Source organism: Bufo gargarizans, unplaced genomic scaffold (assembly GCF_014858855.1).
Source record: "Bufo gargarizans isolate SCDJY-AF-19 unplaced genomic scaffold, ASM1485885v1 original_scaffold_1339_pilon, whole genome shotgun sequence".
NCBI classification, from domain to species: domain Eukaryota; kingdom Metazoa; phylum Chordata; class Amphibia; order Anura; family Bufonidae; genus Bufo; species Bufo gargarizans.
In genome coordinates this window covers 1-72089 of record NW_025334315.1, presented here as the reverse complement: position 1 = coordinate 72089, position 72089 = coordinate 1, and the positions used below count along the sequence as shown (strand labels likewise).

General features: G+C 45.2%; 1 protein-coding gene across 1 annotated transcript; it reads right to left on the bottom strand.

The window, feature by feature from the left end:
- Positions 1 to 25359: 25359 nt before the first annotated feature.
- On the bottom strand, positions 25360 to 64169 carry LOC122923189 (dipeptidase 2-like). Its single transcript, XM_044273925.1, has 8 exons — positions 64044 to 64169; positions 61371 to 61512; positions 44099 to 44168; positions 42515 to 42691; positions 36204 to 36288; positions 32681 to 32756; positions 30460 to 30595; positions 25360 to 27690 (listed from the first exon to the last, which is right to left on the bottom strand). The coding sequence occupies exons 1-8, from the start codon at positions 64087 to 64089 to the stop codon at positions 27508 to 27510; spliced, it is 915 nt and encodes a 304-aa protein (XP_044129860.1). The 5' UTR covers positions 64090 to 64169; the 3' UTR covers positions 25360 to 27507.
- Between the last annotated feature and the right edge of the window lie 7920 nt (positions 64170 to 72089).

Below are 72089 nucleotides of genomic sequence, written 5' to 3'. Positions count from 1 at the left end.
CTCTAATGAACATGTGGAGTCAATGTGGGTAGAAACACATGGAGCTAAAAACAATAATAAATTACTAATAGGAGTTTATTATAAACCACCTAATATACCAGAGTCCACAGAAAATCTACTACTAAACGAGATAGACGAGGCGGCAAATCATAATGAGGTGGTTATTATGGGGGACTTCAACTACCCAGATATAGACTGGGAAACTGAAACTTGTATATCTCATAAAGTAAACAGGTTCTTGGCAATAACCAGAGACAATTACCTCTCCCAACTGGTTCAGGACCCGACTAGAGGGATGGCCATACTGGACTTAGTATTAACAAATAGGCCTGACAGAACAACAGACGTGCATGTTGAGGGACACCTGGGAAATAGTGACCATAAAGTAATAACCTTCCAATTATCATTCAAAAGAGCGTTTCTTCAGGAAGGAACAAAAATTCCAAACTTCAAAAAAGCAAAATTTAGCCAACTAAGAGAGGCCATAGGCCGAACTAACTGGAAACTATAGACCGGTAAGTTTAACATCTGTTGTGGGTAAACTGTTTGAAGGTTTTCTGAGAGATGCTATCTTAGAGCATCTCAACGGAAATAAGCAAATAACGCCATAGCAGCATGGCTTCGTGAGGGATCGGTCATGCCAAACTAATTTAATCAGTTTCTATGAGGAGGTAAGTTCTAGACTTGACAGCGGCGAATCAATGGATGTCGTGTATCTGGACTTCTCCAAAGCATTTGACACTGTACCACATAAAAGGTTAGTATATAAAATGAGAATGCTCGGACTGGGAGAAAACGTCTGTAAGTGGGTAAGTAACTGGCTCAGTGATAGAAAACAGAGGGTGGTTATTAACGGTACACACTCAGATTGGGTCACTGTCACTAGTGGGGTACAAACGTGAGATGAAAGGATTTTTAGTGATAAGCCTAGTTCTTGACAGATTGTTTTTCTTTTTATTATTAGTAGTCTTATTAAATTTAGTGAGCAAGTGTCATTAATTGATAACCAGGTTTTGGTGAATGCTGGGTCTTTTTCAAAGGTTGGTTTAAGAGGGGTTCTCAAGCCCCGTGGAATAATCTTTAGATGTTCATATATAAATAAAAAGAACCAGTCTATTTCGTTTCTCAAAAAGTCCTTGATGTTTTCCAGAATTGACATATTTGTGTTCTTGCGTTGATTTCCATGGTAATTTTCTCCAGTGGTATCTTTCTCGCCTTCGGATATAGTTTGCCAGGTGTTCATCGGAATGGTATCCGGTAGCGATATTTTATCCTGTATTGGTAATCTAATTTCTTTCACTATTCTTACGAAGAGACGGTATATCTTTTTCAAAGCAGATCCGTCCTAAGTCAACCACCGCACCCCTGGTCGGCCGTTGGTCACTCATCGGCCGAACAAACGTGAGATTTTCTTAATATGTATCGAATTATTTATTGATATATACAAATTATGTTCTCTTTTATATATGTTTTCTGTATATTTTATAGACACTATAAGTACATTTCCTGTTGCTGATGTATCTCTGTATATGTGCGCATGTATGTAGATATGGGCCAGATGTGCGTGTTTGCATATACATATATAGATGGTTTCTCTGTAACACCTAACCATTGTTTCTGGCCTATACTGCCCATGATAGATAACCCCCAGTTTATTCCTGTGCCTGGAAAATGAAAATAGAAATATGGAAACATAGACCCTAATATATAAATAATTATGTCTTCAAATGGCAGAATAATGAGACACAAAATCGGAAGTTGATTTTATTCTAAATCGCAAGCTATATGGAGAGAGGACACAGAGTAAAATACAATCTTCTTTTACCCCTCATCCTATAAAATCAGAGAAAATCCAAAAGCAGCTCCATCTGTCTGGGCGATAACGGGGAGAGCGTCACTTCCGGTGCGTTCCACGTTGGAACGCAAACCGGAAGTGACGCCCCAATGCCGGCCAAGAATCATTTCACAACCAAGAACTCGGCAATCACCTAATCGCTAAATATTGGCCGCTGAGATGGGAGCATTTCAGCCCCAAACCTACTCAAATAGAGAGGCGCCACCTCCGGTTCGTTCCTGGAGGGAACGCAAACCGGAAGGGACGACCAGGCACAAACTACAAGCCAGGCGAAACTCTAACAGTATATACCCTGACAATTGGGCCCTATTCTACAACAACCGAATTTTATTTCATTTTGTGACTTTTATCATCTGCATGCAGTGGGAGATGTCATTTCCGGTGCGTTCCACGCTGGAACGCAAACCGGAAGTGACGTTTTTCATCGTTTTTTGGCGCCTTTCTGCACACATTTTATGTATATATACTCCTCAAAGGATGGTTGATGTCATATGCTCCTAATGAAGGGGTCTCTTATACCCCGAAACGCGTAGAGCAAGATTCCTTCACCCCACCCTGTGGTTCAAAAAAAGACGTTTGACGAGAAGCTCGACTGGACTGCTGTCATTTTGTGAGATCCTACAGGCGACCCAAGCGCAGGAGGTGATCCGGTGGGTGTTTTGAGTTTATCCCATCCGGGACCTCCTGGGTGAAGTGAGTTAAAATTGTTTTTATTTTTTATTAACTAATTACAATATGACATCATAGCCGCTATTTGAGCCTTTGAATATATGAATTTTAACAACATACCGAACTTAAATCTTAATAACTTATTATTAAGCGGATATTTTAATACATATCTCTCATCTAAGGGACGGTGGCGCCGTCTAAAGGGGTGAAAAACATTTTTTTCCTCCTTGCGTGACTAGTGGGGTACCTCAGAGGTCAGTATTGGACCCTATTCTCTTCAATATATTAATGATCTTGTAGAAGGCTTACACAGTAAAATATCAATTTTCGCAGATGACACTAAACTGTGTAAAGTAATTAACACTGAAGAGGACAGTTAACTACTACAGAGGGATCTGGATAGATTGGAGGCTTGGGCAGAGAAGTGGCAGATAAGGTTTAACACTGACAAATGTAAAGTTATGCACATGGGAAGGAATAATGCAAGTCACCCGTACATACTAAATGGTAAAACACTCGGTAACACTGACATGGAAAAGGACCTAGGAATTTTAATAAACAGCAAACTAAGCTGCAAAACCAAGTGTCAGGCAGCTGCTGCCAAGGCCAATAAGATAATGGGTTGCATGAAAAGGGACATAGATGCCCGTGATAAGAACATAATCCTACCACTTTACAAATTGCTAGTCAGACCACACATGGAGTACTGTGTACAGTTCTGGGCTCCTGTGAACAAGGCAGACATAGCAGAGCTTGAGAAGGTACAGAGGAGGGCAACTAAAGTAATAACTGGAATGGGGCAACTACCGTACCCTGAAAGATTATCAACATTAGGGTTATTCACTTTAGAAAAAAGACGACTGAGGGGCGATCTAATTACTATGTATAAATATATCAGGGGTCAGTACAGAGATCTCTCCCATCTATTTCTATTAGGACTGCAGTAGCGCCATGGTTACCGATCGGAGCCCCAGCGATTAAACTGGGACTCCGATCGGAACTCGGCTGCCACCAATCATCGGGGGGGGGGGGGACTGAGAGGGGCCACCAATGTTATTAATGCAATAGAGGGAGGGAGGGGGGCCGCACACTGGCCACCAATGTTCTTATTACAATAGAGGGAGGGAGGGGGGGCCGGGGGAGGCCGCACACTGGCCACCAATGTTCTTATTACAATAGAGGGAGGGCCGGGGGGCCGGGGGGGGGGGCGCACACTGGCCACCAATGTTCTTATTACAATAGAGGGGGGGGGGGCCGGGGGAGGCCGCACACTGGCCACCAATGTTATTAATACAATAGAGGGAGGGAGGGGGGGCCGCACTGGCCACCAATGATATTCAAACTGGGGAGGAGGGGTCTGCCCCCTGCTGCCTGGCAGCCCCTGATCTCTTACAGGGGGCTATGATACGCACAATTAACCCCTTCAGGTGCTGCACCTGAGGGGTTAATTGTGCTGATCACGGTGGATCCGTTTGCAATTGCACCATATTGTGTCAACGTCAAACAGATCCATCCCCATTGACTTCCATTGTAATTCAGGATGGATCCGTTTGGCTCCGCGCGGCCAGGTGGACACCAAAACGACTTTTTTTTCATGTCCGTGGATCCTCCAAAAATCAAGGAAGATCCACGGACGAAAAAACGGTCACGGACCAACGGAACCCCGTTTTGCGGACAGTGAAAAAATACTGTCGTGTGCATGAGGCCTAATGCAAAGGATAGGTTCTATTTACCAGTTCTGCAGTAATTAACGTCAAGTTTTATCCATTTATGGAAAATGTTGATGCCACAATAATGTATGTATCGCTAATTTGTTAAATGCTTTTCTAGGGCCATCTGGGGCAGAGAACTTCCCTGAGACGTTTGAATCTACATATGTCTCTATTGATTCTTTCCGGTATACTAGATTTCTTCTTTAATTTGGAACTTAGAGTGAAGGCTATAATGAACTACTTTAACTGTGTAATATTTGGGACTTCCGGTTACGGCGCCGACATTTAAAGACGCACAGAGAGCGAGCTCCTCGGCTGCCAAGCACCTTGCGTGACACATTGCCCGTGCATACTCTCCTACTCTCCTCCGGATAAGTAAGGGGGAACAGCTGAATCGGGAGTGGTGTATGGACCGGTACCTCGTTAGCATGGGCAAAAAACTCAAGAGCAGAGTGATATCGTCACCGCTGCAGGAGGACACTATGCCTTCCAACATGGCGCCAAATTCAGGGACGATGGAGAGTGCACTGTCTCTAGACCTGTCAGAACAAGTAGCAGACACAATGGGGATACAAAACCCTAAACCAAACTCCCTGGTCAACTATATTGATTATAAAGCATTGGCGGTAGAAGTAGCCGTACACTTAGCCCCGGACCTCCGGGAGACTTTGGCATCCTCTGTCACAAACGTTATGCAGCAGCTGCAAGAAACAGTGCAGCATCATGACTCCCGATTGGAGATAGCAGAATCTCAGATACAGGTGGTGGAGGACACCACGGAATCTATCTTATACAAAATGCAGAGTGTCCTATCCGAAAACAAGCGACTATGGGACAGGCTGGAAGATTTAGAGAACCAGTCTAGGCGTAACAACCTGAGACTAGTCGGTCTACAAGAATCGATACAAACAGGAGATCTGCTGAGCATTTGCGAACAAGAGCTACCCTATGCATTAGGGATTTCGCGCCATTGCAAAGTTGAGCGCGTGCACAGAATGGGACCTAAACGCCGTGGTGATAACCGTCAGACAGATAGACCTAGACAGGTCATAATGAGGTTCCTGGACTATACTGACAAAGCAGCTATTTTCAGAGTCTTCAAAGCATGCAAAGGTCCTATCACACTAAGAGGGACAAAAATACTAATCTTTGGAGACTATTCTGCGGAGGTTACCAAGAGGCGAAAAGCCTTTTCACCAATCTGCACACAGCTACATCGCAGAAACATCAGATTTGCCTTGATCTATCCGGCCTCCCTCAGAGTTTTTCACTCAGATGGCTCATCGTCATTGTACCATTCTCCAGAGGAAGCGTCTGGAACACTTGAAGGCAACCTATCACCACAGAGGCCAGGAGGATCGCCACAAAACCGTAGCCCGAGAGACAGAGGAAATGCGGGAAAACCTGTATCATCAGGGACACAAGAAGAACCCTCCGGGGATCCAGATAGTTGAGGACTGCAGAACGGGGTCCGTTGAAATTCCAGGACTTAAAATTAAGAAAACCTCCTGCACGAGTCCGGATAACACCTTGGACTGCAAGCAGTGAATATTTGCATAATGTGGATGTTGCCGTCTGGACCTGGGAGGCTAGGGGAGATATTGCTCCTGCAGGGGATAACGGTTTAATACGCAGAATAACATACTTCTTTAACTCCCCGGGGCCCTGGCTTCCCAGACCTAGATGGTGAGTCTAATTCAATGTAATGATATGCTGTAATGGCGGTAATCTGTTCCGCTCTATCACTGCATCTGAGGCAGCTGGGGAGAGCAGCAAATTTTGTTCTACTATTACTCTCCTTTACATGTGGAAAAAAGTGAAGTCACATAGAGCTCAATTATGGTCACTAGGGCCATCTGAAGTGCTTAGAGCTCAATTGTTAACTTTATATTGTTTTTATTGTTTAATAATGTTGAGATTTCAGTCTCAGAGGAATTTGTTCTTGCAGTTATTATTTGGATGTCTGCCAATACTCGCCTTCACAATTAGGTATCAGTTCAGGGAAAACCACTATGAAGATAGTATCCTGGAATACTAAAGGTTTGCGCTCCCCTCAGAAGCGCAATAAGGTCCTCAGGCACTTAAAACACCTCCGTGCTGACATAGCCCTCTTACAGGAAACTCACTTGCAAAAGGAGGACTTTGTCAGAATGGAGAAATCGTGGGTGGGGAAAGCATTGGGTTCAACTGCGGTGCACCGCAAAGCAGGGTTATGATATTATTACATAAAAACCTAGCTTACAATATTTTAGATTGGGCAAATGATGAAAAAATGTAAGATGGTGCTCCTTGCACATAATGACAGGTGCGGGTGAAATCACACTGTATAGCGTCTATGGACCCAATGGTGACAATAGACACTTTTTCGCAGAACTAGCGGTCTTAATAGCAAGAGACACCTCAACGAACAAGATAGTGGGGGGAGACTTTAACACTGTGGTTGCCTTGAATGAAGATAGGAAGAGCTCACGCCTACAAGGCCTCATACAGGGGAAAGGGTTCTAGCCCCATTTTTAAATGACACGGCTCTGACAGATGTATGGCGACTCATGAATCCTAACATAACAAGCACAGCAGACTCCCAGGGAGGAATACACAGAAACCCAGAGAAAATAGTATCTGTATTGCGAGACTTTATTGCCACGCTATATAGCGACCCGGGCCCGGGAGACCCTATGTCAGAGTTCTTTCTAAAGTGTACCTCTCTTCCATCTCTTTCACAAGTTGAACAAGAGAGTTTAAATACCCCGATCACGGAGTCAGAAACGATCAGTGCCATAAAGAATTTGAACTTACATAAAGCCCCAGGCCCAGATGGGTATACAAGCGAATTCTACAAACTCCTGGTAGGGGAGATAGCGGAACCTCTCATGAAGGTCTTTAATGGCCTCCTAACAGGAACACCTCTGTCCTCAATGGACAATGTAGCCTATATCAAACTGATTCCTAAATCTGGGATAGACATACTGCAACCTTCCTCTTACCGTCCCATCTCACTGATCAATGTCGATCTAAAACTGGTAGCAAAAATAATGGCTGATAGGCTATCTTCCATTATGCCCAATTTAGTGTCTCCCTCCCAGTCGGGATTCATCAAGGGCAGATCTGCGGTATCGAATATCTGTAAAGTACTGACTGTACTTGATGCAGTTCACTGGAAAATTGGGAATTTTATAGCACCCTCGCTGGTGGCGTTTGATGCGGAGAAGGCATTTGATAATGTTAGATGGGATTGGTTGGAGAAAGTATTAGATCGGATGCAAATTTCTGGCCAATTCAGAGTTTTTATATCTGTACTGTATAGCGCCCCCAAAGCTAGAATTTTGATTCCTGGATTTTTATCAAAACCCCTCACATTGGCTAAAGGAACACGTCAGGGATGTCCCCTCTCACTACTTTTGTTCAACCTGGCTTTAGAACCACTTATACGACTGCTGAAGGAGGGGGATATCTTCCATGGCATCAAGATAGGCAACCAGGAGGTAAGAATATCACTCTTTGCTGATGATCTTCTCCTCTTTTTAGCGGATCCGGTGGAAGATCTAGAAAAGGTGCTACAGCTCTTGAATGCTTTTGGCCCAGTATCTGGCTTTAGAATAAACCTTGACAAGTGTACACTCACCTAAAGAATTATTAGGAACACCATACTAATACGGCGTTGGACCCCCTTTTGCCTTCAGAACTGCCTTAATTCTACGTGGCATTGATTCAACAAGGTGCTGATAGCATTCTTTAGAAATGTTGGCCCATATTGATAGGATAGCATCTTGCAGTTGATGGAGATTTGAGGGATGCACATCCAGGGCACAAAGCTCCCGTTTCACCACATCCCAAAGATGCTCTATTGGGTTGAGATCTGGTGACTGTGGGGGCCATTTTAGTACAGTGAACTCATTGTCATGTTCAAGAAACCAATTTGAAATGATTTGAGCTTTGTGACATGGTGCATTATCCTGCTGGAAGTAGCCTTCAGAGGATGGGTACATGGTGGTCATGAAGGGATGAACATGGTCAGAAACAATGCTCAGGTAGTCCGTGGTATTTAAACGATGGCCAATTGGCACTAAGAGGCCTAAAGTGTGCCCAGAAAACATCCCCCACACCATTACACCACCACCACCAGCTTGCACAGTGGTAACAAGGCATGATGGATACATGTTCTCATTCTGTTTACGCCAAATTCGGACTCTACCATTTGAATGTCTCAACAGAAATCGAGACTCATCAGACCAGGCAACATTTTTCCAGTCTTCAACAGTCCAATTTTGGTGAGCTTGTGCAAATTGTAGCCTCTTTTTCCTATTTGTAGTGGAGATGAGTGGTACCCGGTGGGGTCTTCTGCTGTTGTAGCCCACCTTTCTTTCCCATTCTGACATTCAGTTTGGAGTTCAGGAGATTGTCTTGACCAGGGCCACAACCCTACATGCATTGAAGCAACTGCCATGTGATTGGTTGACTAGATAATCGCATTAATGAGAAATAGAACAGGTATTCCTAATAATTCTTTAGGTGAGTGTATATTATTGCTGCTGAGCACTTCTGCATTCAAATCCAAACTACCAGAATCCTGTCACCAAATCACGATATCTGACACATATATTAAGTATTTAGGGATTACAATAGGGAAAACACCAGAAACGCTGTATAAGTTAAACTATATCCCATTGTTTAAAGCCATTAAAAAATGATCTGGAGAGATGGAAGACTTTACCACTATCTATAACGGGCAGGAGACATCTTTTAAAGATGATTTGTTTCCCAAAACTTCTTTATCCCCTTCAGACATTACCACTACTTTTAAAACATTCAGACATAAGAGATCTTCAATCCATTTTGACGTAATTTCTCTGGTCAGGTAGGAAACCAAGTATAGCCTTATCTAAACTAATGTTACCCAGACATCGTGGAGGTCTTAATATACCAAATCTGCGACTTAACAATCTTGCTGGTCTCTTCAGACACTGTATGGACTGGGTACACAGCACCCAATACTACTCAAATTTCCTCCTAGAACAACAACTGTCCAACAAGTGGCCATTAATAAACCTATTGCATTCCAGTAGACAGGCACTACCACTTCACCTAAAACAATCACTCGTTGTGAGAGACACGATGGCGACCTGGAAGGAAGTGCTCAAACTAGCAAAGAGGCCATTCTTAATCTCAAGAGATATTGAATTATGGCGACACCCAGAGTTCCCTCAGGGAATACAAAATAAGGCTACTTTCACACTAGCGTTCTGCTTTCCGCTCGTGAGCTCCGTTTGAAGGAGCTCACGAGCGGAGCAGAACGCTTCCGTCCAGCCCTGATGCAGTCTGAATGGATGCGGATCCGCTCAGACTGCATCAGTCTGGCGGCGTTCAGCCTCCGCTCCGCTCGCCTCCGCACGGCCAGGCAGACAGCTGAACGCTGCTTGCAGCGTTCGGGTGTCCGCCTGGCCGTGCGGAGGCGTGCGGATCCGTCCAGACTTACAATGTAAGTCAATGGGGACGGATCCGCTTGAAGATGACACCTAATGGCTCAATCTTCAAGCGGATCCGTACCCCATTGACTTTACATTGAAAGTCTGAACGGATCCGCTCAGGCTACTTGCGCACTTAGAAATTTTTCTAAGTTATTAATGCAGACGGATCCGTACTGAACGGAGCCTCCGTCTGCATTAATGTAAGAGGCAGCCCTGATCATCCAGCAACATTTCCAACACATATATATATAGCAGACTGTCATGTTTCCCTCCAGCCACCAGAGGCCACTGTGGCTGAGTAGGACAGTGAGAGGAGTTGTTTCCAGAGGACAAGGAGTTAAGTGTTTTTCCCGGGCTGAGCAGAGAGCCTGGGCTGAAGGTGTCTGAGTACACAGGAAGAAGGACGCTGTGCACTGAGAGGGAGATCCACAGGGAAGATTAGAGTGATTGCTCCCTGCCTGCTGACACAGTATCTGGGACATTAGAGTGTGTTTGCTCTCTGACTGAGCTGATGTTTCCTGGTGCAGAAGAGAGACTGCTGTAGTGTGAGGCACTTACCAGAGGAACTGTGAGTGAATTCCAGGCCCTGTCTGATTACACGTCCAGAGCTGCTGATTATCTCTAACCAGAGTTACAGAGACTACAAAGAGAGGCCAGAGCTGAGCCACGCTGAAGCAAGCAAGCAACCAGATCGGGACCCGGACTGTACCTGCCTGCATGTGCGGACACCGAACTGTGAGTGCACTGATGCTAATCTGAGCGAGGGCATAGTGGAATAGGATTTAGTTTAGTGCACCGTAGAGAGGTGCACCCCGGGTAGCGGGGACAGATAGGACTACCTAGAAGAGAGTAGCCTGCTATTGTCTGTACTTGTGTTTGTGATTCATTTGTGTTCTTTATGCAAATTTCCATTATCTTTATTGTGAATTCCCAAGCTGTTCATATTGTAAATCTGCTTCTCCGGCAGTTAGAGTTCTCTTTTAATAAAGCCGGTTTCTACTTCAGCCTCCTTGTCTGCTGCACTGTACTTGAGTCCTGCTCTACGGTCTCTTCCTCTGCTGACCGTTACAAGTGGCGCTGCGAGCAGGGTCACAGAGATGGAGGCGGCTGAAGGCAATGTGCATGATGTTAATGTGAGTACCTCAGGCAATGGTGGAACCCTTGCAAGGGCCCTTCCTATTGGCACGTTGTTCAACTTGCTACCCAAATTTGATGGCCAGAACATGACACTGTCAGACTGGGTGACAAGGTTACAGAGTGCTGTTAGGATTTACAATGTCAGCCCAGAACTACAAGTAGAAATTGCTTTGGCCGCTCTCGAGGGTGAGGCCCGAAGAAATGTTCTCCTACAACCAGAAGCCACGCGCAATACATTGCAAGAGATGGTGAGATTCCTGGAAAAAATATATGGGGAAACAGCCAGTGCAGGGCACCTCCGGGCGAAGTTTTTTTACCGGATTCAACGGGAAGACGAGGGTGTCTCTCAGTACGCTACAGCCCTACAGGAAGTGTTGGCCGAGGTACAAAAAAAAAGAGGCAGATGGGGTTACTGGCATGGGACCCATAGACCGGATACTGCGGGAACAATTTATTCTGGGGCTCTACAGCAATCCCCTGAAACAGGCTCTGCGGGAACGAGTCAGAGTAGACCCTACCCTAACCTTTCGACAAATTTTGGCAGAGGCCGTGACGCGAAACAAAGAAGACGGCTATGCTTCTGGAGTAATACGGACCCAGACCGTTACACCCCCCGGGGTTACGAGAAATGAGGAAGCCCTGGTCAGAGTGGTACAAGACTTGCAGAGCTCCCTGAGTGCCATGCACGAAAAGTTGACACACCTGGAGAAACGGATAGAGTCGCGCCATACTACTGAGGCTGCCTATCCAGCCCGACAACAAACCTATCAGGCGACTCCGTGGGTTCCTACACCCGAATGCCCTTATGCTAGTTTCCCATACCATCAAGCCTCTCATTACCCTTCAGTGGGGCCATCCAGCCAAGCTCTGAGGGCACCTCCCACTCGCAGGCAAAAAGTGGGCCGTCAAGGGGCACAGTGTTGGCGGTGTGGAGATCTAGGACATTTCGCCAGAGAGTGTCGGAATAATCCAGCTGGACGCCAAGAGCCGCCGTTAAACTACCGACCCCTGCAGTAGTGGGGCGTACTGCAGGGGAGGTGGAGAGCCAAGTTACCCAGCAAAGCTCCGAACACCTGGTCGCAGGGTGCCCCACTATACGAGCTGAGTTCGAAGGTGTTCCTGTCGACTGCTTAGTGGATACTGGGTCTCAGGTGACAACTATGCCCGAGTCATTCTTCTACCGTTACTTTCAAGCGCTGGCCAAGCCAGAACGAGAAACACTGGTCCGGGTTACAGCGGCTAACCAACAGCAGATTCCTGTCACAGGGGTCGTGTGGATGAATGTACGGCTATGTGGAAAGGAAGTGGGGCGGAAAGGTATCTTGTTGGTCCCCGAAACGTTCAAAGAAGATGTGCCGGTGATAATGGGCATGAATATCCTGCGAGAATTGGATCAGATCATGTTCACCAAACGGGGGCCGGGTTACTGGAAACAAGCCACCCCGCACAAACCTACCCAGAAAGCATTTCAACGGCTAATCCGTTTTTGTGGAACACAGAAAAGTGTACCAGCACACCAGGCGGTGGGAACGATCCGAGCGCCAGGAAAGGCTACCTTCACCCTTCCCCCTGGTCGGGAGACCATGCTGACGTTACCCGTGGGAACTTTCCGTAATCTTGAAGGCATGGAGGTGTTCGTTGAACCAACAGGCCTAGGAGAGCTGGGTCAGGACGTCCTGGTGGCCCGGACACTGGGAGTGGTCCAGAATGGACGAGTACCCATAAGAGCTGTGAATGTGGGATATCTAGAAGTTCCCTTGACGCCAGGGGTGGAACTGGCTCGTGTGTACCTACATCAGGGAGAAATCCTGAGTCAGAGAGAAGTGACTCTAGCTCCGGTAGGGGATGCTGGTTGGACCCTGGCAGTTACTGCCAGTGCAGAAGAGGCGCCGACCCCAGAATGGAATGGGGGAACCATCTTGGGTCAAATGGAGATAGATGTTAAGGCTCTCAGTTTAGACCAACAGCGAGCAGTTGAAACCATGCTGTGGGAGAATCAGGCTGCGTTTGCCCGCCACGCCGATGACTTTGGCTGCACGAATGCTATCACACATGATATACCGACGGGGGACACTCCACCAATTCGGGAGAGATATCGACAGATTCCGCCCAAGTTGTACCAGGAAGTGAAGACGCTATTGAAACAGATGATAGATTCCGGAGTGGTGCGGGGAAGCCAGAGCCCTTGGGCAGCCCCAGTGGTGCTTGTCAAGAAGAAGGACGGCACTATTCGATTTTGTGTGGATTACCGGCGGTTGAATGCTTGCACTGCGCGAGACTCATATCCTCTGCCACGCATCGAGGAGTCTCTGACGGCTCTAGGACGAGCCAAATACTTCTCCACCCTGGATCTAGCAAGTGGGTACTGGCAAGTACCAGTGGCTGAGCAGGACAAGGCAAAGACAGCATTCATACTCCCCATGGGGTTATTTGAATTCAACAGGATGCCATTCGGACTGACTAATGCCCCTGGAACCTTCCAGCGGCTGATGGAGAGATGCCTGGGAGACCTGAATTTTGAAGCCACTCTGATATACCTAGACGATATCATCGTATACTCTGCTACTTTTCAAGAACACTTGAATCGGCTAGGGCAGGTACTCGAGCGACTGCGATCCCATGGCCTGAAGGTAAAGCCAAAGAAGTGTCATCTCTTCAAGAGGGAGATCGAGTACCTGGGCCATAGGGTGTCCCAAGACGGAGTGCTACCGTCCCAAGACAAAGTGGCTGCAATACGACAATGGCTAGTGCCGAGAACACTGCGTGAGTTGAAGGCCTTCCTGGGACTGACTGGGTACTACCGGCGGTTCATCAAAGACTACGCAAAAATAGCGGGCCCTCTGAATGAGTTGTTGAGAGGAACGGCTGGGCAACCCAAGGGCCAAAGTATCCCCTGGGGACAGAAACAGGAAGAGGCCTTCCAGGCCCTGAAAGAAGCCCTGACATCGGCCCCCATCTTGGCTTATGCCGATTTTGATAAACCATTCATCTTAGCTACTGATGGCAGCCTCTACGGACTTGGGGCAGTCCTGTCGCAGGTACAAGATGGACATGAGAGAGTGATCGCTTATGCCAGTAGATCCTTGCGAGATACGGAGCGAAACCCCCATAACTACAGTTCCTTCCGGCTGGAACTCCTTGCCCTGGTGTGGGCTATGACGGAGAAATTTGCAGGATATCTGACAGGAGCTAAGATCTTCGTACGGACAGATAACAATCCCCTGGCCCATCTGGCTACTGCCAAGTTGGGAGCCCTGGAGCAACGCTGGGCGGCCTGCCTCGCAAAGTATGACTTCTCAATTCGCTACCGCTCCGCTACAGAGAACACGAATGCTGATGGTCTCTCGAGGGTTACTTTTGAAACTCCAGTAGGGGATATGGATGAACAAAAGGAAGAAGATGAAACTCCTGACTTCCGCAAGTTCGCTCCCCCAACAGTCGCGGCCCAGACAAGTGGGGAGGCCCGTAAGCTACCCAAAGCATTGGGGAGAACTAATGAAGAATGGGGCAGATTGCAAGATGAAGACATTGGACTGCAGCAAATGAAAAGCTGGGTAACCCAGTGCAGGAAACCCAACAAAGAAGAAAGGACTGATCTGGATGCCGAGATGAAGTCCGTTCTACATCAATGGGACAGACTGGAAGTGCATGGAGCTGTTTTGTTCCGCAAGTGGCAACAGCCTGCCGACCTAGAGGCGAGGTGGCAGGTAGTGATACCCAGAAGAATGGCACGGGAGATAGCCAAAGAGGCTCATGAGTTTGGAGCTCACTTCGGGCCAGTCAAGACATACCAGTGGCTGCAGCGTTATGTGTATTGTCCGCGACTGGAGGCCACAGTTGAAGAAGTTTGCCGACAGTGTCGAGTGTGTGAACTCACGAAGAGTACAGAACAGAGAGCACCCCTACAGTCCATCCAGACCACAGAACCGCTGGAAGTGTTGATGATAGACTATCTTCTTGTGGGACAATCGTCAAGAGGTCCACAGTATTGCCTGGTCATGATCGACCACTTCTCCAAGTTTGCAGTAGTCACCCCAACTCGGGACCAGACGGCCGAGTCCGCTGCACGAGCCATTTGTCAAGACTTCATTCGAGTCTATGGGTGTCCAAAGCGGATCCATTCAGATCAAGGGGCGTGCTTTCAAGGAAAAGTGATGGAAGAGCTACATCGACTGTACGGCATTAAAAAATCCAGGACAACTCCTTATCATCCCCAAGGAAACGGAGCCTGTGAGCGCTTTAACCGCACATTGCTGCAAATGCTGAGGACACTAGAGGAAGACAAGAGGGCACACTGGCCTGACTACCTGCCAGAATTAGTCTGGGCTTACAATAATCGTGTCCACACCACCACCGGTTACACCCCATACATGTTACTGTTCGGTAGGGCTGGTCGGGAGATCGTGGAATTAAACCTAAAACAGCCAGAAGACCTAATAGAGCGATCAACCACCTCATGGGTGAAAGAACACCGTCGGCGTCTCCAGACCATTCGCCGGTTGGCAGGTCAGCGGTTACAGGAGAGAGCTCATACAGACCGTCCTCCAGTTCAGGAGGTTCCATTGCAGCCTGGGGATCGGGTACTGGTACGAGAGAAACGTCCCAGAGGCAAGTTGAGTGAGCGTTGGGAAGTACAGCCGTATAAAGTGATCAAGAGAGTGTACCCTAATGGTCCGGTCTACGAAGTGCAGGTTGAGAATGAGGAATTTGCTTCACGGACTCTACATAGGAATATGTTACGGCCATGCCGGTCCAAAGATCCCTCACCTGTTCAGAGGACACCTCCTCCTGCCCCATACTCAGAACTTGTTATCTCTGATGGAGATTATGGTGAAGACTGGTGGACTGCTCCCAACACTGAAGAAGCCTCCCAGGTTACAGGTGATGAAGGCACTGTCACAGAACCATTGCCAGCCCGTAATGGAGAGGGGCCCTCGGACACACCCGAACCTCCTATTGTGGTGGATGAATCCAGACTGGCAGTTCCTAGTGGAGAGAGTCAGGTCGTAACAGATAGCCAGGACCTCCGGAGATCCAGTAGGCTTACTGCAGGGGTTCCACCAAACAGGTACGCTGCTGATGAGTTCATTTGGTCCACCTGTATGTATTGTGGACAATGTTGTACTGCTGTATAAAAAGTTACATTAACCATTATTTCTATGGACTATATAGCAAGGCCGAGGACGGCCACCTTTAAGTGGGGAGGCATGTAAGAGGCAGCCCTGATCATCCAGCAACATTTCCAACACATATATATATAGCAGACTGTCATGTTTCCCTCCAGCCACCAGAGGCCACTGTGGCTGAGTAGGACAGTGAGAGGAGTTGTTTCCAGAGGACAAGGAGTTAAGTGTTTTTCCCGGGCTGAGCAGAGAGCCTGGGCTGAAGGTGTCTGAGTACACAGGAAGAAGGACGCTGTGCACTGAGAGGGAGATCCACAGGGAAGATTAGAGTGATTGCTCCCTGCCTGCTGACACAGTATCTGGGACATTAGAGTGTGTTTGCTCTCTGACTGAGCTGATGTTTCCTGGTGCAGAAGAGAGACTGCTGTAGTGTGAGGCACTTACCAGAGGAACTGTGAGTGAATTCCAGGCCCTGTCTGATTACACGTCCAGAGCTGCTGATTATCTCTAACCAGAGTTACAGAGACTACAAAGAGAGGCCAGAGCTGAGCCACGCTGAAGCAAGCAAGCAACTAGATCGGGACCCGGACTGTACCTGCCTGCATGTGCGGACACCGAACTGTGAGTGCACTGATGCTAATCTGAGCGAGGGCATAGTGGAATAGGATTTAGTTTAGTGCACCGTAGAGGTGCACCCCGGGTAGCGGGGACAGATAGGACTACCTAGAAGAGAGTAGCCTGCTATTGTCTGTACTTGTGTTTGTGATTCATTTGTGTTCTTTATGCAAATTTCCATTATCTTTATTGTGAATTCCCAAGCTGTTCATATTGTAAATCTGCTTCTCCGGCAGTTAGAGTTCTCTTTTAATAAAGCCGGTTTCTACTTCAGCCTCCTTGTCTGCTGCACTGTACTTGAGTCCTGCTCTACGGTCTCTTCCTCTGCTGACCGTTACATTAATATGATCGGATCCGTTTAGAACGGATCCGATCAAGCGCAAGTGTGAATGTAGCCTAAGATGTTCACAGTGTGGAGACTTCAAGGGGTGAATACCTTCATTGATCTATTGCAGGTTTCTGAAAACAGATATCCCATGTTTCCGGAAATCTGCACTAAATATAATTTTAGGGGGGGCGTGGCCAACTGCCGGCATGAGAGCACGCGTTTGAGTGCAGCTCCGTACACCCTCTGCAATCCTTCGCCATCCTGACAAACTGCCGACCCCAGGCTCAGATTGGACGGTGTGTAAACGCAGGAGGAGACCCCGCACACCAGCAATGGGGCCCAGCAAAGCACAAACTGCAGCGGAGAGGCTGAAGGAGTTCGCTCGATCCGAGGCCCAAAATGGCGCCGCGCCTGCTTCACCATCGCGCGCCGCGATTACCCGAGGTCAGGCCGCGCAGCAGGCGGAGGCGGAGGAGCCCACCGAGCCCGAGTTCACCCTTAAAGCGGCTTATGATCAGCTACTGGTGGCGATCTCATCCTGTCAATCCTCGCTAACGGGCAAGCTGGAGGAGGTGAGAGTCGATGTCAGCCTGCTACGCCATGATATGCAGCAGCTGAGGGATCGAGTCAAGACCACTGAGGATAGGGTCTCGGCCCTGGAGGACTCGACCAGACCACTGGAGGGGAGAGTGCAGAATTTGGAGCGAGCGGTGGGTCAATGGCCAGCTCGCTCCAATAATGAGCGGTGGGTCAATGGCCAGCGACGCAATAATGTGCGGATCCTGGGCCTACCTGAAAAGGCGGAGGGACGAGACCCAGCGGCGTTCCTGGAGACCTGGTTTAGAGAGCAGTTCCCGGAGGCATCATTTACACCTGCATATGCCGTGGAGAGGGCCCATCGTGTTCCCGCTCGGCAACCGCCACCCGGAGCTCCCCCCAGACCGCTGCTGGCGCGCCTCCTGAACTGGAGAGATAGGGATCTTATCCTCAGCCAGGCCAGGAGCAAGCAGGATATCCGACATGATAATGCCAGAGTCTCCCTCTTTCCGGACTTCTCTGCGGATCTCCAGAAGAAGAGAGCTACCTTTGTCGCGGTCAAGCGGCGCCTCCGCGAGCTGAATTTGCAGTACTCTATGGCTTACCCAGCTCGCCTGCGGGTGATTGATGGAGAGAAAACCATTTTCTTTAACGATCCAAGGGAGGCCGAGGAGTGGGCATCGAGGATGGCTGCGCGGCCTCCGCCGCGCTGATCTGTATGCTGTTCGCATCGCAAGTATTATGTGTCCCCACTTGTCTTCATAGAACTGGACCCTGTTATTAGACAGACTTTGATGTTGTTCCTAGCCTTACTGTTTTGTTGCAGTGAGGTGAAGCTTTTATAATGTCTAGTTGATCTCAGAAAGGGACAATGGGGACATTTATGAGGCGATTAATGGATGATGCTTATCAATGTTCCTCTTGCTGGTGATGGGGGTGGCGGTTTTCAATATCAGGATGCAAGGGGGGTGGGAGTGTCACCTGTGTGGTATTAACACCTTTGTACACCATACAGGTCCCCGAAGCTAAGGCCTTTCAGTTAACAGGCCTACAGCCTGATACACTCAGGTGTTTCATGTTCTCGTTATATGTTATGTTACATTATGCTCCTGTTTACTCGTATCAAGTATGGCTATCACTAACCGTTTCAATTGCAAAATGGTGGCTGACATGGAGGGTTCCGGTGCTTAATCAGGGGGCGAACGCAGCCTATGGGAGGGTATATGTCAGAGATTCATACGTAGTGTCGATATGGCCCCCTTGAGAGTTATGTCCTGGAACGTCAGAGGGCTGGGGGATCCTGGAAAGAGGATTGCTGTGTTCTTCCAGATCCGGTCATTTAACCCCCAGATATTGGGACTTCAGGAGACCCATCTCACCCCAGAAACAGGCCACAGGTTGAAGAAGCCTTGGGTTCAGCATTTATTTAACGCCTATGGCAGTTCGCACTCTAGAGGGGTCGCCCTAATGTTTCACAGGAGCCTCCGGTGCGAGATTCAGCGCTCGGTTGTAGATCAGGGGGGTCAATATGTTTTTGTATTCGCTTACATTGATAGTCTTCCATATGTGATTGTTAATTTGTACAACTCGCCCCCTGCCTCTCTTTCCTTGCTGCAAGCAGTGGTAGGTTTTGTGACTCAATACCCTGCCGCTCGCTTCTTGTGTATGGGGGACTTCAATCAGGTAATGAGCGAGGCTGCGGATAGGTTTAGTGGTAGGGCTGACAGAGGTGGGGTGGGAGGAGACTCTTCAACTCTTGCTAGGATTTCCCAGGAGATGGGGTGGATAGAGGTTTGGAGGGCTAGGAATCCCACTGCCAGGGAATACTCCTGCTTCACCCCCTCCAGGGGTGCTCTATCACGGATCGACTACTTGTTCTGTAACTCCTTAGCGTATACTGATGTGGTGGACGTTAGATATGGTCCCCAGGGCCCCTCTGATCACGCCCCGATTTTGGCTGAGCTGACACTGTCTGGTCCCCTGTGCCCGGGTAGCAAAATGCGGATTCATCCCTTCTGGCTTACTCTGTTTGGCCTAACGGACAGAATTCCAGATCAACTGACGGTGTTCTTTGAGGCCCAGGGAGACTCCACTGACCCCCTGCTATTATGGGAAACTTTAAAAGCATACCTTAGGGGCTGCATTAAGTCCTCTATATCCTATGTTAAGAAAGAATCGCAGCGTAAGGAGGAGGAACTGTTTGCTAGTTGCAAGGAGGCAGAGAGGGCATTTACTGACTCTCCTACGGAGGAACGCAGAGGGGAATGGTTGCTTGCGGGTAGGCAGTACATGTTGCATATTGAGGAAAAGAGCAATAGGAAGCTGTTTTTTCTTAAGCAGCAGGCCTTTGAGACGGGCAATCAGGCAGGGAAGCTGCTAGCTCATATAGCGCGTGCTAACACCATGGCCCCGCCAGTCCTTCGTCTCAGGGAGCCTGATGGTCGCATAGTGGAGTCGGTTCAGGGCATTTTGCAGTGCTTACACAACTTTTATGTGGATTTATATAAATCAGTGGCCACGTACTCAGAGGGGGATTTAGAGGCATATTTAAGTGAGGTGTCCCACCCTCAATTGAGCAGCCTGGATAGAGGCATTATGGAGGAGGATATTACCCTAGAGGAAGTTGAGAGAGCTATCATGGATTTGCCATCGGGTAAGGCTTCTGGCCCGGACGGCATTCCAGTGGAGCTGTACTCTAGATATAGGGAGATCCTGGGCCCACAGCTGTTGGAATTATTTAGGGCTGTGCACTCCCGCGGATCCTTGCCGGAATCCATGCATGACGCCTCCATTGTCGTGATTTTGAAGCCTGGCAAGGATCCGCTGGACTGCGGATCTTATCGTCCGATTTCGCTTTTGAATCTGGACTATAAAATCCTCACTAGGATATTGGCTAATAGACTGAATAAGGTGATAACGTCTGTGATACATGCTGATCAATCTGGCTTCATGCCTGGAAGATCCACTTTGGACAATATCAGGAGGGCGCAGGTGATTGCCCAGGTTGGAGCGGCTCGGAAGGATAAGTGGGCTATGGCCTCTCTTGACACGGCTAAGGCTTTTGATTCCTTAGAATGGCCCTTTTTATCAGCCGTGTTGAGGGAATTCGGCTTTGGTCCCAATTTCGTTAGATGGGTTGGAGTTTTGTATAAGAGCCCCTCTGCCCGTATTCAACTCAATGGAGCGTTCTCAGACAAAATCTCTTTACTCAGAGGCACGAGGCAGGGGTGCCCACTTTCACCTCTTCTGTTCGCCATAGCGATAGAACATTTAGCCTTACGGATCAGGCAGGACCCTGTCTTTCTGGGGGTGGAGGTGGATGGCAGGGAAGATAGAATTGGGCTGTACGCTGATGATTTGATTTTGTTTATGTCCAGCCCAGACGCATCTCTCCCTAGAGCGGTTGAGATCATTGTGTCCTTTGGGCGATTTTCTGGGCTGCATATAAATTGGGGCAAATCGGCGATCATGCCGTTATGGGATCACGACTGGCCGGATAATCACTGTAATCTGCCAGTAGTGGATAGATTCAAATATTTGGGGGTCATGATCACCAGATCGCCACAGCTCTCGCGTATGCTGAACATTGATCCCCTAGAGTCACTGTTCCAAGAGAAGTTCAGAACGTGGGAGACCCTCCCGTTATCCGTCATGGGGAGACTGAACCTGGTGAAAATGATACTATTGCCCAAGGGGTTATACTTGCTGTCCCATGCCTGCACTCCGATCCCCAGGGGATTTTTTAGGCGCATTCACGCCTTGACTACGGCATTTGTCTGGGGTAAAGCCAGGAGAAAGCTCTCGCTCCCAGTTCTTCAGAGACCAAAGCTGCAAGGAGGCGCTGCCCTCCCTGATTTTTTCTTGTACTTCATAGCAAGTCAGCTGCGGTTCCTGAGGTGCTGGGTTACTGAGACCCCTCGGCCTAACGCTGAGGCTCATCTACATGGGTATCTTGGACTTCGCACTCTGTGGCCAGTTTTGGAAGGCTCCAGTTCACTGTCACAGAGTGTCCTACCGATTCATAAACTGGCCCATCAGGTTTGGCAGGCGTCGAAATTAAATCTATACAAGGATTTGCCCAGCGAGATCCCCATATGGGACAATTGCATGTTCCCCCATCTGTATCGGTTGGAGGGAGTGTCAGAATGGAGGAGGCATGGAATAAGCGCATTGGGGGATGTGTTTGAGGGAAGGCAGCTGATTTCATTTTCCCAGGTGCAGGAGAGGTTTAGAGTACCGCGTACCCTCTTTTATAGATACCTCCAGCTACGGCACGCAGTACAGGCCCAATTTCGAGGAGATGACAGAAGTATATCTAAGTACCCCATCATTGGTGTTCTCAGATCCCAGGGACCCAGAGGGATGATTTTGGCGCTTTACACTCATCTGCTGGATTGTCATATGCGGGTAACCCCACTGGCGGTGGAGACTAAATGGAAGGGGCACATACCCTCCCTGTCCTCTGAGGAATGGGAGGAGACTTTGCTGGCACCAACAAGGGTATCCCCCTCAATCAATAACAGGATGACACAGCTCTTTATCCTACATTATAGCTACCTGTCCCCCACCAGACTCTACAAGATGGGTAGGTTGGATCACTCTCGGTGTCATAGGTGCGGTTCGGAGGGCGCCAACTTCTGGCATATGATATGGGAGTGCCCGGACATACATCGGTTCTGGATGTCGATCTTGGAGGTTCTCCAGACCTTGGTCCCTCCGACGCTGCGGTTGTGCCCCAAGATGTGTATCCTGGGTATAGTAGACGAGGAAGCTTGGTCGCATTACCACAAGATTTTCCTGGAAAGGACTCTGTTCTTGGCTAGGAAAGCGATTGCGCTTCGCTGGATGGGGGAGTTCCTTCCCTCAAAGGGTCAATGGCTATCGATGGTAAACAGTGCGATATCTATGGAGAAGGTGGTCTATAAACACAGGGGGTGCCCCCAGAAGTTTGATAGGGTGTGGTCGGGGTGGTGCTCTTCACCGCTCACTATGCACGCACCACGTGCGTAGAGGTTGGTTAGGGTTTACTTGATCTGTGAGGATCTTTCCCTTGGTGTCTGTCGTGATTTTTGTCATATGCTGTTGGTGGGGAAGTCCAATGGGGCTCTCTCACTTCTAATGCTTATCTGTTGATGTTGTGCATATCTCTTATCTGTAATCCCTGCTTGTGTATTCGCACCATTTGTGATACTTTGCATATGTATCTCTGATGGACCCTTGCGTGGGCCTTTTGTGATGTCATGTGTATGCCATACTTGTTTTACTATCCTTGAATAAAACGAGTTAAAAAAAAAATAATATATATAATTTTAGGGAGACCCAGTTTCCGGCATATCAACAAATCACTCACTTTTGCAAGCAAAGCTTACTAGATGTATCTAGTGAGTGCAAAACTCAATCATTGGCATTTTCACTAATTCATAGGGATTTTAAATACTTTATCTCCCACATATATCATGTGTTTAGGGATACAGGAGACAAAAAAAAACGGAAGCAAATCTGTTCAAAAAATGGGGGGGGGGGGGGGGAAGCTACAAGTTACATTACCAGTTGATGACGTATTGCAGGGCTGGATGAGAGTATGTAAAGCAGTGCCGTGTGAAAAGTGGAGGGAATCACATTTTCACCTCATACACTCAGCAATTTATGCGTTCAATTTCTCGAGAAAGTCGAGAGCGACAGAATACCTTAAAACATGTCCAAAAGAGGACACAGTTTTAAATTAGAGGGGCAAAGGTTTAAAAGTAATATAAGGAAGTATTACTTTACTGAGAGAGTAGTGGATGCATGGAATAGCCTTCCTGCAGAAGTGGTAGCGGCAAATACAGTGGAGGAGTTTAAGCATGCATGGGATAGGCATAAGGCTATCCTTCATATAAGATAGGGCCAGGGACTATTCATAGGATTCAGATATATTGGGCAGACTAGATGGGCCAAATGGTTCTTATCTGCCGACACATTCTATGTTTCTATGTAAATGTGGGTCGAATAAGGCAGATTCTACATATTGCGTATGGTCTTGTGTCCATATCCAGACATTCTGGAAGATAGTCATCAAATGGATCAAAGATACATGGGGAGACACATTAAATCACAATCCGGAAACAATATTGTTCCATATATTTGATGAGTCATCTAAACCAAAACTGATAATAGATGTGGCTTTATTCGCGTCTCTCCGTGGCCTTCTAAATAACTGGCCAAAACCAAATATCCCACAACTACAGGATTTAATATCCCAGATGTCTCACTTTATGTACAAACCGGATTCCAAAAAAGTTGGGACACTAAACAAATTGTGAATAAAAACTGAATGCAATGATGTGGAGATGGCAAATGTCAATATTTTATTTGTAATAGAATGTAGATGACAGATCAAACGTTTAATCCGAGTAAATGTATCATTTTAAAGGAAAAATAAGTTGATTCAAATTTTCACGGTGTCAACAAATCCCAAAAAAGTTGGGACAAGTAGCAATAAGAGGCTGGAAAAGGTAAATTTTAGCATAACGAAGAGCTGGAAGACCAATTAACACTAATTAGGTCAATTGGCAACATGATTGGGTATAAAAAGAGCTTCTCAGAGTGGCAGTGTCTCTCAGAAGCCAAGATGGGTAGAGGATCACCAATTCCCACAATGTTGCGCAGAAAGATAGTGGAGCAATATCAGAAAGGTGTTTCCCAGCGAAAAATTGCAAAGACTTTGCATCTATCATCATCAACTGTGCATAACATCATCCGAAGATTCAGAGAATCTGGAACAATCTCTGTGCGTAAGGGTCAAGGCCGTAAAACCATACTGGATGCCCGTGATCTCCGGGCCCTTAAACGACACTGCACCACAAACAGGAATGCTACTGTAAAGGAAATCACAGAATGGGCTCAGGAATACTACCAGAAACCATTGTCAGTGAACACAATCCACCGTGCCATCCGCCGTTGCCAGTTGAAACTCTACAGTGCAAAGAAGAAGCCATTTCTAAGCAAGATCCACAAGCTCAGGCATTTTCACTGGGCCAGGGATAATTTAGAATGGAGTGTGGCAAAATGGAAAACTGTTCTGTGGTCAGACGCGTCACGATTCGAAGTTTTTTGGAAATCTGGGACGCCATGTCATCTGGACCAAAGAGGACAAGGACAACCCAAGTTGTTATCAACGCTCAGTTCAGAAGCCTGCATCTCTGATGGTATGTGGTTGCATGAGTGCGTGTGGCATGGGCAGCTTGCATGTCTGGAAAGGCATCATCAATACAGAAAAATATATTCAGGTTCTAGAACAACATATGCTCCCATCCAGACGTCATCTCGTTCAGGGAAGACCCTGCATTTTTTAACAAGATAATGCCAGACCACATTCTGCATCAATCACAACATCATGGCTGCTTAGGAGAAGGATCCGGGTACTGAAATGGCCAGTCTGCAGTCCAGATCTTTCACCTATAGAGAACATTTGGCGCATCATAAAGAGGAAGGTGCAACAAAGAAGGCCCAAGACGATTGAACAGTTAGAGGCCTGTATTAGACAAGAATGGGAGAGCATTCCTATTTCTAAACTTGAGAAACTGGTCTCCTCGGTCCCCAGACGTCTGTTGAGTGTTGTAAGAAGAAGGGGAGATGCCACACAGTGGTGAAAATGGCCATGTCCCAACTTTTTGGGGATTTGTTGACACCATGAAATTCTGATTCAACATATTTTTCCCTTAAAATGGTACATTTTCTCAGTTTAAACTTTTGTTCCGTGATTTATGTTCTATTCTGAATAAAATAGTAGAAGTAGAAGTTGGCACCTCCACATCATTGCATTCAGTTTTTATTCACGATTTGTATAGTGTCCCAACTTTTTTGGAATCCGGTTTTTACATTGATAAACTAGATACGGAACTCAACAGAAGGAAAAAAAAACAAAAGGATTCTTTCGTAAATGGAAGACGTTTATTGAAAAACATCTTACACAGACAGACATCAATAGGCTCATGTCAGCTTTTCAATATACAGAATGGTACTCCAAAGCTGTGTTGAAGGGGAACTTGGGAAAATTAGAAATGAGGACTTTGAGTTCTTGTCCAATGGTATCTTCATCGTAATGTTATTTATATACGATTCTAAAATTGGGGAGGGAGAACTTGAGCAGATATCCTTTTGGGAAGTTTTGAAGGGATAGGGAGGGTGGGAATATTGTTCTTTATTTTGAATATGTCATGTATTCAATTATTGTTATACTAAAAAACAAAATGCATCCTGTATCTTGATATATGATTCTGAAAACGTATGTAATCTTTTTTACCTGATGATACATCAATTAAAAAATATATATATATAAAAAAAAAAAAACTGTGTAATATTTTAGATCACAGATTGGTTGAAAATCACAACAAAATAGGACAAAACCGCCATGTAGAATGATCCCCAGAGACGTCTGCATGCCAACTTCAAACAGGTATCTCGGTGAACGTCATAAAAAAATAAAAATAAATCAGGAATTGCAAATTTATTCTTAGTCTCCAGCAAAAAAAACTTCATAACAAGCGATTAAAAATTGTTATTTACCCCAAAATAATACCAATGAAAACTATAAGTCGTCTTACAAAATTAAGCCTTCACACAACAAAATAAAAATAAAAAAGTTATGGGTCTTCGGATGTGGCTTTTATTGAACAAAAGTAGTAAAACGTAAAAAAAAAAAAAAAAAAACTATATGTATTTGGTATCGCTGTAATCGTACTGACCCAGAGAATAAAAATATTATGTTATTTATGCCTAAAAATGAACGCCGCAAAATTTAAAAACTCAGTTGCAGTATTGCTGTTTTTTTCCCATCTCCCTCCCAGAAAGAGTTAATAAAAGTTAATCAGAAGGTTACATGTACCCCAAAATGGCACCATTAAAAACTACAAATTGTCCCGCAAAAAATAAGCTCCCTTACAGCTACAAGGATGGAAAAAAGTTATAGTCCTTGGAAGGCGACAATGAAAAAAGGAAGAAAAATCTTAAGTCATTGTTACCTTGTCTGACAAGTGAATAATTGTACATATAATAAAGTCACACTGTTCATGGTGTTTTTCTCTTTTGGGTTCAATGACAAATACTTGTTAGGGCTCATACACATGACTGGATTTTGGGTCTGCGTCCCATCCCCATTTTTTGCAGATTGCACTTGTACCCATTCATTTCTAAGGGTCTACAAAAAATGTGGAGACCACACATAGTGCTCGGCTATTTTCAGCAGTGCAATAGAAATGAATGGAAGGCGGCTCTGACATTAGTGGCACATCCAAGTGATATGCCAATGTCTAAGATGAGACAACCCTTTACTTACAATCCAAAGCAAAGGAAATAATTAGGATGCAAAGGCTAGAGGCGCTATTCCAACCACTGCTGCAGCGCCTATCAAGCAAAATGAAGCACATTTCCAAGTAGTTATAATTAAAAAATCTATATATCCTAGTTCTGTGTAAACAGGGCTTTGTCCATAACATTATAGCCTACAACTGTGTAGTCTGACCTTGCAGTCTATCTGCAACTTATGCGCCTATGAGACTGTACAATTTTTATGCCAATTATTGGGAATGAGCATTCACAGGAACACTCATTCCCAATAATTGTCCTATATAATCATGCCGCCCATAAAAAAGTTTGTCGGACGATTTACATCTTTCATAAGAATAGAAGATACAGGAATATCGGCAGCACATCTCCTTGTAATCACGGGTATGCTGCTGATAATAGAACTGACTGAGGGAGGAATGAACGTGGTAGCAATCTTGCCTCCCCCATTCATTTTGCATCGGCCTGTGTAGTAGACCGATGCAAACAAGCGCCAATCAACGCGTTTTTCGCCGATCAGCACTAGTCCTTTCGGAACACTGTGCAATGTAATAGAGCCCTACTCTTACCTTAGTACCTTAGCTAGAAATAGATATAGTCTACTATATACGCAGACCTGAAGAATATTTTTGCTTAAGACTCGTGCAGATACCCCCTGCTCTGAGGTACTGCACAGAGGGGGTCTCTGCACTTGCACCTGCTTTCTTTTCTAAAGAACAAACATCATCAATGAATAACACAGTTACCAAAATACATATATACAGGACAATATACATGTTGCTAGAGTGAAAGCGGCGCTGATTTCTTGAATGCCGGATGCATTTATACTTTGAATTTTCCGCAGATCTAAACGGCAAGAGTAGCTCAGCTTATCCTCTGAAATCTCTGCTTCTGAAGGTCTCACGTTCAGCATCTCATCTCTAACCTGCACATTTGGAAGACACAAAAGAAGACACAAATATATAAAAGGCCTGATTCACATAACTATAGCCTGCATTCCCATTTATACATCAGATAGTATTTTTGCCAAACCAACAACAAATATGTAATGGGAACTAATACAGTCATAAATGTTCTTCATCTTTTCCTCTCTGCATTTCAGCGGCGATGTCTATTTAATTCTTTCATTGGTGTGGCTGGCTGAGGCCTTGTTTTATGCAGGAGCAATGTTATTTTCTGGCATTGTTTAGGGGTAAATTTAAATTACTGTGTAATTTATAGGGTTTTAGCTGTGGCTTTTTTTGGTTTATTTATTACATGGTTCATGATTCAACCTAAATAACCTGATAAATGAATTCTTCAGGTTATTATGGTCGTTTAGATATCTAAAATGTACAGCATATTCTTTATTTTTATTTAATGTTCACAATAAAATGAATTTTACACAAAGTAATGGCGATATTTTTTAGTATATTTTATTTTTTAACATTTTGTTATTATTTATAAAAAATGTAAGTCCCATTTGGACATTACTATTTTATGACTTTATTTCAGGCTTATACTACAACATGCTCTGTGCAACTATGACACGGGCTGCTGTTAGGGCAACACTAGTGTGCCCCAAACTGCAGGCTTACACAACTGACAGCCCTGGGGTCCTTCATGGGTCCTCAGAGCTGACTACAGATGGCTCCCCCAATCTTCAATCGGGTCACTGGGAACCTCAGTGACCCAATTGCATGGAGGAGTTCCCTTTGATCATGCTGCGGTATGGACCACCGCAATCAAAGGGTTAACAGCCAGGATGGGACCCCGGTTATGAAGCAGGAGCCTGCGCTAAGAAACAACACTGATAGTATCAGCCAATTCTTATGGCAGGAGTGCTGCTGAAGCTGTTAAGCCCCCTCAATTGCAACAAAGTCAAAAGACGTCACTGCAGACTGAGGCCCTGTACCACCCTACATCAAAAGACCATCAGGCCTGACGAAGCGCTACTAGTGCATCGGTGACTGGTTTTATAGAGAAACAAAATAAAGAGTTGCAAAAGGAGCCTGGTGAGAGCCACAGATTATTCTCACAACACGTAGTTTTTATGTTTCCTACTTAAAAAAAAATAAAACCTTTTTTAAAGAAAAACAAAACATTGATTTGTACAGCCATATTCTGACATCCATAACTTTATATTTTTTGGTCATTGTAACTATTTGAGGATAGCTCTTTTCTGGGGGTAAGCTGTAGTTTTCATTTATACCATTTTAGGGTATGTATGAATTTTGATAACCTTCTACAGAATTTATTTGGGAAGCAAGTTGACCAAAATATTTATAATTCTGGCGTTGGGAATTTTTTTTACGGCATTTACTGAGCAACATGAATAAGGTGATAATTTAATCTTTTGGAAATTTTTGGACCAACTGTTTATTTTCAATTATCCTTTTTTAGTCCCCCTAGTGGAGTTGATGGCCTCCAGGCCTAGGTCATGTTCCAATCTCTGTTACATTCTGCTGTGTCTAGTACAGTGTATAGTACAAAGGATTAAAAGATTGAATGTTCAACTTCCCTATGGGGACTAAAAAAAATGTAAAAAAATAAAAATAAAAAGCCAGTTAAGTTTTTAAAAATATTAAAGGGGTTGCGCAGTGGCTTAATATTGATGACCTGTCCTTCCGAATGAGACCGGAACGAGCAGTTATAATTACTCTGCATTGCCTGGGAGACAACACACAGGAAACTTTCAAGGGGAAGCAGTGATCAGTAGGGGTGTCGGGAGCTGGAAAAATAAAATTGTTATGATTTTTGAAATGCAGAGATGAAATTTTTTTTAAAAAAAATGCTGTAGCCTTGCTATACTACTATTAAAGGGACAAAAAACGTATTTAAAATTTAAAACCTAGCCTAAGTACAGGCAAGAACAGAGGTGAAGTAGGACAGTGGTGAGAGTATCTACCTTATCACTATACAACAGACCATAATTAAACCTGCTCACTTATGTAATACCCCAGAGTGGTATTACCATTCCTACACCCTACTACTCACTTTAATTGCTAACCACAATGTCATCTGTGTATCTATTTCAGGTCCTTTGTCGCTGTGCATTGATAATGTTCTCAATTTCCAAAAGATCTGTAAAAGGTGGAATCTGATTGGTTGCTATGGGCAACCAAGCCAGTTTTACATTACACCAGTTTGATAAATCTCCCCATAGTGTGTTTCTAATGCTGATGCTTTGGAATCTATGAGAGAAGCAATCTTATGATTGTTTGTTCAAGATCCCTAGGGGAAGCATTTATGTGTAAAACCAAAAAAAAGTTTTAAAAAATATAAAGAAAAAGAAAATTTCAAAATTGTCCCCTTTCCCCAAAATAAAAATTCATAAACCATTTAAAAAATAAACACCATAAGCCTCCCTAGCTCGCCCCCATCGCTGCCTGCCATTGGCTGCCCGAATCCCCCCCCCCCCCCCATCTCAGGATGTTTTCATCTACGCACGGGGAGTAGCAGCGGCGGCCATGCTTGGACCAGGAGCGGCGCGGGGAGCCAGGTAAGTAGAATCAGTGTGAGGGGCCCGGGGGTATGGGGGGCATTTCCAGCCTCGGATAACACCTTGAAATTTATTAAAATTGGACTAGAAATACATTTCTGGAAATTCGCTCATCTCTAATCGCAATGCATAAAAATAGTACAAAAAAAAAACACTTTTCCTTTCTTGCACATATTTTTCAATCAGGAGTAATGGAACTACTTTGTCACTTACTTGCTCGACCTCGCCAAAAACTCTCAAGAAATTTTCCCTTAAAATAGCTTTAATTTCTGAATCTTGCCACCCACGTCTCAGCAATTCCTCAACCAGCAGTGGATATTTTGATACATCCTCCAGGCCTTCAGGAAAACTATGAATGTTAAATATATGTTAAAGGGAATCTGTCAGCAATTGTTCACCTGTAAAAAAAAGTTGCTGGTTCTGTTACTCAAACATGGTTTACAACCTTTGGTATTCTTCTGTGCATTTGTGATTGCAAGAAGGATACCAAAAGTGCAAGTTCTATATGCAAATGAGCCACAAAGTGAATTTCCAACCTTCCAAAGAGCTCAATCCCACTTATTCAATGAGCCCAATCCCGCCTCTTCAGAGAGCCCGGTACCTTCCCCTTGTGCCCCTAACTCCTGCAGCGTCACCGATGCCCTCTGCCGGTGATCTTGTCTCTCCACGGTCTACCTGGGCCTGTATGCCACATATATACTGAATGCGCACAGTTGGCTCCGTCACTACAGGACTGTGGCACTCCCACAGTGATGATGCCAGCGGTATAGTACAGACTTTGACAGATTGGCCTGCACAGTTGCCATATTTATCATCAATTGAGGATCTTTGGGGCCAGCTGGGACACCAGCTTCGGCAACCTATGAGTGCTACAACAACTGTGGGCAAATGTGCTGCAGGATGCCATACAGAACCTGTATGCCTCCATGTTCAACCGTATCTCATCTTGTATCCAGGCTAGAGGCCATATCACATTTTGTATCCAGGCTAGAGGCCGTATCTCATCTTGTATCCAGGCTAGAGGTCGTATCTCATCCTGTATCCAGGCTAGAGGCCGTATCTCATCTTGCATCCAGGCTAGAGGCCGTATCACCTCTTGTATCCAGGCTAGAGGCCGTATCTCATCTTGTATCCAGGCTAGAGGCCGTATCTCATCTTGTATCCAGGCTAGAGGCCGTATCTCATCTTTTATCCAGGCTTGAGAATGTATTACATCTTGTATCCAGGCTAGAGGCTGTACCTCATCTTGTATCCAGGCTAGAGGCCATATCACATCTTGTATCCAGGCTAGAGGCCGTACCTCATCTTGTATCCAGGCTAGAGGCCGTACCTCATCTTGTATCCAGGCTAGAGGCCGTAACTCATCTTGTATCCAGGCTACAGGCCGTACCTCATCTTGTATCCAGGCTAGAGGCCGTACCTCATCTTGTATCCAGGCTAGAGGCCATATCTCATCACGTATCCAGGCTAGAGGCCGTATCTCATCTTGTATCCAGGCTAGAGGCCATACCTCATCTTGTATCCAGGCTAGAGGCCGTACCTCATCTTTTATCCAGGCTAGAGGCCGTATCTCATCATGTATCCAGGCTAGAGGCCATATCTCATCTTTTATCCAGGCTTGAGAACGTATCACATCTTGTATCCAGGCTAGAGGCTGTACCTCATCTTGTATCCAGGCTAGAGGCCGTATCTCATCTTTTATCCAGGCTTGAGAACGTATCACATCTAGTATCCAGGCTAGAGGCTGTACCTCATCTTGTATCCAGGCTAAAGGCCATATCACATCTTGTATCCAGGCTAGAGGCCGTACCTCATCTTGTATCCAGGCTAGAGGCCGTACCTCATCTTGTATCCAGGCTAGAGGCCGTACCTCATCTTGTATCCAGGCTAGAGGCCGTACCTCATCTTGTATCCAGGCTAGAGGCCGTATCTCATCTTGTATCCAGGCTAGAGGCCGTATCTCATCTTGTATCCAGGCTAGAGGCCGTATCTCATCTTGTATCCAGGCTAGAGGCCGTATCTCATCTTGTATCCAGGCTAGAGGCCATATCAGAGCTTGTATCCAGGCTGGAGGCTGTATCTCATCTTGTATCTAGGCTAGAGGCCGTATCATATGTTATATCCAGGCTAGAGGCCGTACCTCATCTTTTATCCAGGCTAGAGACGGCCAAACAGGATACCAGAGCCTCCTTTTAATTGTATATTTTTTCCCAATAAACTTCTTTCCCTCTAATATTGTAATCACTTACATATATCATCATTACAGTTACGCAGATGATGTTTCATTCCTACAATTCCTTCTTGGTGCATTATTTCTTTTTGTCAATGATAGATCTCTCCCAATTTTCTCAGTCTCTTGCACTTGTTCCTATGAACACCACATGGTACAGACAGTCACACTTTTCAATAATCAGTTCTAAAACGAATGACCTACCCTGTTACTCCATCATAATCTCCTCCAAATCCAATATATTCGGGTCCAATTATCGTCTTTATGTAGTGAAAATGGTCTAAAGGGGAAAAAAGTTATGAACATAGTTGTTAGAAAGGTTTATTTATTTTCATTAACCTTTCACTACAATTTATTTCAATAAAGAAACATGTAACACAACATTAAAGTTTATGGGGGATATTGATTAAGGACCTCTGTTTTACGCCGGTCTTTCATATCCCCTGCACCACCAGTGCCTAACTGAAATCTACACCAGCTCATATCTAGCCTAGATTTTAGTCATCATTTACAGCAGAAAAAAGCAGAAATGATGATGAATCTGTCAGGGTTGACGGCCCCACCTAGACCCCAACATGCTCCCTTTTTGGAACGTGGCAAGGACGGCATAGATAAGCCACTTGGGTCTAGATTTAGGCATAATGGTGGTTAAAAAGTTGGTGGTTTGTGACTTTTTTTACACCAGAAAACTGGCGTAGGAGGAATGATAAATTCTCCCTAATGTTTACAAACACAAGTAAAATTCTGATCTAGAGTTGTTGTAATTTGAGGAACAAAATTACATCATATGCATGGCTGAATGAGGGGGTGGTGTCCATTTATATGTATGTAATCTGAAAGTGAGCATAAAGGATGATATGAAGGATAAAGTGAGTACTGCATGGGCGGTGTTTGCATTAAGCAAGTACTGCATGGGCGGTGTTTGCATTAAGCAAGTACTGCATGGGCGGTGTTTGCATTAAGCAAGTACTGCATGGGCGGTGTTTGCATTAAGCAAGTACTGCATGGGTAAAGTTTGCATTAAGTAAGTAATGCATGGTGCTTGGCTAGACACTTTCGTCTAACTTTGCTCCAACATTCTATACTAGAAACACACCTAATTTTGGCACACTTTATAATAAGGTCTAAACGCAATCATATTTGTACATTTTCCCCAAATTTCTTAAATAAGGGCACTGAGGATATATAGGCATTGGCTGAAGGGATTGCAAAAACAACAGATATAGAGTACCATGCAGTTTATTTCCAGGAGTGGAGAATACACACCAAATCAGAGTCTTAGCCTATGATTCTTACAACAAATGTGAAAAAATGAAATAAATGCAAAAAACATTTAAAAACTATAATCTGATCATATGTCATGATCGCCACTGAATACATGACTTGGATGTTACTCCAGAGAAAAAAGGCCCTGAAGTGTTGCACGACCATATGTCAAGTCAGCAGGCAGTTATCTGTAAGGACTCATGCACACGACCATAGTTTTGGCCTGCATACAATTAGCATTTTTTGCAGATTGCACGAGCACCGATTCATTTCTGCGGGTCCACAAATGATGTGGACAGCACACAGAATTCATCCATGTGCTGTCCACATCTGTATGGTCAATACACAAATGATAGAAAATGTCCTATCCCTGTCCATTTTGTGGACAAGAATAGGCAATACTATTGAACCACAAAGAGAATATGCAATCGGCACTACCTCATCGGTCGTCCGGACACCAATGGGTCATTGAGCTATAGATCCTTGGTGGTGCTCAGCGGTACCAAAGTAAAAACAATATCCATATATTAAAGTAGAATAACCCACGGCACTCACTGATGTTTTAATCCATTTATTGTAGTACAAGAAGTGCATGCTGCATCAAGAAAATTTGCATTGGGGAAGGTGGCCTTAGGCCGGGTCGCTTCTGCTGACACTTTCTCAAGGCAGTAGGCCGGTTGCCACCTTCCCCAATGCTCATTTTCCCGATGCACTTTTTGTACTACAATAAATGGATTAAAAGAACATCAGGATTTTTCTACTTTAGTATAAAGGCGAATCTACTGATGAAGGGATATAGAAAATAGTGGACTGAATGCGGCCAGTATCCGTATTTTAAGGATCCTGCAGTTTACAGAAAGTGGCACAACCTTTCAAGGCGGTACTTACACATGCAGATCTCAATCTCTGCTGGAGTTTCTACTAAGATGGAATGCACCTTTGCACACAGAGTTTGGTCACATGTCACATGAGAGTGCATTGTAAGGGTATTTTTTAAGTAATGATTGGTTCTGTCTCTTTAATTCTGTTCCTTTAATTATTACCATTCTGTGTGATGATGTGCCTTGTAATGTAGTGCCCATCCCCCATTGTGCTGATAAGACCACATACTTGAGTGATCTCAGAGACATGAGACATACGTGCTCCACACTGGAGGAGGGGCTGACGGGAGCAACTGTGGTCTGCGCTAACAATTAATTGGGATTCCACCAGGCACTTCATCCTAGGTAGGATGTAAGTATTAAATTGCCCTATCTATTGTACACCCTAGGGCGTTGGTCATGTCTTATAACGTGATAGACAGCCATGGGTTATAGCATGATCGACTGGAACACTACCCCAAATTTAGGCTAGTGATATTTATTTACTTTTTATTAGTCTGTATGTGATTTGTTTCTGTTATCGTATATATATTTATTCACTTAGCCTGGGTAAGTTTTTCATTCTCAAATCTTTTGAATTCACATTAAGTTACAGAGGGTATGACTGATTCAGCAGTGGAAAACAGGCATTTTCCACTTCTGAGTCCACATTCAGTACTCCATAAACAGTTTCCCATTGACTTCAGTGTAAAAGCCATGTGCACACCTTGTAGAACTAAGTTTTTTTCAGTAGCTGATTTAAAAAATGTTTGAGAAATGACATGTTACTTCTTTAAAGGGAACCTGTCACCTCAAAATCGCATATAAAGCCGCCAGCAAGACCTTATAGTAGCCCCCAGTCTGCTATTAATTATGTGTTTGATCCAGTAATTTATTTGATGCTCCATACATGACAAAAACAATGTTTTAATCACCATCAGCGCTATCTCGCCGGTCAGTTTGAAGTCAAGGGGGCAGCTTGTATCATTGAAGAGTTATCTTTTTACGGTACTTTGTGGCAAACACATTTTAAAAGGAGTCTGTCAAAAGCGACCTTCCTATCAAACCAAGAGCACAGATACCGTAGATAGCATAAGGTCACCCCGAGTAAAACATTCTTATCTGCTTCCCGATCCAAGGCTCTGTTCTCAAGTTATAGTAGCATTCTTCATAATCTGCAAATGAGCCATTTGGTGCAACAAAGGCACCATGGTTCCTCTAATTGCACCAAAGCTCCTTTTTATTCTGTGCCCAGCTCCTTCCTGCCTGGTTTAATCACCAGGACCAGGCAATGATAATGTAATCACTCCTGACCCTGTGTTTTCACACATGCACGGTAGCTTCACATATCAGTGCATGCACAGTACACATGATTTAGGCTCGGTGAAAAATAGCGCTGTACTGCACATGTGCAGGAATGCAAAGCTATGGAGCCTGCACCACAGTTGGGACCTAACTAACTGAAAAGATTTACCATCACTGCTCTTAACTTTCTTTTCTGGGCTCAACACAAAGGAATTTTCTTGGAAAACCGTCTCATTCAAGAGAAGCCATAGAAGCCAGAGGAAAGCATCGAAAAAACATGACATGGACATTCAAACCTGCCAATGTAGATATGTTTGCTGTTTTCCCGCATGCTATAAACGTGGTATGAAAATTCACCATCACCATTCCATTATTCTCTTTCTGAAATCAAGACAAAAAAAAAATAATGTAATTTAAGTATTCCTACAAAGTTTTATAACAATTTCCAAATGTAGCTGAATCTGTTGTCAGTGGGGCTTTTAAGCACCTGCAGCTGCTCAGTCAGTCCCATATTATGCTTTAAAAGTGGTTTTCCGGGATTTTCAGATTGAGGATCTATTCTCAGGATAGGTCATCAATCGGCGGAGATCCAAACACCTGGGACCCCAGCCAATTTACTGTATGAAGCACCGTTGCCTCTTCATAGGCCATGTGATGTGATCAGTCAGGTGGCCTAGGTGCAGCTCACTCCTATTCAAGTGAATGGCAGTGAGCTGCCATACCAAGCACAGCCTCTATCAAATGGACGGGGTGAGGGGTGGACTGGGAACTTAAAGTGGCCCTGGAAGAAAAAACTAAAAGTGGTCCCATATTGTAGGTGGGTCCAAATTGGCAGAGGGTCGGGCAACATAAGTAGGCAAGGACAACAGAAGAAATACCGTAGTGCAGAACAAAATACCACCCCTGCAGAACCAAATACAACAGTGCAGCACTAAATATTGCCACTTGCTCCACAGTATGCAACCTGAGGTTCATGGGGGCACCTGTGGCCATTGGTCAGGTGTATAAGTACCTACTAGCATTAATTAGTGCTGAGAACATGAGAATGTTATGTACCCAGCCAGCGGCCGTCAACAGGGCTCAGACGGCCCGTTGGGCATCGTTCCACCAGGAAATTTCCCTGTAGGGTCTAGGTCCAGTCCTGCCCGGACGGGGCTGTGCTTGGTAAGCTGCAATGACTATACACATAGTATAGATATGGACCAAGAAGACAGTCTCACCCTGACATACATTTTGTTGTTTGCTTCTTTCAAGCGGGTAATGAATGACTGATGTAATGTTGAATATTTCATAGGGCGCTAGCCAATGGCCTTTTAGATACTACAGCTGTGCTAAAAAAATCAGGTGTTGGCCTCATGAGAAAAGTCATAGAGTCCATAAGCTTCCACCCCCACCATACTCGGGGGAGTGGGCAACGACTTACAGGAAAGAGAATTAATTAGAACAGGAACTGAGACGTAAGTGGCAGTGATGGGTCACATAGGGGCACCGGAATTTGCAATCCACTAAAGGAGGAAGTGATCAAATAAGCAGGTCATATTGTATGCCACAGTGAAACATGGGAAGAAACATGTCTTACAGATGCAACGAGCCGGACTGCAGGGGCAACACGTGAGGCTATGGTGGGCCAATGGGGGTAGTAGTTGTCTGTACTCACGGTTAGCAGAGCCTCCCTGGGCCGGCAGTGCAGTGGAGGGAAGGACAGCACTAAATCCTCCGGGGCACTCTCTATTGCAGGGAACACCAGCCAGATAGAAATTGAGGTGCCCTTGATGGTATAATAGGTGTTTAAGGTGCTTTGGTGGCTGGGCCCCTGTGTTTGTGACGCCAGCACCGTAGGTGCAAATGAAGTTGGTAGGAAGGACGAGGAGTCAGTTGTAGTAAAACACAGTTGAACTTTTACTGAATCAATGGTCTCAGAACAGTTGGTACAACAATAATCCGGATGTTCATTTAGCTGGAATTCCTTATAACAGATCTGGCAATTGTCAGTTGAGGAGTTCTCTAATGCTGTTACTTTACAGGCAAAGAATGGTTACATTTGAACTAAGTCCACTTTCTAGCACTCAAGTACTAAATATAATGATTTCTTATTTATCTTGACTGCAATCCAATAAGGGGCGTTCTCCCTTGTGGCAGACAAACTCTCAACTATATTATTTGATGCAGGATGCTTTCCTGAAATATTCAGGTTCACTACGTTCCTAGAAGGCATTTCGTGAAAACTGATAATTCTGCACACTAATCATCCAATCGTGTCCAGGTACCTTTAAGTTCCTCCTGGTTACTGGTGCTTGTGAAGTCCTTCGGCTAAACTCAACTCTAATCTTTACTAGTCTTGCTTCATATTCATACTTAGACTTACTGTCCTGTGCTGGGCTGCAGTAAACTCTTGGTTGGTCCTCTCCAGGCTTGATCAGGGCCCAGAGGAAAGAAAGGCAGCTACATCTTGGACTGAGCCGGCTCTCCTCCTCCATTAACTTCCTTCTCCTCTCTCAACACTACTCCAACTCCAACTACTTCCTCCTACTCTCCCTTAAAGAGGGCCTATCATGGGTCCAGACATTATAGACTAAGTATCAGGATACATAGGGCATAGTGCAGGGATCTAACAGCGGGCTCCGTTCGCCCGCTGTGTTTCCTGTTGTATTCTCCGGCCTGGTATGCTAATTTTAGCATCGGAGCAATGAGGAGGAGGCTGTGAGCGGTCCAATCGCAGCAAAGAGCGTCACAGCCAAGGAGAAAAAAAAACTCATCTTCTCCCTGGCTGTGACTCTTTCTGCTGCGATTGGACCGCTCACAGCCAGGGAGAAGGAGACGCCCGCGGAGAAAGACTCAGTCTCCTCCTCATTGCTCCAATGCTAAAATTAGTATACCAGGAGGGAGAATACAACGGGGGCCACAGCGGGCGAATGGAACGGTGCCCAGAAAAATAGTAAGTGCAGTATCCTGATACTTACTCTATAATTTTTTGACCCATGAAAGGTCCTCTTAAAATAGGACCTTTCACTGGATTTTATTAATTGAGATAGGTACCACTACTTGCGGGGTACCCCCCACTGATGCTGCCACCCTGCCTGTTTTGTTAAAATAGCGCTCCTACACCGCAGTGTGCCCCCCGGTATTTTCCCCGCTCAGTATTCTAATACTGAGCTTTGGAGCAATGGGGAGGAGACACAGTCTTTCTCTGTTGGCATCTCCTTTTCTTCTAGCTATCGTGCTGTCCAATGGCATCGGAGATTGTCACAGCCAGGGGAGAAGGAGACGCCCACAGAGAAAGACTGCGTCTCCTCCCCATTGCTCCAAAGCTCAGTATTAGCATACTGAGTGGGGAAAATACCAGGGGCACAGCGCTGTGTAGGAACGCTATTTTAACAAAACAGGCAGGGTGGCAGCATCAGCGGGGGTACCCCACAAGTACAGCTACTTATCTCAATTAATAAAATCCAGTGAAAGGTCCTCTTTAAAGAGGACCTTTCATGGGTCCAAACATTATAGACTAAGTATCAGGATACATAGGGCATAGTGCAGGGATCTAACTGCACTTACTGTTTTTCCTGGGCGCCGCTCCGTTCGCCCGCTGTGGCCTCCGTTGCATTCTCCCACCTGGTATGCTAATTTTAGCATTGGAGCAATGAGGAGGAGACTGAGTCAGTAAACCCCAAGCCATATATTATGTGGTGCCAGCACCACCTAGAGGCGAATAAATGTAGTGACAATCTCAGCCTTATATTAGGAAATACAATACATATGACAGCACCAAAAGTTTAAACTGCCCACATATAGCACATAGTGGGACACTGCACAAAGAAGGAGGAAATGATCACATGAGATGCAGTGGACAGGATAGGCAGTGGTAAGTCACATGGGATGCCAGCATTTCATCCAGCTTTCTAGTGTGAAAAAACTGTCACATTTAAAGTTAAAGGGGTTATCCAATACCGTATTTACCCCGCTCCCCAGAACCTGCGTCACTCCTGATGCTCGCACAGCACCTCACCATTGCACGGATCAAAAAATCATTACCAGCGATGCTAGGGAGGCTCGTCCCTCCACCCCCCCTATCGCCAGATGTTTTGATCTGCACGACAGGCAGATGCAGCGGCGGCCGTGCGGGCATCAGGAGCAACCCGGGTGCCGGGGAGGGGGGCCATTAGAAAGTGGAACTTGTCCCAAAAAAAACAAGCCCGCATACAGCTATGTGAATGGAAAAATAAGTTATGGCTCCAAGAAGGTAGAGAGAAAAAAACAAAAACGCAAAAACAGAAAATCGCTCTACGAGGAAGGGGTTAAAAAAATTTAATTTTTTTTTTAAACAGGCAAAAGTACAACAGTACAATTAAAACTAGTTAGGACTTTAACACCATTGTCCCATATGAAAAAAATTGTTTTTAAGAACAGAGGGTGTCCTGGGGTATTTCATGAGAGCTTTCGAAAATCTAATATACAATTTAATCAAATATATTACTTAACCCCTTAGTGGCCAAGTGATTTTTTTTCATAGTCACGTTTCATTCTAATAGCTATAACTTTTTTTATTTTTCTGTTTATGTAGCCATATTTGTGGAAAATGTAGTTTTCAATGGCACTATTTTTGGGAACACATAACTTAGGCTACTTTCACACTAGCGTTGTTTGAATCCGGCGTTCAATTCCGACACCGGAACTGGCCGCCGGATCCGGAAAAACGTGTGAAAACTGATTACATTTAAATCCTGATCAGGATTTCGATCACAATGGAAAAATGCATTGGAAAAAACGGATCCGCCATTTATGGACTTTAACTTTTTTTCCCTATTTTTCGGGTTTAACATGCAAAAGCCGGATCCGTTTTGACTGAACACACAGGGCCGGATCCGGCGTTAATGCAAGTCAATGGGAAAAAGTTCAGTCAAAGTGTTCAGGATTTTTGTCCGGAGGTAAAAATACTGCATGCTACGTTTTTCTGAAAAGCCTGATCAGTCAAAAAGACTGAACTGAAGACATCCTGATGCATCCTGAGGGACGGACTCTCCATTCAGAATGCATTAGGATAAAACTGATCAGTTATTTTCCGGATTTGAGCCCCTAGGACGGAACTCAGTGCCGGAAAAGAAAAACACTAGTGTGAAAGTACCCTTACTGATTAACTTTTATTAACTTTTTTTTCTGGGGGAAATGGGAAAAAAACAGCAATACCTCCATTGAGTATTGTATGTTTGTAATGTTTATATTACAAGTCTGTAAATTTTGCTGTGTTCATTTCTCGGCAAATATAACATAACTTTATTCTCCGGGTCAGTAAGATCACAGTGACACCAAATACACATAGTTTTCTTAAAGTTTTTTACTACTTTTGCACAATAAAAGCCCCAAAAAAGCAGGCCAGAGAAGAAACACACCACACCGCCTCTTGAGTTTGGGCCTAGCCAGGAAGGGACTTGCCGGGAAAGGTGACATGAATGCTGTAATTTGCCAATGGAGATTCAACCAGCATTTTGTTTTTTTATTGTGAAATCCATGTAACAAAGCTATTGTATAATGGTCTTTTGGGTCATTCAAGTTTAAATATTTTTTTAAATAATCTTACTATTGTGTATTAATATACTGTACATAAACTTCTGCATGGAAACTATACCGTACCCGTTTTCTCTTAAGTATACCTAACCTTTCAAAAAACTTTGCATTAATCAAAAGTACACTGTGTGTGTACATGAGGCATATCATTATTTCTGGCCATTATATGGCTTTCTTAACAGTTTTCTCATCTCTTTGCTACAGCTTTAGTTTTTAGTTCTCCCAGACCTGTTGGCTGGAGATTAGCACCGATCCGCTGCACTCAGAAAGTAGAGGAGAATCTGCTGCCTAACTGTCTCACACTCATTAATGTTATTTGATCCTTTAGTGAGCAGACAGCTATCCTGTTCTTACCAAGATGATCAGGAGGAGATTTATCATAGACTGGCATTTTAAACCAGTTTTTGATATCTCTCGTGCTGCTGGAGGTTGCGCCTAATTTATGACAAGGAACAGCCTTGTTAAATATTAGGCGCATCCTCCTAAAATTCAAGTGTCTAACCACAAATCTACAGCACTGCCATAGGTTACTGGTTTCATTTATGTCAAACTGGCGTCAATGAATATAAATGTACCGGGTCCACTGGTCCACCCCCTCCCCACCCTCATCATGCCCCTTTTTCGGAATGGGTGGGGTAGTGTTGCAGTGCCAGTTAAAAAATCATAAACACATGCTTTGACACTATTTTATGCCAGAAAAGTTGCGTGGGGGGAATGATACGTTTTAGAAAAGGAGGGGGTGGGGAAGAAACAGCTCATAACTGTAGAACAAGGCATTTTCTCTGATACGATATATTACAATGTTTCTTAAAGTCACTTGGACTAAATTGTGTGAAAAGTTATTGACTATTTAATGAAGTGCAATGTGGGACACAGATGTCCTAAGGTTCAACAAGACACTTTAGTTTATTTATACCTTGTAGATTGTAAGCTCTTGCAGGCAGTGTCCCCTCTCCCTCTGTTCACATTCATTGTACTTTTTTAGTATGTATGTATACCCCGTCTTAGATGTTCAGGACCATGGAATTAATAATAATAATATATTACTTACAATCTTTATCAGAATGTCATTGGGGACATTACGCTCTATCCCACATAAAGCATAGGCTGCTGAGTGACTGAATATAACCGGTGCTTGAGATATTGCTAGGACTTCCCGAGATGTGTCGAATGAGGTATGAGATAGATCAATGATCATACCTATTCTGTTCATTTCCTTTACCACTTCCTAAAAGATAAAAAGAGAACTTTTGTCCTAATTTTCTATTTAGAGACAGTCATCTATTTTGTAGAATGAAAAGGGTATAGGAATTTACGTGACGAAACTCATGTCACTAACATACTTAACCTTTCCTTTCCCCACAGTTTTAAGATCTCTATTTGCAGTAAATGAACAGAAATCTTATGTAAATTCCAATTCCTGAAAACTCATCAGATGCATGGCTCATAGCTGCTGTGTAGTGGTTCCCAGCACAATGACCCTTGAGGCTACCCACTATGCAGGAAACTGCAGCACAGCCATAGCATTCTATAATGGGAAAAATATTTAACAGTAGGTTCACACACGGCAGATTTGTTGCAGAAATGTCATGACATCTGGCTGGAGCTTCGAAAATGTGCTTGCCACCATAACAAACCCCACTCGGGTGCAGCGGTTTCGGCAACAAATCTGCCAAATGTGAATATTTACTTAATGTATCAGAGGTCTCGAAAAAAAACATAGGTATCTGTGGTATTTTGCAGAAAAAAATGAAATGCAACTTTGTTTTACATTTTTTTAAATAAGGTGTCCATCACTGCGATGTCTCTATAAAACATAAACTTTATTATAGCGGGGTTAAAATACAAGTAATGCTGTCAAGTTTTGGGTTACACTAGCCCATTTCTCAAAGCAGAGGGCTAGTGTAGCCCGAAACGCGCCAGTGTTGATGGTATTTTTACCCCTACTATACTAAAGTTTAAGTTTTTGGAGACATCGCAGTGATGGACACCTCATTTGTCTTGGAGCTCCAAGTCGGTCCATGCCATAACACTCCAAGTAAATCTTATTAAAGGGGTTTTCCGATAATTTTTAACTGATGACTTATTCTCTGGATAGGCCATTAGTATCTAATCGGTTGGGGTCTGACACCCGGAACCCTCATCGATTAGCTATTTGAGCACCCTGGCCTTCTCTCTGCAAACCAAGCACAGCGCCACACATTGTATAGCGGTTGTGGTTTACATCGCAGCTCAGCTCCATTCACGTCAATGGAACTGAGCTGCGCCTCCTAGGCCATATGACAAATGAACGTGATGTCACATGGCCTAAGCAAAGCTGCAAGAAGGCTGTGGCGATACTGCAATTGGTGGTGCCTTCCCAAACAGCTGATCGGCTGGAGTCCTGGGTGTCAGACCCCCACTGATCGGAAAACCCCTTTAAAACCCCTTAAATTGATTTAGAATCTGAAGTATGTCAAATTTATGCTGCAAATATCCATCATGGATTTCCCCCTTTGCAATGCAGTGCAGAAGAATGGACAGCTAATGGTCACTGCTTTTCCTCAGAGATAAGGACAAGTGAGGACAGGTGTCAATCCTTTGTAAATTACCCCACTGTGCTTCCAGTTTTAGACTGCAGACCCCCTCTTTCTACCTTGCCAAACTCTGTCAAGCCTTTCGTTCCTTGGTAGACTTTATGTGGACCTCCACCAGATGTTTGTGCCCTGCAGATAGAAACAAAGGACTTTGGGTAATTTTGTCAAGTGAAGTATCTCAATCACCTGTCTCACTTTCTGTCGTTCCTTTCTTCACAGAGTTATTTCAACCCACTCTACTCATTCTTACCAGATTCTGTCATCTACTGTATTACATAGAAACATAGAATGTGTCGGCAGATAAGAACCATTTGGCCCATCTAGTCTGCCCAATATACAGAATACTATGGATAGCCCCTGGCCCTATCTTATATGAAGGATGGCCTTATGCCTATCCCATGCATGCTTAAACTCCTCCACCCTATTTGCAGCTACCACTTCTGCAGGAAGGCTATTCCATGCATCCACTACTCTCTCAGTAAAGGAATACTTCCTGATATTACTTTTAAACCTTTGCCCCTCTAATTTAAAACTATGTCCTCTTGTAGCAGTTTTTCTTCTTTTAAATATTCTCTCCTCTTTTCCCTTGTTGATTCCCTTTATGTATTTAAAAGTTTCTATCATATCCCCTCGGTCTCGTCTTTCTTCCAAGCTATACATGTTAAGGTCCTTTAATCTTTCCTGGTAAGTGTTATCCTGCAATCCATGTACCAGTTTAGTAGCTCTTCTCTGAACTCTCTCCAAAGTATCAATATCCTTCTGGAGATCTGGTCTCCAGTACTGAGCACAATACTCCAAATGAGGTCTCACTAGTGCTCTGTAGAGCGGCATGAGCACCTCCCTCTTTCTACTGGTAATGCCTCTCCCTATACACCCAAGCGTTCTGCTAGCATTTCCTGCTGCTCTATGACATTGTCTGCCTACCCTTAAGTCTTCTGAAATAATGATCCCTAAATCCCTTTCCTCAGATACTGAGGTTAGGACTGTATCACTGATTTTATATTCTGCTCTTGGGTTTTTACGCTCCAGGTGCATTATCTTGCACTTATCAACATTACATTTTATCCCTGGTTAATTGCTCTGAAATGATCTTTGTGGAGTATTCTACAGAAAAAGAAAAAGCTACTGATGAGACACACTGGGGGTCATTTATTATGGCCCTCTACACCAGAAACTGACGTAAAAAAGTTGACACCCTCCAGTTTTAGACTTTTTTAAATGCCTGCGCGCCTACAATTTAGGCACATGTGGTGTTCCTACACCACCCATGTCACTGGGGAGCGGTGGGGGAGGTGTAAATGACGACTGAAATCTACTCCAGTCCTTAGCTGGATTTCAATCTAGGCACATGGAGTGCTGGAGGGTTTGCATAATTTATGACTAGGCCTATGCCGCATCATATATTAGGCACATCTTCTGGCAGCGCAGGGGATATCAAACGCAGAGGTAAAACTCTGGTCTTGTGTGCAAAAACTCTCTGGTCTTGTGTGCAAGACATTCCACAAAACAAGTGGCAAAAAAAAACACTTGCACTTATTCTGGATGGTTTTTTTTTTACTTGTGAAATAGCTTTAATTCCACTTTTTGCAAAAATATTCTATGGATGCAGAAAAGTGGTTATGGCTATAGATGAGCGAAGTTCTTAAAAATTAAATTTGTCTGCTTCGCCGAATAGAAGAGTATTTGCTTGTAAGTAGTGGGTGCAATGAAGGGGAATGGCGATTGCGCCACTCACCATCATTGAACCCCTCAGATGCTGATTGTGGAACTGAGATTAATATTAAGGTCTTTAAGGGATTAATCATTTAATTTAGAAAAATTAAATTGTACTTATCCATTTGAGCTCCAAGAGTCCGCCACGGCGATCTTGCTCGAAGATCCAGCACAAAAACTTGCGTGGGGCCAGTGTGGTGACGTCAAAGTCACCGCGCACGAGATTTTGTACGGAATCTTCAAATAGGATGGCCGCGGGAGCTTCTTTGTGCTGCTATGTGGGGGAATGCTCCAACATTTCAGTGCTTGGTTATCAGCACTGTGATGAATCCCCTGAGGATTTTCCAGTTTGTATTTATGTGATTTCCTGAGTCTGACCATCTTGTCTGACTGCTAGTTCTTGCATATTGTGCATACCTCCCAACTGTCCCAGATCTGGCAGGACAGTCCCGGATTTCAGTGGCTGTCCCTCGGTCCCGGGGTGGGGGAGGTATGTCCCGTTTCAGGCAGCTGTCCCTGCTTCCTTAGGAATAGGGATGAGCGAACCCGAACTGTATAGTTCGGGTTCGTACCGAATTTTGGGGTGTCCTTGACACGGACCCGAACATTTTCGTAAAAGTCCGGGTTTGGGTTCGGTGTTCGTCGCTTTCTTGGCGCTTTTTGAAAGGCTGTAAAGCAGCCAATCAACAAGCGTCATACTACTTGCCCCAAGAGGCCGTCACAGCCATGCCTACTATTGGCATGGCTGTGATTGGCCAGTGCAGCATGTGACCCAGCCTCTATTTAAGCTGGAGTCACGTAGCGCCGCCCGTCACTCTGCTCTGATCAGTATAGGGAGAGGTTGCAGCTGCGACGTTAGGGCGAGATTAGGCAGTGATTAACTCCTCCAAAAGACTTCATTCATTGATCGATCTACAGCTGTGGATCATTGAACTGCTGATATTCAATTGCTCACTGTTTTTAGGCTGCCCAGAGCGTTTTTCATTCACTTTTTTCTGGGGTGATCGGCGGCCATTTTGTGTCTTGTGGTGCGCCAGCACAAGCTGCCACCAAGTACATTTAACCCTCAATAGTGTGGTTATTTTTGGGCTATATCCTACATCAGGGTCAAGCTGTCACCAAGTGCATTTAACCCTCAATAGTGTGGTTGTTTTTTGGCTATATCCTACATCGGTCAAGCTGTCACACCAAGTGCATTTAACCATCAATAGTGTGGTTATTTTTTGGCCATATACTACATCAGGGGCAAGCTGAGCTTATCACCAAGTGCAATTAACCCTCAATAGTGTGGTTGTTTTTTGGCTATATCCTACATCAGGGTCAAGCTGTCACACCAAGTGCATTTAACCATCAATAGTGTGGTTATTTTTTGGCCATATACTACATAAGGGGCAAGCTGTCACCAAGTGCATTTAACCCTCAATAGTGTGGTTGTTTTTTGGCTATATCCTACATCGGTCAAGCTGTCACACCAAGTTCATTTAACCATCAATAGTGTGGTTATTTTTTGGCCATATACTACATCAGGGGCAAGCTGAGCCTGTCACCAAGTGCATTTAACCCTCAATAGTGTGGTTGTTTTTTGGCTATATCCTACATCAGGGTCAAGCTGTCACACCAAGTGCATTTAACCATCAATAGTGTGGTTATTTTTTGGCCATATCCCAGTCTAATTCTGACTGTAAACGTATACCTGTCACCCAGCGCCTAAATAATAGGCCTCAAATTTATAGTCAGCTAAATCTGTGGTAATTGCTGTGGCTGGGCAAGTTATTTAGTGTCCGTCAAAGCACAGTTTTTGTTCTGGGTTGAAATACAATTCCCAATTTAGCAATTCTCTAAATTAGTGGTTTCTGCTGTATCAGGCCTACTTTAAATCCATCCCTAAAAGGGTATATTAGAATCAAGGTGCACATAGGGTCATTCTCAATAACTTGACATACACGCTACTGTGCATATCCAAGTCTAATTCTGTCCGTAAACGTATACCTGTCACCCAGCGCCTAAATAATAGGCCTCAAATTTATAGTCAGCTATATCTGTGGTTATTGCTGTGGCTGGGCAAGTTATTTAGTGTCCGTCAAAGCACAGTTTTTGTTCTGGGTTGAAATACAATTCCCAATTTAGCAATTCTCTAAATTAGTGGTTTCTGCTGTATCAGGCCTACTTTAAATCCATCCCTAAAAGGGTATATTAGAATCAAGGTGCTGATAGGGTCATTCTCAATAACTTGACACACACGCTACTGTGCATATCCCAGTCTAATTCTGTCCGTAAACGTATACCTGTCACCCAGCGCCTAAATAATAGGCCTCAAATTTATAGTCAGCTAAATCTGTGGTTATTGCTGTGGCTGGGCAAGTTATTTAGTGTCCGTCAAAGCACAGTTTTTGTTCTGGGTTGAAATACAATTCCCAATTTAGCAATTCTCTAAATTAGTGGTTTCTGCTGTATCAGGCCTACTTTAAATTTATCCCTAAAAGGGTATATTAGATTGAAGGTGCAGATAGGGTCATTCTCAATAACTTCACACACACGCTACTGTGCATATCCCAGTCTAATTCTGTCCGTAAACGTATACCTGTCACCCAGCGCCTAAATAATAGGCCTCAAATTTATAGTCAGCTAAATCTGTGGTTACTGCTGTGCCTGTATTAGTGTAATACGGTACCTAAATAGATAGCCAGATAGTGTTAGGTGTCTGTAAAAAAAGGCCTGAATTTGAATTCAATACATTGGGCCAAATAATATTTTTGTTGTTGTGGTGAACGATAACAATGAGGAAAACATCTAGTAAAGGACGCGGACATGGTCGTGGTGGTGTTAGTGGACCCTCTGGTGCTGGGAGAGGACGTGGCCGTTCTGCCACATCCACACGTCCTAGTGTACCAACTACCTCAGGTCCCAGTAGCCGCCAGAATTTACAGCGATATATGGTGGGGCCCAATGCCGTTCTAAGGATGGTAAGGCCTGAGCAGGTACAGGCATTAGTCAATTGGGTGGCCGACAGTGGATCCAGCATGTTCACATTATCTCCCACCCAGTCTTCTGCAGAAAGCGCACAGATGGCGCCTGAAAACCAACCCCATCAGTCTGTCACATCACCCCCATGCATATCAGGGAAACTGTCTGAGCCTCAAGTTATGCAGCAGTCTCTTATGCTGTTTGAAGACTCTGCTGGCAGGGTTTCCCAAGGGCATCCACCTAGCCCTTCCCCAGCGGTGGAAGACATAGAATGCACTGACGCACAACCACTTATGTTTCCTGATGATGTGGACATGGGAATACCACCTCAGCACGTCTCTGATGATGACGAAACACAGGTGCCAACTGCTGCGTCTTTCTGCAGTGTGCAGACTGAACAGGAGGTCAGGGATCAAGACCGGGTGGAAGACGATGCAGGGGACGATGAGGTCCTAGACCCCACATGGAATGAAGGTCGTGCCACTGACTTTCACAGTTCGGAGGAAGAGGCAGTGGTGAGACCGAGCCAACAGCGTAGCAAAAGAGGGAGCAGTGGGCAAAAGCCAAGAGACTCCGCCTGCTACTGACCGCCGCCATCTGGGACCGAGCACCCCAAAGGCAGCTTCAAGGAGTTCCCTGGCATGGCACTTCTTCAAACAATGTGCTGACGACAAGACCCGAGTGGTTTGCACGCTGTGCCATCAGAGCCTGAAGCGAGGCATTAACGTTCTGAACCTTAGCACAACCTGCATGACCAGGCACCTGCATGCAAAGCATGAACTGCAGTGGAGTAAACACCTTAAAAACAAGGAAGTCACTCAGGCTCCCCCTGCTACCTCTTCTGCTGCTGCCGCCTCGGCCTCTTCTGCTGCTGCCGCCTTGGCCTCTTCCTCCGCCTCTGGAGGATCGTTGGCACCTGCCGCCCAGCAAACAGGGGATGTACCACCAACACCACCACCTCCGTCACCAAGCATCTCAACCATGTCACACGGCAGCGTTCAGCTCTCCATCTCACAAACATTTGAGAGAAAGCGTAAATTCCCACCTAGCCACCCTCGATCCCTGGCCCTGAATGCCAGCATTTCTAAACTACTGGCCTATGAAATGCTGTCATTTAGGCTGGTGGACACAGACAGCTTCAAACAGCTCATGTCGCTTGCTGTCCCACAGTATGTTGTTCCCAGCCGGCACTACTTCTCCAAGAGAGCCGTGCCTTCCCTGCACAACCAAGTATCCGATAAAATCAAGTGTGCACTGCGCAACGCCATCTGTGGCAAGGTCCACCTAACCACAGATACGTGGACCAGTAAGCACGGCCAGGGACGCTATATCTCCCTAACTGTACACTGGGTAAATGTAGTGGCGGCTGGGCCCCAGGCGGAGAGCTGTTTGGCGCACGTCCTTCCGCCGCCAAGGATCGCAGGGCAACATTCTTTGCCTCCTGTTGCCTCCTCCTCCTACTTGGCTTCCTCCTCCTCTTCTTCCACCTGCTCATCCAGTCAGCCACACACCTTCACCACTACTGGAGGACGAGGATGAGGAGGAGGTGGAGGAGGATGAGGATGAAGCATGGTCACAGCGGGGTGGCACCCAACGCAGCTCGGGCCCATCACTGGTGCGTGGCTGGGGGGAAACGCAGGACGATGACGATACGCCTCCCACAGAGGACAGCTTGTCCTTACCTCTGTGCAGCCTGGCACACATGAGCGACTACATGCTGCAGTGCCTGCGCAACGACAGCAGAGTTGCCCACATTTTAACGTGTGCGGACTACTGGGTTGCCACCCTGCTGGATCCACGGTACAAAGACAATGTGCCCACCTTACTTCCTGCACTGGAGCGTAATCGGAAGATGCGCGAGTACAAGCGCACGTTGGTAGACGCGCTACTGAGAGCATTCCCAAATGTCACAGGGGAACAAGTGGAATCCCAAGGCCAAGGCAGAGGAGGAGCAAGAGGTCGCCAAGGCAGCTGTGTCACGGCCAGCTCCTCTGAGGGCAGGGTTAGCATGGCAGAGATGTGGAAAAGTTTTGTCAACACGCCACAGCTAACTGCACCACCACCTGATACGCAACGTGTTAGCAGGAGGCAACATTTCACTAACATGGTGGAACAGTACGTGTGCACACCCCTCCACGTACTTACTGATGGTTCGGCCCCATTCAACTTCTGGGTCTCTAAATTGTCCACGTGGCCAGAGCTAGCCTTTTATGCCTTGGAGGTGCTGGCCTGCCCGGCGGCCAGCGTTTTGTCTGAACGTGTATTCAGCACGGCAGGGGGCGTCATTACAGACAAACGCAGCCGCCTGTCTACAGCCAATGTGGACAAGCTGACGTTCATAAAAATGAACCAGGCATGGATCCCACAGGACCTGTCCATCCCTTGTGCAGATTAGACATTAACTACCTCCCCTTAACCATATATTATTGTACTCCAGGGCACTTCCTCATTCAATCCTATTTTTATTTTCATTTTACCATTATATTGCGGGGCAACCCAAAGTTGAATGAACCTCTCCTCTGTCTGGGTGCCGGGGCCTAAATTTATGACAATGGACTGTTCCAGTGTTGGGTGACGTGAAGCCTGATTCTCTGCTATGACATGCAGACTAATTCTCTGCTGACATGAAGCCATATTCTCTGTTACGGGACCTCTCTCCTCTGCCTGGGTGCCGGGGCCTAAATTTATGACAATGGACTGTTACAGTGGTGGGTGACGTGAAGCCTGATTCTATGCTATGACATGAAGACTGATTCTCTGCTGACATGAAGCCAGATTCTCTGTTACGGGACCTCTCTCCTCTGCCTGGGTGCCGGGGCCTAAATTTATGACAATGGACTGTTACAGTGGTGGGTGGTGTGAAGCATGATTCTCTGCTATGACATGCAGACTGATTCTCTGCTGACATGAAGCCAGATTCTCTGTTACGGGACCTCTCTCCTCTGCCTGGGTGCCGGGGCCTAAATTTATGACAATGGACTGTTACAGTGGTGGGTGACATGAAGCCTGATTCTATGCTATGACATGAAGACTGATTCTCTGGTGACATGAAGCCAGATTCTCTGTTACGGGACCTCTCTCCTCTGCCTGGGTGCCGGGGCCTAAATATATGACAATGGACTATTACAGTGGTGGGTGACGTGAAGCCAGATTCTCTGCTATGGGACCTCTCTCCAATTGATATTGGTTAATTTTTATTTATTTTATTTTTATTTTTATTCATTTCCCTATCCACATTTGTTTGCAGGGGATTTACCTACATGTTGCTGCCTTTTGCAGCCCTCTAGCCCTTTCCTGGGCTGTTTTACAGCCTTTTTAGTGCCGAAAAGTTCGGGTCCCCATTGACTTCAATAGGGTTCGGGTTCGGGACGAAGTTCGGATCGGGTTCGGATCCCGAACCTGAACATTTCCAGGAAGTTCGGCCGAACTTCTCGAACCCGAACATCCAGGTGTTCGCTCAACTCTACTTAGGAAGCAAGCTCAGCTGCCTGTAATGATGAAGCTGTCTGTCCGCTCCCTGCTCCATCATTCCTCCCCCTTGTCGGCACTCCACACTGCTGGTCTGGGAAGGGGGTGGTGCCGACCAGCAGCTCAGTGCATCCTGCTGCTGCTGCCGGGGAACGAGGTGAGTATGTGGAGTTTATTATTTTTATTGCCTGTAAAGCGGGTCACAGTCCTGGGCATATTACTGTGAGGGGGGCACAATTGGGCATATTACTGTGAGGGGGCACAGCTGGGCAAATTACAGTGAGGGTGCACATCTGGACATATTACTGTGAGGGAGCACAGCTGGGCATATTATTGTGAGGGGGCACAGCTGGGCATATTATTGTGAGGGGGCACAGTTGGGCATATTACTGTAAGGGGGTGCAACTGGGCAAATTACTGTGAGGGGGCACAACTGGGCAAATTACTTGAGTGGGGCACAGCTGGGAATAGTACTGTGAGGGGGCACATATCTGGGCATCGCTACTGTGAGGGTACACATATCTGGACATCGCTACTGTGAGGGGGCACATATGTGGGCATAACTACTGTGAGGGGGCACAGCTGGGTATATTACTGTGAGGGGGCACAACTGGGCAAATTACTTGAGTGGGGCACAGCTGGGAATAGTACTGTGAGGGGGCACATATCTGGGCATCGCTACTGTGAGGGTACACATATCTGGACATCGCTACTGTGAGGGGGCACATATGTGGGCATAACTACTGTGAGGGGGCACAGCTGGGTATATTACTGTGAGGGGGCACAACTGGGCAAATTACTGTGAGGGGGCACAACTGGGCAAATTACTATGAGGGGGCACAACTGGGCAAATTACTGTGAGGGTGCACAACTGGGCAAATTACTTGAAGGGGAATCAGCTGGGAATCTTACTGTGAGAGGGCACATATCTGGGCATCGCTACTGTGAGGGGGCACATATCTGGGCATCGCTACTGTGAGAGGACACATATCTGGGCATTGCTACTGTGAGGGGGCACATATCTGGCATTACTACTGTGAGGGGGCACATATCTGGGTATCGCTACTGTGAGGGTCACATATGTGGGCATAAGTACTGTGAGGGGGCACATATCTGGGCATAACTACTGTTATCCGGGCATATCTACTATGAGGGAGCACATATCTGGGCATAACCACTGTGAACGAGGCACAATGCTGGCATACCTACTGTGTAGTGGCATAAAGGGGGAATAATTACTATGTGGGGCATTTAGGTGACTGGGTGGGATTAGGTGTTTAGTTATGTTTTGGGTGGAGTTAGAGGCGTGGCCTAATGCAGAAAACATTTGTCGCAAGGATGTACTAATCAGAGTTGGGAAGATGTTTATGAATAGATGTATCTATTGGAGTTGCGAAGATTGTTTTGAACAGGCGTATCTATCAAAGTTGGGAAGATGGTTTAAATGGATGTATCTGTTGGAGTTGGGAAGGTGGTTATGAACATATGTATCTATCAGAATCAGGAAAGTGGTTATGAACGAATATATTTATCAAAGTTGGGAAAATGGTTATGAGTAGATGTACAGTGATGTTTGAAAGTTTGTGAACCCTTTAGAATTTTCTATATTTCTGCATAAATTTAACTTTAAACTACATCAGATTTTCACACAAGTCCTTAAAGTAGATAAAGATAACAAAATCAAATGAGTCGAAAATATTAGACTTAGTCATTTATTTATTGAGGAAAACGATCAAAATGTCTATAATTTCGGACAAGTGGGTCTACTGTGGAAACACGCTCCACATGGAAGCGCGATTTCCCGTTATGGACGCTGCTCCTGTGACATGGGTGCACGCGCCACAGGGCATTATAATCATTTATAAAGCTGTGGGTCTCTGCCTGACCTCAACTGTAATGATTTGTAAGTAATGCCGTGCGGTCCTGTCACAGGAGCAGTGTCCATAACAGGAAATCATGCTCCCACACGAAGCGCGTTTCCCACAGTAGACACACTCGTCTGCAATTAGCTTTAGGATTTGCAGCTAATTTGAAGGTGTTTTCAATCAATGGGTTGACAATCCGGTGTGAGTAGGTGACCTGTTTAAAGGGGTTGTCCGGGTTCAGAGCTGAACCCGGACATACCCAGAATACCCAGGCAGCCCCCCTGACAAGAGCATCGGAGCAGTTCATGCTCCAATGCTCTCCTTTGCCCTGCGCTGAATGGGGTAGGCAAAGGCATTTTGTGGAGTTCCGGTGACGTACCAGACGGAGGCTTCGATCCAGCGGTGAGCCCGGTGACGCCACTGGTACTGATGGGGGGGCTTTAGCGCTGCCCTAGCCTGTAAAACGACTAGGGCAGCGCTAAAGCCCGCCTATCACAGCCGGTCACTGAATACACTGCTGGGCGGAAGCTTCTGCCCGGCAGTGTGTTATAGTAAATAAAAGAGCCCTTGCCCTGCACGATCCTGCGCAGGGCAAGGGAGAGCATCAGAGCATGAGCTGCTCCGATGCTCAAGTCAGGGGGGGGGGGCTGCCTGGTTGAAATAATGGGTATGTCCGGGTTCAGCTCTGAACCTGGACAACCCCTTTAATTTAAACATCAGGGATCTATCAAAGTCTGATCTTCACAACACATGTTTGGGGTAGTGTATCATGACAGGAACAAAGAGGAGTTGTTAAAGCTCATCAGGCTGGAAAAGATTACAAAACCATTTCTGAAGAGTTTGGACCAATCCATCAAATCAGAAGCTCGTCCATGCAGCGATCTCCTCCACAGTATGAAGAGAAGCAATCGCTAATGCCATCGCTCGCCCCCATACAAAATCATTATTTACCAGCAGTAGAGCGTGATTAGAGAGCACAATCTGCTGCCTGCAAAGTATTTTTGTGACTGCATAAAAGATGCGATTATTTGATGATTGAGCATTTGCTCGCTCATCAGGCAATCAGCGGCACCTATACAAAGGCAGATCATCGCTAACTAGCGTTCCTACAATTGCTTAGTGATTATCTGGCCTCGGCCAGTGTAATACAGTCCTAAGCACACAAGTCTTCTACTAAAGAATGGTTAAAGAAGAATACAATTAAAGATTTGGAAATCCTGACCTTAATTCAATAGAAATGTGTAAGGACCTGAAGTGAGCATTTGAAGGGAGGAAATCAGGCAAGAAATGGGCTAAAATTTCTCCAAGCCGATGTGTAGGACCAATCAACAGTTAACAGAAATGTTTAGTGGCAGTTATTGCTGCACAAGGGGGTCACACCAGATACAGAAAGCAAAGGTTCACATAGGTTTTGCCACTCACAGATATTGGATCATTTTCCTCAATAAATAAATTACTAGTCTAATATTTTTTACTCACTTGTTTGATTAGGTTAACTTTTTTCTACATTTAGGACTTGCATGAAAATCTGATGAAGTTTTACGTCAAATTTATGAAGGGGAGAGAAGTCAGTTTATATCAAGTTCTTTCACCTTAACTCCATAGAAGTCTAGGGCCCTTCCTGATCCCGTTACCACCAGTGAGGAGAGCGAGCGCGGTGGGTGCCTCAGCACTCAGACCCCCATCGATCACACCTTTTGATATGTCTGTATGGCATATCAAAAGTTATGTGAAAAGTTAGTGATGCTTTAAATCCTTATTTATGAAGAGAATTGAATGGTTTCTAGCGTCAGAAACGGCCTATTGTTATGTTTTTTTGTTATACAAATTTTGAAAAATGTAAGTCTAAAAAAAAAATTTTAAGAATGAAGATTTCATCCTGAGCCCTCGAGTACGACTCTATTCATATCTGCATCAGAGTTTCTGTTCAATGTTTTTGACGATAAAAATAGCATTGCATGCAGTGATATGTTTCAAGTCAGGATGATGGAAACTTCAGTGGAAGCGAACCTGCTCTACTTTGAGTCCATCAGTCACCAAGTGTCTGTTGCATGCTACATCGTGGTTTTTCGCTTGTATGGATTACACAGATCAGATGTGAACACAGCTAAGGCTACTTTCACACTAGCGTTCGGGCGGATCCGTTCTGAACGGATCCGCCCATAATAATGCAGACGGAGGCTCCGTTCAGAACGGATCCGTCTGCATTATATTAGCAAAAAAAAGCTAAGTGTGAAAATAGCCTGGGACGGATCCGTCCAGACTTTCAATGTAAAGTCAATGGGGGACGGATCCGCTTGAAGATTGAGCCACATTGTGGCATCTTCAAACGGATCCGTCCCCATTGACTTACATTGTAAGTCTGGACGGATCCGCACGCCTCCGCACGGCCAGGCGGACACCCGAACGCTGCAAGCAGCGTTCAGCTGTCCGCCTGTCCGTGCGGAGGCGAGCGGAGCGGAGGCTGAACGCCGCCAGACTGATGCAGTCTGAGCGGATCCGCCTCCATTCAGACTGCATCAGGGCTGGACGGCTGCGTTCGGGTCCGCTCGTGAGCTCCTTCAAACGGAGCTCACGAACGGAAACCCGAACGCTAGTGTGAAAGCAGCCTAACATTTCCTGTTTTGTTGGTAATACTATACAGCTTGTGCAGTGTACACATGGACAGGGTTAGCAATCATCTCATTAGCATTGGGCAGGATTACAGTGAAAGGTAACATTGTGGTTCCATAATTTTTTTTTTTGTACTTGATCTGGAGAAACATATGCCATTCATTTAAATAAATTAATTGTATTTGTTTGAGGTATGTTTCATGAGGCCAGAATGCCTTTCTGTTCGACCGCCTCAGTCTGTATCCAACAAAACAGAATATATATGCTCAGACATCAAATGTTGACTGTCGTCAGGAGTTACACGGGTTGTCCCATATCAATAACTATGGCATATGGCTAGGATATGCCACATATATTACATAGGTGCAGATCCCTCCTCTGGGACCAGCTCCTATGTCCAGAACGAGACCCCTGAAGTGAAGGAAAGCACACTTTCCCAATAACTGCTATGGAATTGTCAAAAATAGCTAAGCCAGCTTGGATGTGTTTGGAATTCCAATAGTGGTGAATGGGTGAATGGAGAGTGACCGCGCATGCATGGCTGCTCTCCCTTCACTTCGGGTACTCAGTTCTGGAGATAGGAGTGGATCCCAGAGGTGGAATCCTTTGGCATATCCTAGGCCAGTGATGGTGAACCTTTTAGAGACCGAGTACCCAAACTGAATGAATGTCAGGAAAAGTCTAAGGCATATTGGTACACCATAGACTTTTTCCAGGGTGTGGGTGCCCACGGAGAGGGCTCTGAGTGCAGCCTCTGGCACCCGTGCCATAGGTTCGCCATCACTGTCCTAGCAATATGCCATAAATGTTAAGATGGGACAACCATATATTAATATCAACTTGGACCTAGTTCCTCAAAAATGGTAATTGATTGTATCTACTTGGGAAGATTACTGTGTGGACTGTGTTTTTCATGTCACTACTAAGTTCCATTCTTAAGAAGTTACACCTTGACACACAGATGGCTTTGGCTTCAGAGAAGATATGTGGATTATCCTCAGGACCTATACTATTTTCCATAAGACCTAACACATCAAATCCTCAGCTTAATCCTGGTGATCGGGGGCCCAGCTACATCAAAATGTGCTGTTCCTTTTCTTTAAGTTATCTTGAAGATACAGAAATCAGGGAACTCCTGAATAGCGGCATCCCACCCTCCTAGTCACATACATATGTGTGAATCATTTGAATAGTTCAGTGTATTGAGTCTGTTGCAAGGAAATATGTAATAGAGAATTCATTCAACACCTCTGAAGGATACAGTCCTAGCAGGGGTGGACACAGACAGCAGAGGGCCCTGTGCAAACAATGTGCCATCTCTCATCTCTGCAGAGTTTGACAGACATCTTAGTTTCCTACTTTTCCATCATCCTCCCACCTTCTCAACATCCCATCTATCCCCATCCCATTTTCCACTGAGGAAGGAGCACGAGGCTCCGAAACGCGTTTGTATTAAAAGGAGGCAGTACACATGGGAGCATTTACTACCAACTGATGAATTATTGGACTTTGTAAAACTAAGTTCCCTTATAGCAAACGGAGCGCTCCGCAATCTCCATCGAGCCGGTAACCAGTAGGAGGACGGACCGGCAACCCCGCAACATGTGGGACGCCATGTGGGACGCTGAAGGAGCGAAGCAATCAAAGCACAGCGGCTGAAGCAATACGCTCACACTCCGCATGTATAGATCCCTGGTCATGGAAACAGACTGGTAACGTAATCCTTTATTTGAGCCATACTAACCATCAATCTGCAGATCACAACAAGTAACACTAAGTAATAAACATTGAAGGATTAACCATTAACTAACTGTGTTGCTATACAAAAAGGACATTTACCATTTCTGACACAGTATTGATACATGAAAGCCAGTCTAATTGAGCAGGATATAAGGATCGTTTTAGCATAAATTGGATATATATGAGCTATGTGATTGTAAGAAAGTATACAGTATATTGTTATCTATATACAGAGTACTGTTTATATTCAATCTATTCACTTTTTTTTTTTTTTTACGCTGATTTGCCCTTCCATCTAAGATCAAATATATGCTGATTTGACATTGAGTCAATACACCATATTCATTATATACAATATATTATGCAATGAAACATGCAAATCATGGGCTTTTTAAGAATGGAATATACGGTATATTGTGATTTTTTACCTTTTTATTTTTCACTTTTTTATCTTTTTTCATTTATTTTATTACTGTATATGGTTTTTATAACTATTTAGATTTTATTATTAACATATATTGAATAAATATTTACCTTTCTATATATATGGTACGTTTCCTTGCAACAGCCAGATATCTGAAGGCCTTCCACACTATTTGCTTTGTTCGATACAAAAAAAAATACCTCCTCTTAGTGCCCCCAGTAGAGCCAATGTCCACAGAGTGCCCTTATGTGTTCCAATGACCCGTACTCTGTGCCACTAAAAAAATACTTAGTGCCCCCAGTTGAGCTTAGGTGCCCTTAGGGCCCCTATAATTTATGCCAGTATAAAATACTCCTATATAGTACCCCCAGAAGTTGCCCCCATAGTGCTCCTCCATAATGTGCCAGTAAAAATGCCCCTATAGACTGCCCCACATATAAGCCCCCATAATGCTCCTCTTTCCCCTTTCCCATAATGGCACCAAAATGGGTGCCAGTATTAAATGCCCCTTTATAATGCCCCCATAGTGCTCTTCTCCCCCACCCCACTTCTCCATAGTGCCCCCATAATGCGTGGCAGTATATAGTGCCGCCAATAGATGCCCCCATAGTGCTCAATCCCCCCCCCCACACACTTCTCCATAGCCCCCCCCCATAATGTGCGCCAGTATATAGGGCCCCCAGTAGATGCCCCCATAGTCCACCTCCCCCCCACTTCTCCATAGTGACCCCTATAATGTGTGCCAGTATATAGAGACCCCAGCAGGTGCCCCCATAGTGCTCCTTTTCCCCCACTTCTCTATAGTGTCCCCATAATGTGTGCCAGTATATGGGGCCCCAGTAGATGCCCCCATAGTACTCCTTACCCCCCCCCCCCATTTCTCCATAAAATAATAAAAACAATAAATATACTAAAAATAATAAAAACAATAAACTTGCATACTTACCTCCATGCTGCTTTCAGTCATGTGATGCAGGCCTCTTCTGGCCTGGTCCAATGATGTACGGCTCAGGCGGTGCAATTACATCATCGCTCCGGCCTCTGATAGGCTACAGGCACTAGGCCTGCAGCCTATCAGAGGAACGGGCAAGGGAGACGCCTCTTCCCTGCCCCGCCGCACCATTCATCTGTATCGTTGTCCTGGGGACGGCGATACAGATGAATATAGAGATGAGCGCTTCCACAATGGAAGCGCTCATCATCACTTCTGCTGCCCTGCCGTCGATAAAAAGGGCCCTCTTCCCGCACTGGGCCCCTGTGCAGTCAAACAGGCTACACAGGCGGTATATCCGCCCCTGAGTCCTAGGAGACCTCCTAGTTTGATACATGACTTTTCAAGACAATATGGGCACTTTCGGTTTGGGTCAAATTGATTGGGACCAAATTGAATCTGACAGACAATTCACTCAAATTGGACTTGAAACAAATTTTGTGAAATTTGCTTATCTCTACAAATCACCTATCTAATGTTGAACTGGAGTGCCTTGGGCCCACCAGTAAAATTAAGTTTGTGCCCCCACTGTACAGCTACATTCAAATATTACCAGCCCTCCCTTCACAAATCCCTAAAACTGACTTCTGACTGTTCTGTCCTGCAAACCATGTCAATATCTTGTTGACCTAATCTTCTTTAGGACTAGTGCCCGCTTATCTATGCCTGTTGACCGCCGCATATATGGGGATTCTCATCCCATCAGCTCCCCACGAGATAGGCAGTGAGGAGTGCTCACTACTCATAAGAAACCAGGAAGTGGGAGTCAAGCATGGGGGATAAGCGCAAACTGCAAAAGAGGTACATTTAGAAGGAGGAATGGGAGCCAGAGTGATTGGTGAAGATAAACTTAAGTAGCACAAACCCTTTATTAAATAATTCTTTTGTTTGATACTTTATAGCACTATAAGTTAGTTCTATAGTCTTCTGAAGTGTTACCCAATTCTCAGATTTAGGCAAAGTTACATACTTCCTATTCATACTAGGTACACATCTATTGTGCAAGCTCTTGAGACAAACCATAGTGGTGGCACTTTCAGGCAGTTAAGGGTACGTACACATGACAGTCATATCGCAGTTGCGATGCGACCGTGCTACGTAAGAGCACTGCGAGCTGCAGAAGGCGCTAATTAAACTAATTAGGACCTTGCTGTTTAGTTGGTGTCTATTGCTAATGGCCCCACAATATTGCACGTTCGGTCATAAACAATGCAGACCAACTAAACAGCGCAGTCCTAATTTGTTTATTTAGAGCCTGCTGCAGCCCATCGTGTGGTCATGCCCTAATAGTGAGTGTGAAATATAAATTGGGGATTTTCAAACAAACCAGGTGGTTTTTGGATTAGTTGTCCCAGTCAAACTCCAGAGGTAGTCTTCATGACACTGGCATTTTCTAAAGTACATTTACATTGGTACAGAACATAAAATTGCCTTTGTCTGTTGTTTCTACCTCCTGTATGGCTATAGTTGCACATTTAGTTCATCTAAATGGACTTGCACAACATGTAAAACAGAATTGGAAGAGAGAAATATAGTTTTATATTATACATTACCATGGAGTATTGCATGTGTGAGTGAGGGTCATATATCTGGCTCCAAGGTCATAGAACATCCTAAGAGCTGCCAAGCTGCTGTCTATGATGTGCCCTCCTTCCAAACCAATAAGACAGGCAATCTTTTTGGTGTTTTTAATACCTAATAGGGGGAAAAAACAAGAATTATATATTTAGAAACAAACTTTTAGACTAAAAAAATATTGCTCAGAGAAAAATAGCAAGCAATAAAACTCAGAAAACATCAAGGAAGAGATTTAGCTTGCACTGGTGTCTTAAACTGGTCTTTAAAATCCCCTGCGCTGCCAGAGGATGCAACCAAATTATATCGAGGCGCAGGAGTCATGATAAAATAGGTGTATCCTCTGGCAGTCCATGTGCCAGAATGAAATCTTTGGCAACTTAGAGCGTCTGTCTTCATTTGCACCAGAAAACTGTCACAAATGAAGATAAATGTGCGGGGCCCGATGGCCATGGCCCTTTCCCACATCCCTTTTCGGCGAAGTGGCGGGGGTGGCAAGAAATGCTACTTGCTACCAATTTTATTGCAAGTGTTGTTTAAAAAGTGGCAAACACATGGCTTACAACTTTTTTACACCAAAAAAGTGGCATAAGAAGATGATAAATCTCCTCCCTCCAGTCAAAGCAGAAGGAAACTGTACAGATCAAAAGTCACAGTGTGGGTAAAACCAGTAAACTTTCTACTGGGCACCAGGGAGAAAACATAATGTTCTACTAGATAACCATAGACTGAATACTTTATTTAGTCAGGATTGAGTCGCATGCCCATTGATTATAGAGGCAGTGGATACTGCCCACCAGGGAAGGGCTGAGGGCTATTCACAAAGATGTGGTCAAATGTCAGCAAGGCATGTATGCTCCTGGAAATGTCTTGAAAAATCTATTCCAGTCTGTAGCCACCACAACATACTGTAAATCATTAAAGGGAGTCTTTCACCTAAAATGACCATTATACACCACAAACATGATGATATCCATTACATTCCCCATATTATAATCTTACCTTTGATATTGCTGTCCGTCGCCTATTCGCTCTTAAAAACACTTTTATTCCATATGCTAATCAGGTTCTGAAGGTGCCCAGGGGCGGCGTTTATGCGGCCGGTGCCCAGGCTCCACGGCGCTGTTCAAATCAAACCCCTCCCCTTTCACCCCTCTGGCCCGCCCTCGGTTCTTCAGATACCATCCTCCAAGTCAATGACAAATCCGGCGCCTGCGCACTCCATTACTCACTAGGGCAGAGGCAGCAGAGCGTTTAATGCGCATGCGCCGGCCCGTACGTCCCGATATTTTGGCAGTTTACTTCCGCCGGCTAGATCGGCGCCTCTGCCCTAGTGAGTAATGGAGTGCGCAGGCGCAGGCGCCGGATTTGTCATTGACTTGGAGGATGGTATCTGAAGAACCGAGGGCGGGCCAGAGGGGTGAAAGGGGAGGGGTTTGATTTGAACAGCGCCGTGGAGCCTGGGCACCGGCCGCATAAACGCCGCCCCTGGGCACCTTCAGAACCTGATTAGCATATGGAATAAAAGTGTTTTTAAGAGCGAATAGGCGACGGACAGCAATATCAAAGGTAAGATTATAATATGGGGAATGTAATGGATATCATCATGTTTGTGGTGTATAATGGTCATTATAGGTGAAAGACTCCCTTTAAATAGATGGGCTGTCTATGTAGAACATAGACATGTTGGATCTTCCAGAGGGGGACAGACATATCTTTTTGCTGATCTCTGTTCAGTTGATTGATGGAGATTTTGAAGAACTGAAAAGGGATTTTGAAACAGTTTTTTTTTTAAACCAGATAAAACCGTTAAAATTTTATACATGAGGTATAATTTCAGGCTTACTGAAATTTTAAGATCATCTTTACATGATAAACATTTGTTGCAAAAATGTATGTGACCTACATCTAATAAGATAATTTACTACAGGGACCAAATTGATCTACTCGACTTACAGATGTACCATGTTAGAATTTTTGAGAATATAAAGTGGAAATTGATGGCCCCAGTTTAGCAATCTATACTTTATAATCCTTCTGACCTTGTAATACAATCACTTCCTGGTGAGCATGTGATACACTTGTGTTTATATACAGCAGCCAATCAGAGGAGGCAGAGTTGTAGGTAGGAGGGATAAAGCAGTGGCCTGAACCAATGATAAGATAGGAGGTGTGACTACATCAGACTCCTTGTGGGCAGTGTAACTAAGCGGTAGTCATAGATCACGGCTCAGCTCTAATAGCAGGAAAGTATCCCCTAAAGGGCTCATGCACATGAACGTATTTTCTTTCTGTGTCTGTTCCATTTTTTAGAGGACCATATGCAGAACCATTCATTTTAATGGATCTGCAAAAACAAAACAAAACGGAAGTTACTCAGTGTGCATTCCGTTTCCGTATGTCCATATTTCCGTTCTGCAAAAAAATTGAACATGTCCTATTATTGTCCGCATAACGGATGAGGATAGGACTGTTCTATTAGGGGCCAGCTGTTCTGTTTTGCAAAATACGGAATGCACACGGACTCCATCTGTATTTTTTGCGGATCCGTATTTTGCGGACTCCAAAATACATGCGGTCGTGTGCATGAGGCCTTAGGTAGTGACCTTCTGATCATTTTTGAGACCATAACAGTTACCTGAAACACTCACCTTGGGATGAAGTAACAAACTCCAATTCTTCATATTCATTACACATCCTCTTGATAACATCAATCTGTTCCAAGGCCAGCCTTACCGCATCTTTATCCTGAGCACCGCACAAAACATACGCTGACCAGAACTAGATGAAACACAATTTTTAGAGCATGTCATCTTCAATGTAACCTATACATTTTCATATCAAGTACTGTATGCCTCTTGGAACTGTTGCATAGATCTGGATTACCCAGAAAAAGTTCGCACAGTGGTGAAACCAGTAATCTATCACTTTTTTCACAGTTTACAAAATTAACCGTTTTCAATAAACTGATTTACAAAGATGATGTATGTGTATAATAATGTAATTTCGCTTTTTGCATACTATTGTCAAAAATGGAGCCAAATTCACTGATGAACACCAGATGCCCAAACCAGCGCACAGTGTACATATAAATAATGGCATACCGCTCCGCCTATTGGAGTGTACCATGAAGCTGTACATTGGTTACTGCGACTTCTCTGAACGGATCCTGTGCCCTTACAATCTGCAATTCATACTGACATGTCCAAGGTGTACATGCTATATTAACTTTGCTATGTGTGCATGAAACTACAGTATTTATTCTCGCATCTTTAAACCCACTGTAAAACAGATGTGCATGCAAATTTGGCTTGTACAGTATATAGTGCCAACATCATTCATATCTAAATTATTGCGTAAGGTTTTTAAAAACTTGGCAGATGAAAAAGCAGTTTCAGTTGAAGCAAAGTTTTTATGAATCTTATTTTGTACTGATAGAACCCCAGCCACCATATTTCACATTATTTACTATTCTAATTTAAATTTGCAATTGCATCATTTGTATTTGTAAAATTGTAGCATGAGGATATGGTTTTGAGACATGTTCCCCACTGAACGTACTGTAAAAAAAACTGTGCCTATGTGTTTTCTTCAAAAGAAACATGTTGATGAACTAAAATTTTACATGGAAACTCTTTAAAAAAAAGTGGGACATGCCATTCTCTGTTTAATAGTGGCTTTAATTCAAAACATTGAGCCATCTGTTTCTCGGCATCCTCCCTACCAATTCCCCGTCGCCCACTCCATTCTTTCTAAATATTTGTGCAGTGATATACAAAATGTTAAACAAAGTCCAAATATTGTCTATTACTACATATTCATCATATGAATATTTTTCTAAACAATATAATGCTGAACTTGCGTAAACATATGATGTTACATTCCAATTGTACTGATCTGAATGCTACAATACGACCGACAGGAAAAGGAAAAACTAAAATTTTGCATGGACATGGGTATTCAGACCCTTTGCTATGACACCTTAAATTTAGCTCTGGGGCCTCCCATTTCTCTTGATCACCTTTGAGATGTTTCTGATTGGAGTCCACCTGTTGTAAATTCAGTTGACTGGATACGATTTGGAAAGATGCCGTACTGTGTATGTAATGTCTCACGGCTGACAATGCATATCAGAGCAAAAACCAAGCCATGAGGAGGAAAGAACTGCCTGTGGAGCTCAGAGATAGGATTGTGTGAAGGCAGATCTGAAGAAGCATCCAAAAAGATGTTTGCTGTACTGAAAGTTTCCAAGAGAGCAGTGGCCTACAAAATTCTTAAATTGAAGAAGTTTGGAAAAACTAGGACTCTTAGGCTGCATGCACAGGACCGTATGTGTTTTGCGGTCGTATGCCATCTGTTTTTTTTTGCAGATCCATTGTAACAATGCCAAAAATGGACAAGAATAGGACATGTTCTATTTATTTCTTTTTTTGCGGGGCTATGGAACGGACATACAGATGCTGATAGCACAAGGAGTGCAGTCCGCATTTTTTGTGGACCCATTGAAATGAATGGGTCAGCATGCTATCCGCAAAAAAAACGGAACGGACACGGAAACAAAATATGTTCGTGTGCAAAAGGCCTTACTTAAACTGGCCACTTCACCAAAGTAATTTTTCAGGTGAGAAGAGCCTTGGTAAGAGATGTGACCAAGAACCCAATGGTCACTCTGGGCTCCAAAGAGCCTGTGTACAGTGATGATCAACCATCATTGCAGCACTCCACCAATCTGGGCTTTATATAAGAGTGGCCATAAAGAAGCCTCTCTTCAGTAAAAGACACGTAGTGAAAGCCTGTCCGGAGTTTGGATAGAAAAGCACCTAATAGACTCTTAGGCCTCTTTCACACGGGCGAGATTTACGGGCATTGCACCCGCACTGAATCCGGACCCATTCATTTCTATGGGGCTGTGCACATGAGTATACAGTGCTATACACTGCTATGTGCCGAGCATCGTGATGCTCAAGCCGAACTGGTGATCGGTCGAGCATGCTTAATCAATACTAATGACTATGTGAAAACAGAATTTTTTAAATATTTGCAACTTTATTGAAAATGTAAAAGTAAAATCTTGCATACATAAGTGTTGGCAGCGATTACAGCCTCCAGTCTTCTTGGGTATGACACCACAGGCTTTGCACAACTGAATTTGGGGATTTTCTGCCATTCTTCTCTGCCGATCCTTTCAGGATCTGTCAGGTTGGATAGGGACAATTGGTGGACAGCCATTTTCAGGTCTCAAAAAATTTGGGTTCAAGTGAGGTCTCTGGCTAAACTACTCAAGGATCGGGTGCTATAAAGAACCCGATGACATGTGGTTCGGCTCAGTATTAGTCAGGTAGAGCTGTGCTGTGGAAGGGACAGATAGTGTAGGGAATTTAATTTAATTTTTTTTTGTTAGGCTGGGTTGGTGTTAGAGACCCAAAAGTCATTTTAAGAACTATTGTTGTATCTGGCAGCAATATATATTAGCGCAGCCTGTGCTAAATTGCGTGTAATTGTTAGAGACCCAAAAGTTCTTTGAAGATCCTTTTGAAGATCCTTCTATCTTCATTCAGCAGGACCTGCGCTGACGTCACAAAGCTCACCACGTGGTGAGTGTGATTACATCATCAAAGGTCCTTTTGCAGGTCCTCAAAGAAGAAGAAAGAAGTTTGATGCTGGCTGCGCGATCAAATGAATAAGGTGAGTTAATCAATTTTTTTTTTAACCCCTCAATCAACATTTTAGTAAGCATTCTGTATTAAGAATGCTATTATTTTCCCTTATAACATGGAAAATAATGCAGTGAATTTACTTTAATGGGGTTCGGGGTTGCTCATCCCTATCATCTCCTAGCAACCATGCGTCAACATCGCACCACATCCACACTTGCTTGCGGATGCTTGCGATTTTCACGCAGCCCCATTCATTTCTATGGGGCCTGCGTTGCGTGAAAAACACAGAATATAGAACATGTTGCTGCAACGCACAAGTGATGCGTGAAAATCACTGCTCATCTGTACAGCCCATTGACGTGAATGGGTCCGGATTCAGTGCGGGTGGAATGCGTTCACCTCGCGTATTATACCCACGCTGAAAACTTGCCCGTGTGAAAGGGGCCTTAAAATATCTGTGTCAACCAGTGTACTTTTTCCGTAGACAGTGTCCACTGTGGACAGTTACATTACCTGCGCTACATCTCCTGTATAACGATTGCGCATTCTAAAAATATCTGTGACATCCAGTGTACTTTTTCCGTAGACGCTGCGGACAGTGACATTACCTGCGCTACATCTCCTGTATAACGTTTCCGCATCCCAAATATCTGTGACATTGTAAATTTTTCTTAGATGCCAGTGACAGCAGCGCCATTACCTGTGGTACCTATCCTGTATAACGTTTCCGCATCCCAAATATCATTGACATTGTATTTTTTTCTTAGCCACTAGTGACAGCAGCGACATTACCTGTGCTACATCTTCTGTATAACGTTAGCCGCTGGTGACAGCAGCGACATTACCTGCGCTACATCTTCTGTATAACATTAGCCGCTGGTGACAGCAGCGACATTACCTGCGCTACATCTTCTGTATAACGTTAGCCACTGGTGACAGCAGCAACATTACCTGCGCTACATCTTCTGTATAACGTTTGCGCATCCCAAATAGCAGTGAAATTCCCTGTAATTTTTTATTGGCCGCTGGTGACAGCAGCGACATTACCTGCACTACATCTCCTGAAAAACGTTTGCGCATCTCAAATAGCTGTTACATTTCCTGTAATTTTTTATTAGCCGCTGGTGACAGCAGCGACATTACCTGTGCTACATCTTCTGCAAAACATTAGCCGCTGGTGACAGCAGCGACATTACCTGCGCTACATCTCCTGTATAACGTTTGCACATCACAAATAGCTGTTACATTCACTGTAATTTTTTATTAACTTCTGGTGACAGCAGCGACATTACCTGCGCTATATCTCCTGTATAACGTTTGCACATCCCAAAAAGCTGTGACATTCCCTGTAATTCTTTATATGCCGCTGGTGACAGCGACATTACCTGCAATACATCTCCTGTATAATGTTTGCACATCTTGAATATTTGTGACATTCAGTGTAATTTATTTGCGCATACACTTACAAAACCTGCGCTACTGTATGTGTGACATACTTGCAATCATATATACTATTTAATATGCAGAGGGCGAACAGTAAGGGACGGGAAGTTGCAGTGCTGTTGATGGTGCACGCAGAGGCCGTGGCCTGGGCGTGGTGAAACTGTGCCTGCTGCCAGAGCACAAGAAACACACTCGTCCACGATACCTAGCTTCATGTCCCAGTTTGCAGGGGCGGCGCACGACATCAATCTTGAAGTCAGACCAGTGCGACCAGGTGGTCGGTTGGATTGCAGCAGATAATGCTTCCAGTCGGTTAAGCACCACCCTGTCTTCCACAAAGTCCAGTCTCAGTAGCCAAGAGTCTGGTCAACAGAATCCTCACCCTGATCATCCTTCCTCCCAGCATGGAGAGTCTTGCCAAACAAGTGATCCCACGCTCGTATATTCTGAGGAGCTCTTTTCATCGCCATTCCTTGATTTGGGCCTCTCACCAAGCCTGCTTGAAGAGGGACATGTGGAGATCGTGTGCACTGATGCCCAAACTCTTGAGCAACCACAGTTACAAGAAGATGACAATGGGGAACGGCAATTAGTGTTTCACGAGGTGGATGATGATGATGATGAGACACAGTTGCCAATAAGTCAATGGCAATTAGTGTCTCAAGAGGTTGATAATGAGGATTAGACACAGTTGTCAATAAGTGAGGTTGTTGTTAGGTCAACAAGTCGGAAGGATGACCAGAGTGAGGAAGTGGAAGAGGAGGTGGTGGACGATGAAATCACTGACCCAAACTGGGAAGTTGGCAAGCCGAGCGAGAACAGCAGTAGAGAGGGGGAGGGATCCGCAGCACCGGAGGCTGGAGGAGGCAGGGGGGTGGCAAAAGGGAGAAGGCGGGCCACACCAAACAGGCCCGCATGCAGTGCAAAAACCCAGCCACCCACCCACAGGCCATAGCACTAAATGCGCAACTTTCCAAATTACTGGCCCTGGAAATGTTGCCATTTAGGCTTGCCTGATGTTGGCGGTCGTCCCTCGTTATGCAGTCCCCAGGCACCACTATTTTTCACGGTGTGCCGTGCCCGCCTTACACCAGCATGTGTACCGTAACATCACCTGTGCCCTGACCAATGCAGTTACTGGGAAGGTCCATTTAACCACTGACACATGGCCAAGTGCTTTCGGCCAGGGACGATACATTTCCCCGACAGCACACTGGGTGGACGTTGTGGAGGCTGGGAGCGAGTCGTACCCTGGGATGGCACAGGTGCTTCCGACGCCAAGGATTGCGGGCCCTAATTCCATCAGGGTTTCCGCCACTACTTACATTAGTGTCTCCAACCCCCATTTCCGCCTCCTCCTCCACTTCCACCTCAGAATTATCCTCTTGCAGCACCAGTCAGCCATCAGTCAGTAGCCGGAAGCAGTGTAGCACTGCAGTGGGGAAGCATCAACAGGCCATGCTTAAGCTGATCTTCTTAGGTGACAAGCAGCACACCGCCGCAGAGATGTGGCAGAGGATAAGAGACCAGACTGAGCTGTGGCTCTCGCCACTCAACCTAGAGCCAGGCATGGTGGTGTCTGATAATGGCCGTAACTTGGTGGCGGCTTTGGAGCTCGGCAAGCTCACACACATACCATACCTAGCCCAACTTAGTGGTTCAGCAGTTTCTCAAAACCTACCCTAATTTGCCTGAGATACTGGTGAAGGTGCGCCATGTGTGTACCTATTTCCGAAAGTCATCTACAGCTGCCGTCGTTCTGGCAACGCTGCAGCAGCCCTTGCAATTGCCAGCTCACCGACTGTTGTGCGACGTGAGCTGCAACATGGTCATCGCATTTCCAGTTAGCTTCCGCTCTTCACAAGCGACAATTGGGCATGTCTGACCTCTGTGAGGTTTTATGCAACTTTGAGGAATCAACACAGATCGTGAGCGGCGATGCCGCTATTATCAGCGTAACCATCCCATTTCTGTGTCTATTGAAACGCCCACTGCTCACAATGAAGGCGGACACTTTGCATGTGGAAGAGGTGGAAATGAGGAAGGACAGTACACAGTGTGATAGCCAGACCACCCTCTGTTCGTCTTCTCATCACGAATTGGATGATGAGGAGGAGGAGAAGGAGCAGGAGACGGTTGCCTCCGCCACAGAGGGTAGTACCCACAGCAGGTTTATTCCAACTGTTTAGCGTAGATGGGCAGAAGAGGAGGAAGAGGATGAGGAGATTGAGAGTCATCTTCCTGATGAGGACAGCGAAGTCTTGTCTGTTGGGACTCTGGCACACATGGCTGACTTTATGATATGCTGCCTTTCCCGTGACCCTCGTGTTATGCGCATTTAGGCCAACACCGATTACTGGTTGTTCACCCTTCTCAACCCCCACTACAAAGAGAACTTCTCATTCCTGTGGTGGAGAGGACGAGCAATACCAGAAGGTCCTTGTGGAAAAATTGCTCCAAAAATTTCCAGCTGACACCGCTGGCAGCAGAGTACGTAGTTTCTTGGGCAACCGAGGAGGGGAGGCGAGGGGAACACACAGCAGTTCCAACAGAGGCAAGGCAACACTCTCTAAGGCCTGGGACAGTTTCATGACACCCCACCAGCAACCTCACCCTGATGCGCGGCCTAGTGTTACAAGGAGAGAAAAGTTTTGGAAGATGGTGAAGGAGTACATAGCAGACCATGTCAGCGTCCTTAATTATCTCTCTGTGCCTTACAACTATTGGATGTCCAAGCTGGACACGTGGCTCTACGCCTTGGAGGTGCTGACCTGCCCTGCCGCCAGCGTTTTGTCAGAGAGGGTATTTAGTGCTGCTGGGGGCATAATAACTGATAAGCGCATACGCCTGTCAACTGAAAATGCTGACAGGTTGACTCTTATCAAAATGAACAAGGCTTGGATTGCCCCTGACTTCTCTACTCCACCAGAGGAAAGCGGCTGAACATAAAGGCACTCTAAATGTGGCTTTTATGGTGTACTGAATACACTGTATTGCCATGCACCCCTTCCACCACAAAAAAGGGTATACTGTTCAATCTTCCATTTCTCGTCCTCCTCCTCCTGCTCCATCATATCAACATGCTTATTAGGCTGCCCTCACTCCTAATGTTTTAGAGGGTCAGCTCAGCAGCAGGCCTAAACCATAATTTTTTCGATGGTCAGCTCGGCAGCAGGCCCTCGCCCTAATGTTTTAGAGATGTCAGATTACAGCAGACCCTCAACCAAATTTTTTTGATGGTCAGATCAACAGCAGGCCTCAACCATAATGTTTTAGATGGCTAGCTCGGCAGCAGGCCCTCGCCCATATGTTTTAGAGAGTCAAATTACCAGCAGACCCTCACCATAATTTTTTCCATGGTCAAATCAGCAGCAGCACTCGCCCATAATGTTTTAGGTGGCCAGCTCGGCAGCAGGCCCTCGCCCATAATGTTTAGATGTTCAGCTCAGCACGGGCCCTCGCCCATAATGTCTTAGATGGTCAGATCAGCACGGGGCCCTTGCCCATAATGTTTAGATTGTCCAGCTCGGCAGCCGGCCCTCGCCCATAATGTTTTAAATGGTCAGCTCGGCAAGGCCCTCGCCCATAATGTTTTAG

Bases quoted from the DNA above. Each gene is read 5' to 3' on its own strand.
- LOC122923189 (XM_044273925.1), bottom strand. From the start codon at position 64,089: ATGTGTAATGAATATGAAGAATTGGAGTTTGTTACTTCATCCCAAG. The intron at 61,513-64,043 runs GTGAGTGTTTCA...TCCCCCTATTAG, and splicing joins GTTTGTTACTTCATCCCAAG to GTATTAAAAACACCAAAAAG. The intron at 27,691-30,459 runs GTAAGTGACAAA...CCAAATGTGCAG, and splicing joins TTTTTGGCGAGGTCGAGCAA to GTTAGAGATGAGATGCTGAA.